The sequence below is a fragment of the Hakea prostrata genome, chromosome 7, assembly GCF_041222555.1.
Source record: "Hakea prostrata isolate BN-2017 chromosome 7, UWA_Hpros_2, whole genome shotgun sequence".
NCBI classification, from domain to species: Eukaryota; Viridiplantae; Streptophyta; class Magnoliopsida; order Proteales; family Proteaceae; genus Hakea; species Hakea prostrata.
Genome location: NC_142606.1, coordinates 64946472 through 65018560, shown reverse-complemented (window position 1 = coordinate 65018560; position 72089 = coordinate 64946472). Strand labels below are relative to the sequence as shown.

Genomic DNA, 72089 nt, shown 5'->3' with positions numbered 1-72089 from the left:
GCTTAACTAGGAAAATATTTTAATGTAAACCCTAATTTACCCTAATAGTTAAACTTTAAACCCTCGATAAATTAATTGTTAAAACCCCCCAAAATACCCATTGTTTCTTTATCGATCTAGATGTTTATTAAAAAAGAAAAAGTAAATACATAAAATGACTCTTCATCTTTTCCAACCTCTATCTTTCATTCACACACCACCCTTGAGTTTTCTTGTGATGCTCATGCATCTCATTATACTATTATTTTAATATTGTACTTGTCCGACAACCCATAGGTGTGATCCACAATTACAAGATCCATGGTTTAGCCATTAGTAATAATAAATGCACATAATAATAAATCAAGAAAAAAGAACAATTTAATAACTAAATAAAAGAATATACAAGTGTCCAGAAATTCAATAAAGAAATAATATAATCCAAGGAATGAAAGAAGGGAACGTGTCCAAAAAGGGTATGTCAGCGGAATCAAAAGAAAAATCAAAGTTCAATTGTTATTTAGTTCTTTCTCAAGGTTGGCACTCTTCTCTTCTAGTTTCTTAATGAAAGGAGTTGTGAAACCCTCCTTCATTAACTTTATCAAAATAGCGAACCACCTGGATCATTTTCCCATCAATAGGTGCTATAAGTACATTCCATGCACCCACAAGTGGTTTCGTGTTGTGCAACGCTACATCCCATTGATGTCTCCAGAGTCTCTTCAAGTGGGTTCACCTAGTTATATGGAACTTCTCCCGTTTCTGAATAATATAACAATAATCCACAAAAGAATGAGTTCTAACGAACTCAGTAAAGCAACAAAACTCATATATGTATCCACATCATAACATGATAATATAACATAAAGGAAAGATGATATGCATAAGTATGGATGCATCTAGTAGCTAACCATGCAAGTCTCTAGTATGGTAGACATGTTTTAAGATATAACACCGACCCTCCTCTGGGTAGGTCTGGTCACTCTGATCTCTCATGAATTGGCTACCTCTGTTGGGATCCCGGGCAAGGGTTACAGTCTTCGTCAATCAACCATGGCTGGGGTTTAGGTCCACACTCTCTCACCATAACCATTGGCATGAGTACTAGCACATGTGAGGGATTCTAACCCAATGCAAGGTCCTACAATACCCTACAACATATGGTCCAGATACTCTCCTATGGCACCAACCAACTCAGTTCAGTATCCTTCATCACGTAGGAATGAGAATCCTCACGGATTAATTACCTTTGTTGGACTCCATTCCCTAACCTAACGATCATCCACATATTGTTGGGGTGGATGCTCTCATGTCCCCTCATGACTCCCAAGCCGCTTATTGGACGCCCATGAGCCCAACCCTAACGTATACAACCCTACCAATGTATGATCAGCAATGGACCATTGAGTCTCCACACGGACTGGCTATTACTATAGGATGAAATAGAATCACGTCAATGTTATCACAAGTCATTCGACTTTAATACCTCTGCCAAAAGGGTAGTAACATATATGGGTACCTAACCATGCAATCTAGACTTCCTAGGTATGAAATCCAGTAGCAATGATAGTGCTAAGGGCATTAGAGAACAGTGTCTCATACCACATGCTCTGATATCCCAAGCTAAGGATGCCCTCAATCACAGTTGCAACAACTCATCATTCAATATCACATAGTAAATTGAGTACTTCTAATCATCATTCACATCGTATCATAATCAAGAAATCATTTAAAACTATTGTAACAGCATGTTGTAAGGCTACTTAAGCATTCAATGTTATAAATAGTTTATCACAGTACATGTCATCTCATATATAAGGAATTGTAACCTTACCTATTGAAGTGAAAAAGTACTGAAAGTATAATTAAACTTCGCAAGTAACAAGTCTAGTAAACCTCACAGGTCACCTAGATTAGGGTTAAGAAGACTCATTAAAATCAGAAGTCAAAACATAGCAAAGATGAAGTTGACATGGCTATTGTGACCTAGCCGGTTGCTCATCGCATTTGGTTGGGTCAATCAACTGCCTTGACCTACTGCCCCCTTCTCGGGTAGAATCTCAAGTCCAAAATTCCAACTTTTGATCACCCCTCCTCAATCTGATTTTGGGATGATCCAAATTTGAATTTCATCCTTAATATTCCAGAGAATTCATCTCATTCTAGAAATACAAAAGAGGAAGATTTAGAATCCACTTCATCTCATCCAACTAAACCAACCCTTGATTTGGATATAGAAATCCATCTTTGGGTGTGATCTAGTCGCGATCATCGATGGAAAGGTTTTAACTACCTCAACTCACTATCTACAGAATCATAAAGGGAAGAGGAACACTTAAATATAAAAGAGAACATGTAGGATCAATGTGTGTAAATAACTAACCTTTAGAATATCCGAAAGATTGAACGAGACTTAAACCTTCTCCATGATTCAGGTGTTCTTTACCACCAAACACATGTACTCGCCTCCTAAGCCATCCACAATAGCCTCCACGAATAAAATAATACGAAATTAGATCGTGGATGGCTATTTATAAAGAGTCGGGCATAACAGGGTTTAAAACCCACAAATAGACCTAACTGGTAGCTTGGGGTGATTGGTTGGGTCAATCAACCACCTAAGCAACCGCCCCCTAGTACTTTTCAGTACTTGGGTGCTTTGCTCAACGGGTTGATCCCCGACATCAATCTAACTTAAACCAACACGTGGGGGTGTCCTTACCTTGATCTCGAACATCTTCAAATTCAACTTGTCTCAAGCTAGAGATCCACCTTCCCAGTCCATTAGAATTTTTACTGGATCTCCTATGGGCTCCCAATATGGCAAGTTCTTCATTGGTAGAATCCATGTGCATGGGCTCAAGGTATGGATCATAGCCTTCAATTTGGATAGACCACAACTTCTTCCGGATAGAACTTCGGGTACTCAACTTGCAATATGGATCCCCGGTTAGAATTACAAGGGTTGTTACAGTATTGATATGCTCCCAATCCTTTAAACTTTTTAAATAAATAGTAACGTTTGAATCCATGACTTATAATTGGGTTGACACGCATTTTCGGCCGTTAGTCTCTTAGATGGTAGAGTTAGACTTAACCGTCTAAGAGATAAGGAAATAATCAACGCAATTTTCTTAATTTGGAGGTATTAATAATTGGATCCCTCATTGGGCCCGGCATAAGGAATCAGAATGGGTCCACAAGCCCATAAAGGGGCTCACTAATAAATAATTAATCAAGGGTATTAAATAGGTCATCAAATTAATATACTATATGATGTTAATATTAAAATAAGAAAAGTGGAAATGATGTGTCATCGTGTGGATAAATTACCTCAATGAAAAAAATGGCTTACTATTTTATATTTTCAACTATAAAAGGGGTGGGGGTTGCTTGGCTAAAGAGCCCGTTTTCAAAGAGATGAGAGAAACAATAAAAGAGGAGAGAGAAGAGAGAGGAAAGAGGAAACGAGAGTTGGTACTTCTGCAGCTGGTCTTTTGCGACTACTCAGCAGAATGCCCAGTCAGCTCTTAATCCTAATGGAGCTGGTACTTCTGCAGCTGGTCCTTTTGTGGATGGTTTTGCCCCTGGTCCGCATGCTAGGTTGATGGAGCATTTCTTGAAGCTTCAAATCCTTGCTTTTACTGGTATTTTGTCGGATACATTGTTCCCTAACAAGTGGATCCAAGAGATGGAAAAAGCTTTTCGCAACCTCCGTTGCAATGAAGCTCAGAAGATTCTATGTGCAGAACAGAGACTGTAGCATGAAGCTGATGCGTGGTGGAATGCTACCAGACCTATTTTGGAAGCTTCGCACCCGGTTCTTACTTGGGAAATTTTCAAGGAAGCATTTTGCAAGAATTACTTTCCTGGGTCTATGAGAGATGCTAAAGAAGCTGAGTTCATGGCACTCACGCAAGGACCTAGTACTGTTCTGGAGTACCAAAAGAAGTTTGAAGAATTGTTCTACTTTGCATTCAAAGGTGATCGTGAGAAGGCAAAGAAGTTCTTCAAAGGTTTGAGGCCGTCACTGAAGACTTACTTGGCAATTCATCCGATTGTGGATTATGCTGAGATGGTACAGAATGCGAAGAAGGTAGAAGATAATGAGAGAGAATTATCTGCTCCAGCCGTTACTTGCGAATGAATCATTTGGGTGACCAGTAACCGGAGATTCTCTAGGCCTGCTCCTTATACTGCCCCTTTGTTTCAGCCTAGAGGAGCTAGTTCCAGTTTTAGCTTTGCATTGAGCTATGGTTCTAGTGGTGCACCGATGCGTCCTGTTGCAGGTAGTCAGGGCACTGGACCGATCTATGCTAACCCTCGTCCAGTGGTTAATAACCAGAGACCTGCATATCCTTCTTCAACAGCTCCTGTGAGTGGTAGGGATTTGATCTGCTTTAACTGTGGAAAGCCGGGTCATTATTCTCGTAACTGGCACCCAGAAGCCGAGTTCTCAAGTGTCAGCTTTGAAGCCTGCTTTGAATGTTCCACTGGAAAAGTGTTCAATGTTGTTGGTTCAGAATCTGAGACAGATCACAATGTTGTGACAAGTATTATTCCAGTATCATCTACCTCTGCTTTCGTATTATTTGATACTGGTGCATCGCATTCATTCATAGCATCTTCTTTTGTGAGTCGTATTCCTGTTACACTTGTGAAGTTGGAAAGAGGACTAGTTATTAGTACTCCTACCAAATCTGTTGTTAGATTAGATGAAGTGGTTGAATCTTGTTCCGTCGTTATTGCTGCTAGAACCCTTGAAGCTCGTTTGATCAAGTTGGACATGTTTGATTTTGATGTGATACTTGGAATGGATTGGTTATCTAAGTATGGCGCAATTATCCTTTGCTCGGAAAGGAAGGTACTGTTTCATCCTAAGGATGATAGCCCGTTTGAGTATCAAAGTAGTCAAGGGAAGTTGAGCAAGAAGATAGTGGCTGCGACTGTGAAAGTCAGGCAGTGGACTAAAAATGTCGGACTTCTTTCCTCTTCTGTGGATGTCTCGGAAGGTGTGAAACGGTTGTCTGATATTGAAGTTGTCAGGGACTTTCTTGATGTTTTCCCTGATGATTTGTCTGGTTTGCCTCCAGAGAGGGAGTTAGAGTTTTCAATTGATCTAATTCCTGGAGCAGCTCCTGTGTCGAAAACTCCGTATCGGATGGCTCCGATTGAGTTGAAGGAACTCCAAACTCAGTTAAATGATTTGTCAAGCAAAGGGTTTATCCAACCCAGTGTTTCGCCTTGGGGAGCCCTGATGTTGTTTGTGAAGAAGAAGGACGGCAGTATGCGAATGTGCATAGACTATCGGGAATTGAACAAGTTGACGATTAAAAATAAATATCCTCTCCCTAGGATCAACGACTTGTTTGATCAGTTGAAAGGTGCCTCTGTGTTCTCGAAGATCGATTTGAGATCTGGGTATCATCAGTTACGAGTGAAGTCCAGTGATGTCTGCAGGACAGCATTTAGGACTAGATATGGGCATTATGAATTCCGAGTTATGCCTTTTGGTCTTACTAATGCTCCGACAGCGTTCATGGATCTGATGAACCAAGTATTTCAGGATGTCTTAGATAAGTTTATCATTGTATTTATTGATGACATTATGATTTATTCAAAGAGCGAAGAAGAACATGTTGTGCATTTGAGTTTTGCTTTGCAGCGTTTAAGAGAGAAGAAGTTGTTTGCCAAGTTCAGCAAATGTGACTTTTGGTTACCTAAAGTTATGTTCTTAGGTCACATTGTTTCTGCTGACGGTATTAAGGTTGACCCTACAAAGGTTCAAGCTATTGCTGATTGGGACCAACCTAAGTCACTCACTGAGATTCGAAGTTTTCTTGGTATGGTGGGATATTATAGGCACTTCATTGAGAATTTCTCTAGACTCTCAGCACCTATGACAAAGCTTACCAGAAAAGAAGTCAAGTTTGAGTGGAAGGAAGCCTGTGAAAAGAGTTTTCAAGAACTCAAGAAAAGGTTAACTAACGCTCCTATGTTGACGATACCAGATGACTCTAGAGGTTTGACAGTGTATACCGATGCCTCTAAAGTTGGTTTGGGTTGCGTTTTGATGCAGCATGGGGAGGTTGTAGCTTATGCTTCTAGGCAGTTGAAGAACTACGAGCATAACTATCCTACTCATGACTTGGAATTGGCAGCTGTGGTTTTTGCTCTGAAGATTTGGCGTCACTATCTTTATGGTGAAAAGATATCGATTTTCACTGACCACAAGAGTCTCAAGTATTTCTTTACTCAGAAGGAGTTGAATATGAGACAAAGAAGATGGCTAGAATTGGTGAAGGACTATGATTGTGATATTCAGTATCATCCAGGAAAAGCTAATGTGGTTGCTGATGCCTTGAGTAGAAAGAGTAATCGAGGAAGTTTGGTTTTGACATCTCTCAGTAAGCCCTTATTGTTCTCCATTGTAAGATTTGGACTTGAGATTTTGTCAAAAAGTTCTGGTGCTATTTTGGTAGCTGTGTCAGTCCGATCGAGTTTGTGGGACCGAATTGTTGCTCTACAGTCAACTGATCCGGAATTGAAGAAGAAGATTGACTTGATCACTTCAAAGACTAAGGACGTGGAAGATTTCTCCCTAGCCTTTGATGGTGCTCTTGTTTTTAGAGAAAGAGTTTGTGTTCCTGTTGTTGAAGACCTCAGAAGCAAAATCTTGACTGATGCTCATCAGTCCATCTTTACTATTCATCCCGAAAGTGTGAAGATGTACCATGATATGAAAGGGTATTTTTGGTGGTCTGGCATGAAGAATGATGTGGAAGATTTCATTGCTAAGTGTGGAACTTGTCAACATGTGAAAGCTGTCCAGCAGCCTTCGTCTGGCCTTCTGCAACCTCTTCCAGTACCTAGTTGGAAGTGGGAAGACATTGCTATGGACTTTGTCACTGGTCTACCCCGATCTGGAAAAGGGAATGACTTGGTGTGGGTGGTAGTGGACCGATTAACCAAATCGGCTCACTTCATTTCAATGAAGATCACCTATTCTATGGATAAGTTGGCCCGACCCCATGGTGATAATGTGGTGAGACTGCATGGTGTTCCTGTTAGCATAGTGTCAGATAGAGACCCGAGGTTTACTTCGCGTTTCTGGAATAGTCTGCAAAAAGCTCTGGGTACTCAGCTGAATTTGAGTACTGCTCATCATCCTCAGACCGATGGCCAATCGGAAAGGACCATATAGATTTTGGAAGGATATGCTTAGAGCGTGTGTCATAGATATGAGTGGTAATTGGGATGACCACCTAGCCTTGGTGGAGTTTGCTTATAATAACAGTTATCAGTCTACTTTTGAAATGGCCCCGTTTAAAGCTCTGTATGGAAAGACTTGTAGAACTCCTTTGTATTGGGATGAAGTTGGGGAAAGGCGTGTTCTTGGCCTTGATCTAATCGAAACCACCGGCACCATGGTGGATATGATTAGAGAAATCATCAAAACTGCTCAGTCTTGACTGAAGTCTTATGCGGATAAAAGAAGGTCTGACCTTGAGTTTCAAGTTGGTGAGCGTGCGTTTTTGAAAGTTTCGCCGATGAAAGGAGTCATGCGTTTTAATGTTAAAGGAAAGCTCAGCCCTAGGTATATTGGTCCCTTTGCCATATTGAAAAAGTTGGACCAGTAGCTTATCGGTTGGCTCTGCCACCGTCTCTTGCTAGTGTGCATGATGTTTTCCATGTATCTATGCTAAGGCAATACTTGACAAGTGCAGAGCAGTTGCTCCAGCATGAACCGGAAGGTTTGAGTGCGGATTTGACGTATGATGAAGAATCGGCTGAGATTTTGGATCGGAAGGACAAACAGTTGAGAAATCGGACTATACCTTTGGTGAAGATCAGATGGAAGAATCACTCTTTTGAGGAAGCATCTTGGGAGAAAGAAGATGAGATGCGGTCCAAGTATCCTCACCTTTTTGGACCTTCAGGTACGTTGTAATTTTGGGGACAAAATTTCTTTTAAGGAGGGAGGAATGTAACAACCCCCATATTTCTAACCCGAGATCCGTATTTCAGGTCCGAGAACCCGAAGGTCTAGTCGGGTGAATTTGTGGAGTGTCCAGATTGAAGTCCATGATCCATACCCTGAAACCATGGATCTAGATCCTTTGTCTGAAGAGCCTGCCTTGGTTGGATTTTGGAATTATGGAAGTCAAGTGTTGTTGGGAGATGTCCGGAATGAAGGTAAGATCTCCCCCATCTCTTCTTTAGGGCCAGGTTGGCCTTGGGTATCAACACCCTAGCAAAAGCACCCTTGTATGGCAAATTACATGGGGGCGGTTGCTAGTGGCGGTCGATTAAACCAAGCGACCGCCTGGAGCGACCGCCCGGTCTGTTTTCGGGGATTTTGCCCTATTTTGCCCCCTGACTTCTATAAAAGGCAACCCTCGTCTAAGTAACGAATATTTTATTCGTGGTTGCTAAATTTGGAGGTTAGACGGCTGCGGGGAAGTTCCGAAAGAGACTCTGGAGTGCTGGCAGTGACTTGGAGATCAGTCCTTTCCTTTTCTGACTTTCTGGTGTGAGGTAATGACTTAATCCTTTGTTCTTTACTCTCTTTTCCGTTAAATTAGTGTTAACCCACCCCCTCGTCTTTGTGGTTACCCCCTTGGATCATTTTGACTCTCTTTTCTATCTACTTGAGATGAATTAACCGTAAACAAAACCCTGATTTCGTGAGAAGGTTAATCCAGTCAAGGGGAGAGTTTTGGGTAATCTATTGATGCTAATGGTTAGTTTTCCCTCACCCTTTTGGCTTAGGGAGTTTTAAATTTGAGACTTAGGTCAAGATTACTTGAAATCCGGATTGAAAACGAGTAATCAGAGGCCTGAGTTTCGGATTGAAACTCACTATTTTTGGGGCGGTCACTAGTGGCGGTTGCTCAACCTAAGCGACCGGCCCAAGCGACCGGCTGGTAAACAGAGACCAAATGGTTTTTGGTTCTGATTCAAATTGATTCATTTAACTTATATGTTACTGTAACCCGTGTATAGGTAATCACTTTGATTTGAACGAAAAGTCATATAATAGTTATCGGATTTCATTATACTTTACGGACAATCTTACTTATATGCTATTGCGTAAGGACAATTCATCCTATCTCTTGGATAGACTTATAATATGTTAATCTAGTGTATATTTGAAATCATATTTCTTTATATATGCTGATGTTTTTATGTCTTATATAGAAATCATATTACTTTACTGCTGTTTGTCTTACTTATATACATATTGTGTTGATTATGAATGTTATGTATTGATGGTAGTTGGTTTATGGTTCTGATGGATGAGGTATCTATTTTGGGATATCTTAGCTAGGGATATCAGAAGGCTGTGGAATGGGACACATGCCTGCTGATGTCTCTAGCACTGTCTTTACTATTTAGTAGAGTCTAGAATTGCATGGTTAGGTACCCCACATGCTACTACCCTTTCGGTAGGGGGATTGAAACCGAGTGACCCGTGATGATAGTGATGTGACATTGTGGTCCACCGTTAGTCATATAAATGGTAGGGTTCCATATGTTAGGGTTGGGCTCATGGATGTCCAAGGATTGGACCGGGTGTCGTGAGGAATCATGAGAGCATCCGCCCCAATAATATGTGGATGACCATAGGGTTAAGGAGTGGAGTCCAACAGCGGTAGCCAGTCCGTGAGGATTCTCTCTCCTAGGTTGCGAAGGATACTGAACCGAGTTGGTTGGTGCCATAGGGGATGTATCTGGACCTCATGTAGACATGTAACCAGTATGACCTTGAATTGGATTAGAAACTCCGACATGCGCCAGTACTCATTACCAATGGTCGTGGTAAGAGAGTGTTGACTTAACCCCCACCCATGGAATTGAGAGCCAGTGTGGACTTTCCCTTTTCCCAGGATCCTACAGAGGTAGCCAGTCCTTGCCGAATCAGAGTGATGAGACTTACCCAGAGGAGGGCTGGTGTATAACTTAAAGCATGTCAACTATTAGAGACCTGCATAGTTAGAAATCATAGTATCATTCATACTTTGCATTCATTCATATTATTTATGTATCTTGGCATTGTTGGATAATTGATGGGATTTGTGATTGTTTCTTACTGAGTTCTCTAGAACTCACGTCTTTATTTTGTATTGTTTATTAGCCTCACAGAAGAAGGAATTATACAGGAGGATGGACTGGTTTCCTATGAAGGAACCATCCCCTATGAAGAAGATGTGGCACCGTCAGTGGGAGATGGAAATAGCATGTGCGGGAGCTCCTGCAGCTGCATGGAGTGCGCTTATCGCACCTATTGATGATCAAAGACGGAAGGTAGTCAAAAAGTTCGCTCGGCAAATAGAGTTGAATTGGAGAACACCTTACCTTGAGATCCATGAAAAACACTTTTTAGATTTAGAAAAGGAAACTAGGAAGAAATTGATATAACTCTTTTGTTTACTTCCGCTGAACCCTTATCCATTTTATTCATTATTTCTTTCCTTTATTATTGTTATTTGAGTATTTTGGACTCCTGTAATTCATTTAATTCAGTTATTGAATAGTCTTTGCTCTTGATTATCTTTATTTGTCTTAAATATTGTTGATAGACTAAAACCTTGGATCTTGTGACGGATCGCACCCACGGGTTGTCGGGCGGGTAACCGAGACCGGCGGGTGGGGTGTGACATAGGCTTTGGCCAAAAACCCTAAATTCGACCCTAATTTAATCTCATCTTGAAACGGAACTTTGGGGTCTTCAATTTGACGGTATTAGGGTCCCAAAACAACCTTTTGAACACCCCAATTGGTTCTCAAACAAACACACCCCCCCCCAAAAAAATTTGGCTCTTGCGAAAACCCGCAGGTGTCTCTAAGAGGTTCGAATTGGTTTCCAATGCAAAAGATTGCATGAACCAATTCGCAAAAAGATTGGAAAGCATTAATGTGACCATAGGAAGCGTTCAACATAACCCAACAATGAAAACCAACACAACAATGCAAAAGATCCTATCTCCATTGCATTCAGAAGAGAGATTGCGAAGGGTTATTGAATATCCTTACCTTATCGCGCGATTTCCTTTCTTTCTTGCACTTTGGCATCACCCAAGGAGTGAAGAAGCTTAAAAATCACGAGCTCTCCTTATCTCCCACATTCTCAGCCTCTTTTTTGCATAAACAATGCTTTTATGGGGTTAGAGAATCATAAAATAGGGTTTAAAACCTGAAATCCTGAAGCTGCCCCAAAACTGGGATGGGTGGTTGTCACGCCCTCCCAGCCGGTACCCTATCTGGCATACCCGAGAGTGTGATCCACAGCCCGAAGATCGGGTATCGGTGATCAACCTCCCACTAACAATAACATAATCTGAACAACCATAACAGAGTGCGGAGTAATCTGATCCATTGAAAGATGATCTAAACGAACGATATAGATATATCGTGTCGCGGATAGTAGTGGCAATCCCACTTTACATCCGGGAGTGCTCTGATACTAGATGCTAATCCCAGGCAAGTACATTGGGTAACTAAATTATTCTCCACTTTGTGCGACATCCTTGTAGGTGTAGATCTCATTAGCACGGCGCTTCCACTCTGGTCGGACTGCATCGTCGGCTACCACCCGTGGGATCTTCGAGTTTGTGGTAACCGCAATCCCTTCCTGGAGTATGTCTCTTCGCCTTGCGCTTCCTCTGGCCGTCATAGTATTCCTCTGCAGGATAGTCTCAACATTGTACAATGGATGGTTTCGAACTCGTAGCGCTTATCCATTCATAAATGGCGGATTCCGAACAATCATAAATGCAATATGATATGAGACAACAATGTGAATGAATCTACTCTAAGTATCTGGTCTCTATTGGCAGACATGCTTTAAGTCATGCACCGTACTTCTTTAGGAAAGTCCACTCACATCCTCAACCATTTAAGATATCTTGGATTCTCTCACGGATCATTTCACCGGTCTTGAGCAGCCGATTGGTATGGGTCCTTCATCCCTCGGACAAACCTTGGCGGGGGGTTAGTCAACACACTCTCTCACAACCATTTGGTATGTCTGGCGCGCATGTCGGTATCCTAGCCTGCAGTCTTCTACTTGGTTACATCAGTCAGATCCAGATACTTCCATTCCTCGTCCCCGCGATCCTTTCCGGTATCCTTCACACTAGAGTCGGCGTATCCTATGGCACCGACCAACTCGGACTACGGACTCATCAACCCTATTGCTTATCCACATATGGTACGGAGCTCTCACGTCCTCTCACGGGTTGGTTACCGGTCTTAGCGCCCGTGAGCCCAAGTCTAACCATATGCAACCCTACCAACAATGGCCCCCACAATGTGATTCCTGTCCTCTCACGGGTTGGTTACCGGTCTTGAGCGCCCATGAATCCCCATTGCTACCACGGGTCGTTCGGTCTCAATACCCCTCCGATTAGGGTCCGACATACAGACATCCTAGCCAAACACTACTAGACAATCCTATATTGTCATCCAACGGTTTAGGAAGGTGTCCAGAGGGCATCTCCGGAAACATCCCATAATATTCCCGTAGTAGTCCAGGACAAGTGTCAGGACACCTCTCCTTTCCAAACCATACGTAGCATACACATGCATCAATTCATATCATCACATATATGGTAACTCCATATATGGAAAGAATCGGTATAACAATCACTTGTATAACATTGGTAAGTAAATCATACATGAATCAATTCAATATGAATAGTAATGCTCTGTAATCAAGTTATGCAACAGTAGAATATCATTGTAAGAATCTAATTTAGGAAACATATTAATGATATTCAAATATAGAAACTAGATTCATGCTATCTATGTAATTAAGGAAATAACCATCCTTACCTTTTATAACTCCAAAGAATCCAAGAATCAGTGATCTTGGCAAACTTGAGAGAGGTCCTAAACAGTATATACAACATATTAGGAAAGATCCCTACAGAAAGATACCAAAACATCCGAACCACCATTCTGAGTTGCTTGTACTCATTGGTCGAGTGGATTGGTCGAGTGGTCCAGCCCAATCGGTCACCAATGCAGACGATGCTTAGAATCGGTTTTGAGATATGAAATCCGAATTTGGTGGTTCAAGGGTACTAATCAGGGGTAGACTACATCGTAGTATTCTAACATATAGGGGACCTCAAAACACTAATCAAATCAAGGTATCAAGATCCAAATTAGGAAACAAGTTACCATAAATAAATCAAACATGGATCTTGATGAATTTTGAAATAGAACAAAGATAAGAACTATAGGAGGATGGATCATTGCTTTTGGTAATGAAAACATGAAAACATGCATAGGTCTTCATGGAATAAGGCTTAGAAGCATAAATCTAAATAAGGAAATAAACCTACCATATATGTACTATCATGCATCATGAAGAACACATAGTAAGGTAGAAGAGAACAACTAGAATTCTATGGATTATGGATCATAGAAAGAAAACACAACCATTAACCACTAACATGATCAATGAAAGAAGATCCAAAGAGATCGGAATTCAGATTAGGAAATTACGAGATTAAATCATGGTTTGATCATGAATCCTTCAAAGCTTGCAATGATCATGGTTAAGATCATTGTTCTAGCCTTAAATCCTTAGGATGATCATGAGAACATGTTCGAGATGTTTGCACAGAGGATGCAGCATCTCTTCTCGGTCTCAACTCAAAAGGAAAGAAAAACAAAGATGTAGGAGAAGAAGAGAGAGTAGACATACCTTTTGATGCAAAAGAAGAGTTCCGACGAAGATCCGCCAAGAAAACTCCAAGGATGCAAGAGAGATGACTTGCGGAGGTCTTTGGTTCGTTCCGGAGGGTTTGGAGGCAGCAAATACGAAGTGGACTCGAGGTTAGACTTAAATAGAGCAAGAATCAACCTAATTGCCAAAGACAGCCCCATTGGTCGAGTGGATTGGTCGACTGGCCCATCGACCAATCGGTCGACCAATGCACTACAACAAGGCCAAAGCAGGGAATTGAGGCCCGGATCAAATCCAAACCTAAGGGGTTTTGTACACAGTCAAGTGACTTACCTAGTAGGTAGAAATGCCTTCAAACCAAATAGAGAGCACTCCAAGTCCATCAACTAATTAGATCTTCATCAGGATTCTGCTTCCATAAATAGAACCTCATCATCAACCTTCATGGATTCAAAGCCAGACACCAAGTCCTCTACTGGGATGGCCCAAAGCTGACTTCTTACTTTACTTCGGGTCATCGGACCTACAAATAACAAGGTTTCCGGGTCAAGGTTAGGGCTGGGTTTCACGGTGGTTGGTCCAACCGAGCAACCACCTCTGACCAACCGGCCCTATATCTCCTTAACGAGAAGGCTGATTGCAACGGGCTTCAGAGGATAAAAAGGTCATTTCAAGGGTTGATCATTGGTATAGTTTACCTCAAATTTCAAATCCTCTAGCATTGGTTTACACATGCCAAAACCTCCTTTTTATGCCTTCACGACTGATCTTCTCTCTTCTTTTGAAATCCATTAGAGTGATAGGTCTTCATCATGGTCATCCACCTCCATAGGTTTGATTTTCGAACACTCGGGCTCAACTCGTATGGTCTAGATTTGTCACTTACTTGTACTCTGGGTCACAGGACAAGGGGATGATGACAGACAAATGGCAAACACTTTTCAAAATATTGAACAGTAGGCTATGAGACAATATTGTCAAGATGTGTTGGCTTAGCCAGAGAAGCAACATATAGAGGCAATTGTTAAGCAATCGTCTCCAGGCCCTATCTACTCCACTCTCTCAACTAATTAGGTACCCACCCCAACCGTACAAGACATATCACCCTCCCTTCATTCTACCATCTCTCTCCCCTCCCCTACACAGAACTTTCTATTTTAGTGCCCACAACACTCTTAAGGAAATATTATCATTGCTCCACCATTTGTCCTTTGGTCAACAATGATAACTAGCTACTCACTTCTTCCTACAGCTGCCTCCATGCCACAACCTACAATGGCAAATATTCCTACACCTACCCCACTCACCTACAATCCCCAAGCAGCCCTGACTGAATCACATGAACCCAAGTTAGGTGCACAAAAAATTGCCATGGGCCCTCACACCCACAACTCAGGCCCATTTCTTGATAGACCTCAACTGACCATAGTAATCTGCAACCTATTACCTAACTAGCAGAAGCCCAGATCGAGTTAGCCTATACAATTCAAATATTCCATAGCCACCTACCCAAGGCCCACCTGCACCAGTCACATAGTATCTACTGCAACCCTCAAAAAGTCCTCCCTTATGATCTCTGAGAATTCAAAAGCTTGTACCAAGGCCAAGAGGGTAGGCCAAAGAAAAAGGATACTCTTGAGTTAATGGTGGAAGTCTGTCAAGAAGAATTACACAACTCTGAATGTTCTCCTAATGAGCATTTTTTAACGTCAAGTTACTAACTCTATGAAATAGAGTTAATTCTAGTAATTTTATACTTGAGATAGCTTGATTCAAGAGTATCTTCTCTTTGTTTTAGTATTAATTCTCATTAAGTTTTGTTTTAGTGAATCTTAGTGTTTTAAATCTTGTAAAGGTCTTTTATGTCATTTATGCATGGATTTCCCTTGAATTAATGGATGGAATTGATCAGTCCTCTTTTTCTTGGCATTGTAGGAAAAGAACTATAAAGGATGAAGAAATGCCATGAGGCATAGAAGAGGAACAAAGAACAAGTCTTCTCAGTTTGCTGTAGAGATGCTGCAGCATTGCAATATCATGATTTTCCCAGATTGAACACACGTGACATCATCTAGTGAAAATTACTGAAAAGGGCTAACTAATGAGATATTCTTCTTGTCATTCCATGAAGGATCTTAGCCGTTGATATAAAAAGAAAATGTTCTAATACAATCCACTCTTACCCTATCACTTTGGGGGGGGAAATAAAAAAGCGGAAGAGCAGAAGAGAAAGAGAAGAACCAGAGATGGAGAGGGAGCTCGTGCATGAGGAAGAGCTGCTGGAGATAGGGAGCTAGAGCATGTGGAGGCATTCTCCTAGTTTTCTATTTGGTTTTATAGTTCATACTTCTTCATATTCTCGCTGAACTGTGTTAATGGCTGCTTTTATTTCTCTGTATTTGAATTTTCATATGAGCTAATTTTTTATTTTGTTGGGATGATAAGAGTACCCAAATCTGTGATTTGAGCTGTGATTATCCAGCTTGATGTAGCTCTGTTGTAGCACAGTTTAATATCAATGTATTCAATATGCATGTTTTTGAGTAATTTCATTTATTGATTGACCATCAGTGAGTGAATGTTGTGGTTTTAGTTAATTGGAAAGTTAATTAGAGCTAGATCAGTGTTGAATAGCGTGAGTTAGCTTGATCCTTATGTGGGTTTAGCTAATTAGTAGGTAGGATAAGAATACTCACCTGTCTCACGTAACCATTATTGGAACTCGGTCGTAATTCGCATTTTCTGTTCAATTCTCCATAGGAATATGAGGGCTTTGAAATAGGATGTTAGTGAATATGTGGATTGGAAGATACCCGTGTGAAATTGTGTTCCGGGTTCTTTGATACGCCTTGTGCGGCAGCATTGCTATAGCATTCACAACCCAAATTCAGGGGAAGGAAAGTTGATTCCCAACATTCATACCACTTATCATAGTTCCTTCTATTGCGTGCTCTCCATTTAGGATCTCTAGTTTTAATTCACTCATCCTCCCGTTTATTTAGTTCATTAATCACAAAGTAATTTTGTCAATCTTGTTAAAATTAGTCTTCCCTTTACATTGATAGTTAACGATAAATTTCTCCGTGGGATCGATACTCTAGTTATTATTTACTACTTGATTGCAACACGTGCACTTGCATAGCATTTTTAGACACAAGCAAACACAAGTCCCGTGGTGACGGGGGGTTATCAGTCACCCAAGATGTAACAAAATTATTATCATAGAGCTGTCGTGGCCTAGGGAATCCCACGTACAGTTCACACACTAAAAAGTCTTATAAAGGTTGATTCCTCGAAAATGGTGTTTGTTGTGGAGACTAAATGTACAAGTGAAGTAATCAACAAGGTGCAACATAGAATTCAGTTTGATAAATTCTTTTCTGTTGATGCTATAGGGGTGGCTGGAGGATTAGTTCTATTTTGGAAGCAAGGAGTTGAAGTGCGAGTGAATAAAGCAGATGATAACTTGATTGACTGTGAGATATATTTATCTAATGTCTCTAAATTTCTACTTACCGTTGTTTACGAGGATCCTCAAAAAGAACATTGGCAAGCTGTGTGGAATTGGCTGAAGCAACTGGGTACAAATCGTGATGAAGCATGGTGTTGCGTGGAGGACTTTAATTCCCCTTTGAGTCGGGTAGAAAAGGAGGGGGCAATCAAAAAAATAGGAAATAAATGCAAGCTTTTCAGGACTCTACTTGACCATTGTTGCTTGTTGGATTTGGGGTTCAATGGGCCATAGTATACATGGCACAATATAAGAGCAGAGTTGGCAAATATTAAAGTCCGTCTAGACCTGTGCTTAGCTAATCCAGCATGGAGGTTTAAGTTTGATGATGTAGCTGGGTTTGTTAAGTTTGGGTTTGCTTCAGACCATACCCACTTGTTCTAGATCTGGAAGGTTGTGGTGCTAAAGGATTACGACCTTTTTGCTTTGAGGAGCATGGTTCATGCATCCACAATGTAGAGATGTTCTACAAAAGGCTTGGGAGCAGTAAAATGATGGTGATGCAGCACAGCTTTTGGAAAGCAAGTTGAATAGGTGCAAACATTTTGGTGTGGAATAAGGAATTTTTTTGGGTAGCATTGCACAACTTAAGGCAGAACTTCTTACCATCCAATCAAGAAAGGGTAATCATGACTATTTGAGGTCAGAAGAGGAACAACTCAATAGGGAGGATATGCCATTGTGCCAAAGTCTTGAATTGATTGGATTCGTGACAGGGATTGGAATTCATCCTTCTTCCATGTAAATACTATCCGCCAGTGTAGGCAAAGGAATCACATCTTCAAACTCAAACTCCAAAATGGTGAGTGGACCCAGTCTTGTGATAAAGTGTATACTGAACTATTAAATAACTTCTCAGAAATTGTGACTCCGAAAGGAGTGGATGAGAATGACATTGAGTTAGCCCTTCAAAGTGTTGGTTCAGTGGTTACAAATGAGGTAAATGAATTGTTAGTCAAAGTACCTTCTGAAGCTTGAATTTATTATGCACTCAAAGAGATGGATCCTCTTAAATTGTCGAGACCGGATGGATTTCCACCCACATTTTTGGCAGGTTATTAATGATGAAATTGTGGATTCCATTTCTAACTTTTTTCAAACAGGTTTTCTGTGTGGGTCTCTTAACCGAACCATGGTTTGCCTTATTCCAAAGAATCAGAGCCCAGAAATGGCTGAGCAATTCAGATCCATCAGCTTATGAGGCGCGGTCGTGAAGTTGATTACCAAGATCATGGTGACAAGGTTGAAGATCTAGTTAAAAGATATCATATCTCCTTCACAGTCAACCTTTGTTCCAGAGAGACTGGTCTTGGATAATATCTTCATAGATCATGAGCTTTTTCACTACATAAAGCATAGGAAGAAGGGCAAAAAGAAATTCATGGCAGCAAACTTGATATGAAGAAAGCCTACGACCAACTAGAATGGCCCTTCATTCGTGCTACATTGATTAAGCTTGGATTCTCTCCTACATCAGTCAAGCTGGTGATGGCTTGTATTACAACAGTATCTTACTCACTTTTGGCCAGTGCAGTAGAGAGAGGTACTTTTATTCCCTCCCGAGGTATTTGACAAGGTGATTCTTGTGTGGTTGTCTCTCAGATCCCCCCCACCACCACCTACTCATTTACTTTTGCAGTGACTTTTTTTTTTTTTCGAGTGGCCTGATAAAATATGCCTCTCAAGCATTGTTTAGGTTTGTGGGGAGTCGGGAAAAAATGTGAGAGTTGTCTCTGCCTCAATGCTGTTTTGGGTGTTCGGCGGCCTGGGTTTTGGGACATCCAATTGAATTTGGGATCTCTAAGGTAGAGGTGTTCAAGGAGTTAACTAATGCTTGTGGCAGGAATAAAGGGGTGCAAAAACTTCCTCCTCTTGGCTGAAGGCAGAGTGACATTGGTGAAATCAGTGGCAGGCTCACTTTCTACTTATGCAGCATCTCATTTTAGCCTACCACAATCACACCATGATAAGGTTAGGAAAGCTATGACACAATGCTTATGGGGCCAAAAGGATGATGAACATAGGATCCATTGGATTTCATGATCAAGACTTTTTCAATCCAAGGAAAAGGGTGGCATGGAGCTGAGGGACCCAACACTTCATAACAAAGCACTCTTAGCTAAGGTAGCATGGAAATTATGGCATGAACCTAATACTTTGTGGGCCAAGTTTATGAAGGCTATCTACTTCCCAACGTGAATTTTATGGAAGCAAAACCAGGTACTACGTTATCATGGGCATGGAAAAGTTTATTAATTGGTAGAGAGGTGTTGAAAGAGGGTCTTTCCTAGAAAGTGGGATTGGGCAACCAAATCAGTATTTGGGATGACAACTGGGTGCATGGTTTGCAGGGCTTTAATATTAGGTCAACACAACCGCAGGATGTCCAATTGCAAGGGTGGAGGATTTGACAAATCAGAGAACTAGAAAATGGAAAGATGATGCTCTCAAAGGTGTTAAGAAAATTAATCTTTCTATTACATGTAAGGACGATCAAATGATTCAGGGTGCTTCACAGAATGGTGTGTTCTCTATGAAGTCTACATATTTTGTGTTAATTAATAGAAGAGATGCAAACCAACAAAAACAGCCCTCATCTTCCCGTAGGCATACCTTGGAACACATTGAGTCAAAGGAGTGGAAGAAACTATGGCAGATCAAGACTCTTCCTAAGATTCATAATTTTCTCTATCGTGTTTGTGCAGAGGGAGTGTCATCAACAGAGAATCTGAGAAGGAGACAAATAATAGTGGATCCTGAATGTAAGTGGTGCAATGATCCTCTAGAAATGATGAACCATCTCCTATTTGAATTTCCCTTCTCCAGAGCAGTGTGTAGTGCTAATAATATGGAGTTCTCACATTGGGATGGATCTATTACATCCCTATCGGAGTTTGTTAACCTATTCGTGATCGATTGACTGAGATTTTACCAAAAGTAAAGCAAGAAGGCAACAAGATTTGATAATGGAGTTCGGTCGAGGACCTATGTCTCCGGGACTCAGGTATGAGTCCAATCTACTATAGGATTTGTGAAATACTTAAAGAAGACAGAGAGAAAAATCAGTATACAAGGGTAATCAAAATAGGCACCGAATGCTCCTCACTCAGCCGTCGAGTGCTCCTCATCGTCGCCGGACAATCATCAAGTTGCAGCGGCAAACCAACTCTTAGAGAACAGAACGGAGCCGGAAGAACAGAGAAGAATCGCCATCGCCAGAGACTCACATGCGGAACCAGAAAACCCCAAATTCGATTTGCATACAAAATGAATGAACCAAACCAGCTTTTGATATATACAACACATCTGAACCAAGCCGGTTCAAAGGAAGTGGCTCAACCCAAAAATAAACCAAAAAGACCAAATTACCCTTACAAATCTCCCCCTTAATCAGTAAGCATAAAAATACCCATAAAAGACTGGACTTCAACCGTCATTGTCCAAGTGTACCTGTAAGACAAAAAGAAAAGAGACCAACAATACAAACAAATACAAATATGCAAAATACCTAGACAAGTGCAACTAATCATGCAACAATGAAGGACTCCCTGCAGGTACACCATGCAACAAATGCAACAGGTAGAGAAGCCCCTAAACAACAACTCACAATTCAGAACTCAACCAAATACCATGGAGAGTAAACATGCACAAACCAGACATACATCTCATAAAAGAGATAAAACAAACAAGAGCTGTAAAAAATTGGGCATTGGGCAACATCTCCCCTAAAAATGCAACATATGCAAATCTGATAAAACATAAAAAACCACAAGACACACACCACAACCTAAAAGAACAAGTAATATACAACTCAAGACTACATAATATATATATATATATATATATATAACACTAAGAAACAACATCACCAACTCCCAATAAATCAAGACAATGTAAAAACTTGAAAAGAGGCAATGCCTTAGTACCACAATTTGCAGGATTATGCTCAGAACTTACTTTTTCAATTAAAAGCACACCATCAGTTATTTTCTCTCTAAGGGAGAAGCACTTAATATCAATGTGTTTGGTCCTATCATGATAAAATGGGTTTTTACACAAGAAAATAGCACTTTGATTATCAACAAATATAATAGATTTATTCTTTAAAACACCCAACTCACATAACAAACCATTTAACCATATGCACTCCTTCACACAAGGCAACTACAGGATGTTGTTGCACCTTCCAACTGATGCAATTACCAGATATCATGAAGAAATAAGAAGATAATGATTTCCTGTTATCTTTATTACTAGCATAATCAGAGTCAGTATATCCTTCAAGAATTAGGTCACTAGATGAGCACTTTAACACAAGACTTTTATGAACAGTACCTCTCAAGTATCTCAAGAACCACTTGAGAGCAAGCCAGTGCTCCTTACCAAGATTGGACATAAATCTACTCAATACACTAACAGCATGAGCAATATCAGGTCTAATACATATCATGAGATACATAAGAGAACCTAAAAGACTAGAATAAGGGACTTTAGACATTTCATTCTTTTCAAAACTATTTCTAGGACAATGATCATTTGAAAGTTTAAAATGTGTAACTAAAGGAACATTAACTGGTTTACAATTCAGCATATTAAATTTCTCAAGAACCTTTAGCAAATATAAACTTTGACAGACAAACATTGTCCCCCTTAATCCTATAAATTTCAATCCCCAACACCTTCTTGGCTGTCCCAAGCTCCTTCATTTCAAATTCAGACTTTAACTTGCTTTTTACATCTTGAATAAGATTAAAATCAACACAAGCAATCAATCTATCATCAACATAAAGTATTAGATACAAAACAACAGAATCTGAAATGAGAAAATAGAGACAACTGTCATAAACACTTTTCTTAAAACCAACACTCAAAACAAATGAATCAAATTGTTTGTTCCATTGCCTAGGGGCTTGTTTGAGTCCATAGAGGGATTTCTTTAACAAGCAAGCTTGAGTTTCATCTCCTGCTTCCGAGATGCCTAAAGGAAGTTGCATATAAATCCTGTCTTCTAAGTTGCCATGAAGAAAGGCAGTTTTGACTTCCATTTGCTCTATTGTCATTTTTTCCTAAGCAACTAGGGACAACAACAACCTTATAGTCTTATACTTGGCAACAAGGGAAAAATTTTCATCGTAATCAGCCCCTTCTCTCTGGACAAAACCTTTCGCAACTACTCTAGCCTTATACCTCTTGGAGTTATTCACCCCCATCATCTTTAATTTTAAATATCCACTTACAAGGTAACAGCCTATGGTCTTTGGGCTTATCAACTAGCTCCCAAACCTTATTTTTATTCAATGATCCCAACTCCCCATTTATGGCTTGAATCCACAAATCCTTATCCTTGGAATCTAAAGCTTCCTCGTAGGAACTAAGTTCATCAGACCCAAACTCAGAAACTGAATCATCGGTCTCAAGGGCAAAATTGGCTAAATACCTCTTAAGTGGCTTAACCTCTCTCCTCACTCTATCTCTTGCCAGTTGGTAACTACTCAAATCAGGAGCCCCACCCACCTCTTTAGTGGAAGTCACAGGAGAGGGCATTGTTCCAATATCAATGTCAAAAACCACAACCATAGGCTCATTATTACTAGAGCTGGGTTGGGGGGAAATCAAGAGTTCTTTAGGTTCATTAAAATCACTAGTCTGAACAGGATTAAAAGAAATATCAACCTGATCTAAGTCAAATTGAGTGAAGTCAGTCAATCTTTGATCAAGTGGATTAAGATTAGTATTATTAATAGACAAGCAAGGGAATACACTCTCTCTATAGAGAACATCCATACTCACAAAAGTCTTTACACTAGGTATAGATTTGTCCCACAACTTATAGCCTTTAACACCCTCAGGATAACCCAAAAAATATACACTTCTTACTCCTAGGTTCCAACTTGCCAATGATTTGATGAACAAAGGCCTCACAGCCAAACACCCTAAGGTAGTCTAGCTTGGGGGGCTTCCCCCACAACATCTCCTCAGGAGTTTTAAAACCTAAGGTCACAGAAGGGCATCTATTAATCAAGTGAATAGCTATAGTCACAACCTCACCCCAAAACCCCTTGGGAACTCTAGAACTAATAAGCATGCATCTAATTTTATTTAGGATAGTCCTATTCATTTTTTCAACAATGCCATTTTGTTGAGGGGTAGCTTTAATAGTTCTATGCCTTTGAATCCTTTGTCTTTACAAAACCCATTGACACTTCATTTCAAATCCTAATCAATTATCGGTCTAAGTCTTGCTTTCTTCCATTCGTTCTCAACCAAAGCAACCCATTCCTTAAACCGGACAAATGTTTCATCCTTGGACTTCAACAAGAAAATCCAAGTCATCCTAGCGTAGTCATCAACAAGGGATAGAAAATGGTTTCCTCCTAGACAGCGTCTGCTCCCCACAAATCAACATGAATATATTCCAATATGCACTAGATGTGGTCCACCCCGCTCCCTTTGTTGCTTCCTGGTGCGGCTCACAACTCTAGTTTTCAATTTTATCCTTGCCAAATAGGCATTGTTTCTTTAGGTTTGTACCTTTATTACTTCGTCTCCCTGTGCCCCCTTGTCTGTTGCTCCGACAATACATACTAGGCCCATCGTTGTCTCCATCAAACCATCACCCTTCCTATCAACTGCTGTGAATCTTTAGATAGTTCCCCGGTCTTGTATCAAATTCGCCTATCAGGCTCTTTGAATCAGTTTCTCTTTAAATCGGGATATTCTAACATCATGCAGTGCTTTTTGGGGTGAGCTTTACGTGCTAATGCCAATCACATCACATCATCATTGTTTCCCATCATTACTTTGGCATTTCTATCTCGTCGTGGTACCATGCTGAGGACACATTGGTGTACCCAAAATCAATATCCATCCATCTGCCTATCACTTCGTGTCCCTCACAAATATTTTCATACATATTAGCTTGACCATTACTAGAATTAGGCATATCAGAATTAGATGTCTCATTTTTTTTTCAATTTTCTTTTGTATGCAAAACAATTTTTCTTAAAATGACCCACTTTCTTACAGTAAAAACATCTCTTGGTGCTAGAGTCAGATTTATTATTCTCCAGTGTTATTCTTGTTGTTATTAGCATGATTGTCATTTACCTTACCCTTCTCCTTGGGTTTCCCTTGTTTTTAAAAACCCTTGCCCTTAACAAACAAATTTCCCCCACTTCCCTTAGCCTTACAAGAAGCCAAGAACTTTGACTCCCTATTCTTTAAAGCATCAATACATTGGTCAAGGGTAATATTTTGACAAGCATATTTAATAGAATTCTTAACAACAAGATAATCATTATGAAGAGAATTTAACAAGATGATAGACAGGTCTTAGTCATCTAATTTACTCTTCTCCCCAGTACTGGCCAAATCTTGAACTAATTTCTTAAACACATCTAGATTTTGTTCTAGACTGATAGTAAGATCCATTTTAAAACCATACAATATTTCTTTTAAATAAATCCTATTATCCAAGTTCTTTTTCTGGTAAATTTGTTCAAGTTTTGCCCACACTTTGATAGGGGTGTTATCCTCTTCATCTAAGCACTTAATAACACCATCAGTGATGTTCTAGAGCATGCAACCAATTGCATTCTCCATCACTTCAGTCCTCAACATAGGGTCTATGCTTTCAAAGAAAGCATCAGAATCATCTATAGCTCTAAGGAGTCTTTGTTGTGCCATGATAGCCCTAATCTTCCTCTTCCATATTCCAAAATCCCCAGTCCCATCAAACTTTTCTATGTCTACCTTGGAACTTGATAACTCTATGAAATAGAGTTAAGTTTGGTAATTTTATACTTGAGATAGCTTGATTTAAGAGTATTTTATCTTTGTTTTAGTGTTAGTTGTCATTAGATATTGTTTTAGTGAATCTTGTAAAGGTCCTTTATGTCATTCTTGCATGAATTTCTCTTCAATTAATGGATCAATTTGATTAACCCTCTTTCTCTTGGCATTATAGGTGAAGATCCATAATAGAAGAAGAACATGTCCTCTCACTTTACTGTAAAGATTGTTGCAGCATCACGGAGCAGAATATTCCCAGATTGAGTTCACATGGAAATGACTAAAAAGGGCTAGCTAAAGGGGACTTTATTCTTGTAAATACATGATTGTTCTTAGCCCTGGATATCAGAAGGGAATCTTCTAATCCTACAGCCCAGGTTCTACCCTATGATTGAAGGAATTTATAGAGGAAAGAGAGAGAGGGCTGCGATAGAATGGAAGGAGGCAGATTACAATAGAGGAAAGAGGAGAAGAGCTGAGCTCATGTGGAAGAAAGAGACCTGGGAGAAGAAAGCTGGAGCTCATGTGGAAGCATTGCATCTCCTAGTTTTCTATTCAATTTTATAATTCTAGAATCTTATACTCTAGCTGAACGATGTTGATGATTATATATATTTATGTGCTTTTGAATTCTGATATGAGTTAAGTTCTTACTGTGTTGGAATGATAAGAATACCTAAACCTATATTTTGAGTTGTAATTATCCAGTATTCTTTAGTTTTACTATAGTATAGTCTATTATCAATGAATTCAGCATGTTAGTTATTAATTAATTTCATTTATTGACTGATCATCCATGAATTAATGTTGTGATTTTAGTTAACTGGAAAGTTAATTGAATCTAGATGATTGTTGAATGGCGTGGGTTAGTTTAACATTCATTTGGATTTAACTAATTAGTAGGTTGGGTAGAAATACTCACTTGCCTCACGTTGCCATGATTGGAATTGGGTATAAGTTGCATTCTCATTTCATTTCTCCATAGGAATATAAGGATTTTGAATTAGGATGTTCATGCATATGTGGATTGGAAAATGCCATTATGTCATTTTGTTCCAGGTTCTTGATATACTTTGCACTGTAGTATTGCTATAGTATCTGCATTATAAATTCAGGGGAGGGGAAATTGATTCCTAACACTCATATCATTCATTAAAGTTCCTTCTATTTCATATTCTTCATTTAGATTCTCTAGTTTAATTCCCTGTCCTTTGTTTATTTAGTTCATCAATCACAAAGCAATCTTGTTAATCTTGTTTATATTAGTTTTCCTTTTACATTGAAAGTTAAAGATAAAATTCTTCATGGGATCGATATTCTACTTATTATTTACTACTTGATTGCAACACATGCACTTGCATAGCATTTTTAGACACAAGTAACAGAACTCCCCATTGGAGCTTCCAAACTTAGGTACCTAGGGTTTTCACCCAGACCTACAGCTCTACTAGAGCTTGTGGTAACCATACTTGGAGGATAATCCTCCCCAAGCAGACTCAACCCCTTCCTAAACTCCACTTTTAAACCGATAAATCTCACAAATCAGTATATACAAGAAATAATTCAAAAATAATGATATAAACAATTCTGAAAAATATAATTACATGAATTAATCAACCACAATTTGTTAGCTAAACTTATACAATTTACAGCAACATTAAACTATGCATAATTGTTAACACACACGGCCAATATAAACCAAATATAGTGCCAGGCTAACAAAAAATGAATATAATAATGCAGACTTGTATCAATTTCTAGCAAAACTATATTCAGTGATTAATTAAGTAGATTAATCTAATCAAAATACAACCTCGTATATAGACTAACAGCAGAACCGAGCCAATTGATCATTTGAAACAATTATCAGAAGATGCAAACATCAGACTAGCAATAGTAGAAGCAATTTTCAGATCAAGAAACAAAGTAGAGCAATTTATATTACCTATGAGATCAAATAGAAACAAATTAGGAATTAAATGTATACAAACCCTAACTTGTTCAACATCAAACAACCAAAGCTCTTATACCAATCTATAACCTATTTGTGATCGTTCGACTGAGATTTTACCAAAAGTAAAGCAAGAAGGCAACAAGATTTGATAACGGAGTTCGATCCGAGGACCTATGTCTCCGGGACTCAAGTATGAGTCCAATCTACTATGGGATTTGTGAAATACTTACAGAAGACAGAGAGAAAAATCAATAAACAAGAGTAATCAAAATAGGCACTGAATACTCCTCACTCAGCTGTCGAGTGCTCCTCATCGTTGCCGAACAATCATCAAGTTGCAGCGGCAAACCAACTCTTAGAGAATAGGAACGAAGCTGAAGAACAGAGAAGAATCGCCATCGTCAGAGACTCTCATGCGGAACCAGAAAACCCCAAATTTGATTTGCATACAAAATGAATGAACCAAACCAACTTTTGATATATACAACACATCTGAACCAAGCCGGTTCAAAGGAATTGGCTCAACCCAAAAATAAACTGAAAAGACCAGATTACCCTTATAGAGTTGCTAAAACTTTGGAATCACATCTCCTTTCCCTCCAAACAAAAGAGTCGGAAACTCCTTTCTCAAGTATCCTTTGTTTCCTAGAGCCTATGGTTGAATAGGAACGAAATAACTCTAGGAAAATCTCCAGGACTCCCCTTTCAAGTTGCTCAAAGGGTGATGGTAGCATTTCAGGAGTTCTAGACAGTAGATGAGAGGGCAACAATGTTTGATTATCAACACACACACACACACACACACACACACACACACACACACACACACACACACACACACACACACACACACACACACACACACACACACACACACACACACACACACACCTGAAAAGGGGCTAGCTATTAATGACCTAGTGATCTTGGTGTTTTATTGTGATGCTACTTTTGATGAAGCAACAAGGAGAGGAGGCATTGGATTTGCAAGATGGAAAAGCGGATCTTTGGAGATAGCTTGTTCGAAACCACTGCAGATGTCATCAGCTTTAGAGGGGGAGGCTATTGTAGTCAAGGCAGTAGTATTATGGGCTGCAGAAAATAATATGTGATCGTTCGGATGTGGGATTGACTGTTTGGGCCTCTCTAATGCTCTTAGTAGCCTTGATAGGGTCAACTGCTTCAAAATTAATGGCCTTTTGCAGGATATTTGGATTCTATCTAGGGGTTTCAAAAATTATTATTTTAAGTATATGTCTAGAGAGGGTAACTTGTTGGCTCACTCTCTAGCTCAGGAGGCCAGGTCTATTCTAAAGAAGATCTTTGGCCATCATCCACTACCAGGATCCAAGTTCTTTGTAATCAGAACCCAATGTTTTCTGGTTTCGTTCATTAATGAAGTCGTGTTTTCTACCAAAAAAAAAAAAGGGGGGGGGGGGGGGGTTAAACTATGCTCTACCCACTTAAGTGGGGCATATTACCGGGGGCCTGCTTTTTACAATTTGAAAAATTACCTATTATCTACAGTTACATTTTATGTCTTTTTATACCTCGTAGGAAACCCCACCACAATTGGCAACCACCACCCCTCCCCCTACTGGTGACCATTGCCCGCACCTTCCCCACCTCCCCCTACCGGAAATCACCCCCCGTTGTTGCTGACAACTTACGCCTCAGCACCTCCTTTTTCCCCCAAGCAATTTCTCTAATAAAGAGAATTCAATCAAAAGATTTCTCTATAGTTGTGCCTCTCTCAAAGCCATGAGAGAGAGGGGGGGGTAGGGAAAATGTTACACTGTTTGGAGATGATTAAGGGTTTAAGAGGGAAACCAAAGATTCAGGCAAGATCCATTTAGATCTTCAATTGCAGTGACTCTTGAATCTGTAACTAGAACAGAACGCCTCGACGGAGGTTTTTTCAACTCAAATTGAAGGGGAGCTTGAGTAGAAACTCCCAAGGAGGGGTTGATTCCTCAACTCGAACTAAAGCTTAAAGGGTCGGATATTTCAGCAAGTCAAGTTTGGCAACTCAATTGGTTCTTTGTAACTAATTGGGGCTTTTTTAGATTTTGCTACCAAAGGGTAAATACTGAGATCTACCATAGGCAATCAACATCAGGTGAATGCATATATGTTCCCTCACACTCTTCCCAAGACTTGAGAGGAAAAGAGAAAATGGGGAGCTCTACTTTCTTTCTCTCTCCCACAACTCTTAATTCTTGATATCATTAAACTTACAAACCTTAAAAATTTGAATTTGAATTCAGAGACTTATCCTTTACACTCCCCCGCAAGGTCATTGGTTGAGAATAGACAATGAGCTTGGACTTTAAAATTTTGAATCTTGGGGTAGATAAGCCTTTGGTGAGAATGTTTGCGATTTGGTCTCCTGTGGGAACGAATCGGATTTAAAGATTTTTTGTGGCGACTTGTTCACGAACAAAATGATAGTCAATCTCGATATGTTTGGTTCGTGCATGAAAGACTAGATTAATAGCAAGGTAAGTAGCTCCAATATTATCGCAGTATAGAGTTGGTGCAAAAGTGACAACCCCAAGTTCAAGCATTAGCTGATGTAACCATATCAACGGTAGCATTAGCAACCCCTTTGTACTCAAATTTGTAGAGGAGTGGGCCACAGTGGGTTGTTTCTTGGAACTCCAAGAGATCATGTTAGGGCCCAAGTAGACACAATAACCACTTGTAGATCGTCGATCAATAGTTGAACCGGCCCAGCCCGCATCACTAAAGGCAATGAGAGAAAGATTAGTTGTTGGCCGAAATAGAATTCCACGGGATGGGGTCTCTTTTAGATAACGAAGAATTCGCTTAACTGCAGCCTAATCATCAATTGTAGGGCGATGCATATACTAACAAACCCTATTGACAACAAATGCTATATCAAGGTGTGTGAGAGTCAAATACTGAAGGGCACCCACTGTACTTCTATATTGGGATGAATCATCATAGAAGGGAGGTTCCTTAGTGGTTGCTTTGGTGATGGAGGTCGGGGTTGCTACTGATTTGCTTCATGCATATTGGTCCTTCACAAAAGATCTGAAGAATATTTTGACTGGCAAAGATGTAAACGTGAGATGAGCGAGTGACCTCAACCCCTAAAAAGTAGTTTAAGTCACCAAGATCTTTGATGGTGAATTCCTTGCCAATGGCCATAATGACAGAATTAACCTCAGAAGAACAAGATCTAGTGAGGACAATGTCGTCTACATATACAAGAAGATAGATTGTTTGATGTGCTGAAGTACGAAAATAGTGCCGTATCAGATGAGGACTGTGAGAATCCTAGAGTGAGTAAATAAATGCCAAGCCGATGAGACCATGCCCTAGGGGTCTATTTTAAACCATATAAAGCTTTCTGAAGGTGACATACATAAGTAGGTCTCTCTGGATCAATGAAACCCTGTGGTTGAACCATATAAACCTCTCCAGATAATTCACAATTTAAAAATGCATTTTGAACATCCAACTGCTAGTGATAGAATCAAGCGTATGGTAGTAGGTTTGACAACGGCACTAAAAGTGTCAAAATATTCAATTCCTTCACGTTGATGAAATCCCTTGGCGACCAAACGAGCCTTTATAACGTGAAATAGAGTCATCATTGTTTTGTTTGATTATGTAAACCCATTTATTTCCAATCAAATTCACATGGGGCTGATGAGGAACTAGACTCCAAGTACCATTACGTAAGAGAGCATCAAATTTGTCACTCATAGCAAGCCTCCACTTGGGGTCTTTACCGGCAATGGTATATGAGGTGGATTCTGTTTCAGGATTATCAACAAAAGAGGTGACTTGGATGTTCAATTTAGAGATGGGTTTAGGATGACCCATTTTGGATCGGGTTTACACATGGTAAGGTTGAGGTTGAGTTGGTTGGGATGGTGCAAGTGAGTTATGGGCTAGGGTTTTGGGTGGGTTATGGGCTAAGGTTTCGGGTGCAGGGAGAGGTTGTGATAGATATTCCGAAATTTCAAAATTTGAATTTGAATTTGAATTTTGACTGGGAAAGGAGAGTTCAAAATTTGAATTTGAATTCGAAGTTCGGGTTGGATGGGAAAATTCAAATTTTGAATTTGAATTGAATTTCGGGTGGGATGGGAGATTTTCAAATTTTGAATTTGAATTTGAATTTGAAAAGAGATTATCAGCTGTAACTATGGTGGGAGTGGAGTGAGAGCGGGAAGGGTGGTTAAGAGGTTGAGTTGCAAAGGGAAACTTGGTTTCCTCAAAAACTACATGTCTAGAGATGTAGGATTGGCCAAGAGTTGGATCATAACATACATACCCCTTGTGTGAGTTGCTGTATCCAAGAAAGATGCATTGCCTGGAGCGATATTGCAGCTTGTTTTCGTTATAAGGTTGTAACCAATGAAAACATGCACATCCGAAGATTTTAAGAAATAAAAGATCTGGATCTTTGTGATATAACACCTGAAATGGAGATTTATTCCCAAGTACCAATGTATGCATTTTGTTAATTAAGAAGACGGCCGTTTCAAAGGCGGCTGGCCAGAAAATAAGGGGGACTGAAGCACGAGCCATAAGAGCGAGGCATGTTTCTATTATATGTCTATGCTTCCGTTCTACTCTCCCATTTTGTTCATAAGTGTATGAGCATGAATACTAATGAGATATATCATTTTCTTTTTAAAAAAAAAATGATCAAAATATTCATATTCCTTGGCACCATCAGATTGAAAAACTTGAATCTTGGAATTAAAGAGATTGACTGTATAATAATAGAATTGCTTGAATACTAAAATTGCATCAGAACAACATACAAGTGGAAAAATCCATGTAAATCTCCTGTAATCATCCAATAAAGAAATATAATAACTATAACCTTGCATAGATGGTGACAGAGAGGGGCCCCAAATATCAGAGTGCAATAATTGGAATGGAGATATTGCCCTTGATTTATTCAACTTGAAAGGCAATTTATGTGATTTTCCCATCTGGCATGGGACACACAAAACTAGTGAAGTAGATGAAGGTTGGTGCAGCCCGAACTTGCAAAAGAGAGAGTCCAAAGTTCTCTTCGATGGATGCCCTAATTGGTCATGCCACACTTCTTGAGACACATGTTCGTTGAGATGAACAGAGGGAGATGCGGATGGTGAATGGAAGCGATAGAGGCCAACTTCAATTGATCCTTGAAGTAGAATAGTCCCCATTTTGAGATCCTTCACATAGCACGAACTTTGATGAAATTCCATATAAACATCATTATCACATGTAAATTTACTCACAAAGAGCAAATTTTTAGTAATAGAAGGAACATGTAGTACTTTAGATAAAGTAAGAATTTTGGAAGGCGTTGATAGAGAAGCACTTCCAATATTTTTTATATGCAAACCTGAGCCATTACCAATGTGAGGTTGATCAATACCATGGTAAGGCATTGTTGTATCCATGTGGGTTACATTGGATGTAACATGATGAGTGGCACCTAAGTCAGGGTACCAAGAAGGATCAAATGAAGCCGTGGGTCCTGCCAAGAAAGCTTCTGAAGAAGAATTCAGCTTGGAGGCATTGTCACCTAGTGCATAGCAACATTGCACTGTTGTATGATTAGTTTTGTTGTAAATCGTAAATCTGACAAGCAACCATAGGGGTAGAGAGGAGAGGTGGAAGATGTTTTGCATGTTGACCACGATTGGAGTAACCTCGAGCTCGTCCTCTGCCATAGCTGTGAAAGGGGCCACGATTTTGGTTAGTGGGTGGGGGGTTGATCTGGTCGATAGATTAACTTCTAATGAAGGCAAGTCAAGTTGTTGTCTTGTTTGATCTTTGAAGATTTCTTGATTCAGTAAAAGGCCTATGAATCATCAAGGGGAAGAGGGTCAAGATGGGAGGTAATTGAGGTGGCAAAGGATTCATACTCATGGCTTAGGCCATGAAGCATTGTGAGGATAATATCCGCATCAGCAAACTAAGTGAGCAGCGGCGGCAAGATGATCAACAATAGATTTAATATTCTAAACATATTCGGCCATAGAAGAGTGGCCTTTGCGAATTTGCAAAAGTTGGTATTTCAATTGCATTATGCGGGCTTGAGATTGGGAGGCATAAGTCCGTTCAAGGGAATTCCAAGCAACGTGGGAAGTGGTGAGACCAACGATTTGAGAAAGAGCACTTTCAGAAAGGGAAGAGATGATCCAAGATAAGATCATCTAGTCTTGCTTGCGCCATTGAGAATATGCAGGGTTAGGAATGGAGGTTGATGTGGGTGATGTGGTGGAGGGATTGGGTATGGTTTGAGGAGGAGCTGGATTGGTTCCATCGACATAGCCATAAAGGTCATGTGCATGAAGTAGAGGAAGAAATTGCGATTTCCAAAGGAGATATATAGTTGCTTCGATCAAACTTTACAAGTAGGAGAGAAACGATGACGTTGGTAGGTGAAATCAAAGAAGAAGCCATTGTAGTGGTGGAGCTGATCCGGAGGATCGTGTAGACAATGGTAAGAGGCTGAAAAACTGATACCAAGTTAGATTTTCATTTGAGAGAGAATTCTTCCACACTCAAATTAGTGAGTGGGAGATGTATATTAATATTATATGAATTACAATTCAAATATTTGAATTTGAACTACAACTTGTTGATACTTTAACTATAACTCAAACTCTTCTTGATCGGTTGGAGATAAGATCAATCGAGGATAGAGCTAGATACGGTGGATTTGAATTTGAATTTGAATTCAGAGAATTATCCTTTACAATCATTAAACTTACAAACCGGAGTTAGTATCTTAAATTTAATCCAATTTCATCCTATTTATCAAAGAAATTGCTTGGGGCAAAGGCAGAGCCATAAGTATGTCCTAACAACAGTGGGTGATTTCGGCAAGGGGGGTCAGGAAGGTGAGGGCAGTGGGATTTCCAGCAAAGTATAGGAAGAAGATTGGTAAAGGGATAATCCATTCTCCCACCTAAAGATTGGGTAGTGTGAGTGAGAGTCAAGGGCATTAAAATTATTGTACCACACATAAAAGGCAAATTCGTCATTTTAAATTTAAACTAAACAAAAAATTTAACTATAGATAACTGATAAATTTTCAAATTATAAAAAATAAGCATCCACTAATATTTTCCACTTAAAGGAACAGGTCATAGTTTCTCAAAGGGACTCCCAATAAAAAAACACTATAATTTAAATGCTTTCATATATTGGCAATTGTCAAACACATAATGCCTCTCCCACATACACTTCCACCATTCAAGGGAACAAATGACGTTCTCAAACTTGTCAAAGCATGCCTGGAGGTTTTACTTCTCCCTTCCAAGAAACATACACAAGCAACCAACGCCACAAACTGAAACTGATTGGACGAACGGGACAAGACATGATTTTCTCCTTGAATATTTCAAATTCAGTCTTTGGTATTCCGTACCCATTTTCCAATTTTCCTTCTTGAAGACCTCTGACCAAATTCAATTCGTTTCTATAAATGAAGTGTCGTCTAATTCAAATTCAATTCAAAGTTTCAAACCCATACAGTGAACTTTTTGGAAGTTTCTGACTCTTGTCTTCGTTCCTATTATTTCTGTGATTTGAAAGGAAGACTGTGAGAGCCACCCCCTTCCATTCAATGGAACCCAGTTTCTGATTTCAAAGACTTAAAACATGTTCTGCTGTGACTCTTACATACATGCATGCATTTTAGTACTATTGTTCTTCTATGATTCAATTATTCTAGCTACCATTAGGACCAGCAGAAAAAGAAGATGTTTCCAGCTAACGAGATTCTGAATGGTCTAGTTTTTCTAGATGTTCTATAGTCGTGTTGGAATTTGATTCTTCTTTCCCAATTTGTAGTACGGCAACTCTAATTTTGCAGCTCTTACCCAAAAAGGAAAACTTTAATTTTGGAGTCTTGTTAAAAAGATAGATTAAGTCCATCAGATGAAGAAGAGTGTTTTTTTTTTTTTTTTTTTTTCAAATAACGAATTTTTTTTAACTGAGGTTCATCCCAGCAACGCCTCGATCAGAGTCAAACCTACAACCTCTTCACTAGGAGGTGTAGATGTTTTCGTTAGAGCAACTCTGTATTCACATCAGATGAAGTTGATTCCTAGAGAATTTGACAGCAGCATTGATGTTTTTTACCTTTTATTGGTGTATAGTGATGGAGTTACTTTAAAATGTAATTTCAATTTTTTGCATGTTTTGCAAGAGCTGGGACCCACCAATGAAAGTAGAGAATTGTGCTCTCCTTACACCTCTTAATCATATATATACGAGGGAGACTTACCTCTGATCTATTTTATCGATGCAAATAAGTGGATCCCCTCCTCAATGTGTGATGAAAGATGTGAGAATAGCAAAGTATTATCCTTATAGGTAAAGTATCCAAACTCTTTCCGTAGGCCAAAATAAAAATGCATCAACACCTATATGTGATACTGACATCACATAAAAAAGTGGAGAAGTTAGATTTTTTTTTTATTCAAAAAGATTTTTTTTTTTTTTTTGTGTACTGGTGCTTTTTTTATACTAGAAATGAAACGATGGGTGTGAATCCAAGACCTCCCCATGAGAATCTGGGCTTTTTAACCGGTCTACTAACCCACCTTGATTTTATTTAAAAAGATTGTTTGTTAGTTAAACCCCCAAGGAAGAAAAAAACAAAGGGAATAGTCCCAAAGTCTAAAGGTGGGTTTTGGTCAGCATTTCCCACGTGAAGTCTCATTGAACCAAGTTGATCCAATGGACTGCGAGGCCCATAGCTGATAGTGGGCCCATTACTTTAGTTCCCATTGTGTTGACTTCGTGAGCGCTACTTGGGCCTACCTTTGGCAGTTCAAATTAGCTTACCTACTCTAGGCTTTTATTCCTTCTTTGATGTGATCAGCGAAGATTTTATTACCAATAAATAAATAAAAATCAGGAAAGATTTTTTTCTTCTCCCCTTCCCTATGGGGGATTTTGATATAAGGGAATGTGCGAACAACTTGTAGTTTTATGAACTTAGTGATAATGCAGTCACCAAATGGGAAATGATCATTCTGTCACACACATATGCAAGTGACAGGCCCTTTCAAGCAAGGGAATTCACAACTAAATTTGTTGTCTTAAGAATATAATCAAATTTATAACAGATAGTTTGGGAATCAAAATAATACTGAAAAGTGATAATCAAGCTCTAATCTCCATCTTGCACAAACATCCTATGGAGGCCTCGTGGAAGATTTTTCCACAGACTAGCAGGATATTTTGACTATCTGTCTATTGCCCATGTACCTAGGGAAGCAAATTTTGTGGCAGATGCTTTGACAAAAGAAGGAGCATTAATGCAAGAAGCTTTTTTATATGTACATACACCCACTCCTTATGTTAGGCACTTACTATTATTTGGTGCTGTATTACTAGGATGTAATCATGTTTTCTACCTTTAATAAAGATTCCCTCTTACCAAAAAAGTCTACCATGGATACAGGAATTGGTATTGGTATCAAATCAATCGTGCGTGGCTGAAGTAGACCGGTTTACAAACTTATGGAGACGAAAAATATATTAAAACTAAGTCTCTTGAGGCAAAATAATCTAATCAAATGTCATATGACTGATTCACATCAAAATTGGTATCGATCTTGACTAATAGTATGATTAAGGCACTGTAACTGTGATATACGTAAGTATTTCACTAAAAGATTTTCTTGATTTGTTTGAGTTTCTAAGTTCCATGGCAATTGAGTCTGAATAATAATAAAACATGGTAGAATTATTAAAATATTTATCAATTTTTACATAAAGTGGACTATCTTTTATTGTTTCATATTCTTATTAAGTCTTCTAACTGACCTGGTATAGGAGATTTACCGCTACTAGAATTCCAATATGGGCTGGATAGTGTGGGCTAACAGGAATTATTAAATTTTAATGGAAAGTCCAATTAGTTGCCTATATAAGAGATGCTAGGTCCTCATTTAATTAATCATAATGAATCAAAGCACATAAGAAGAGAGTCCAAAGAAAATGGTCGTTCCATTTGGCCAATGCTAATGGGAAGCTAAGAAGAGAGGGTCGTAATGTTAATAAAGAGATCGTTATTCTTAGGAGGCTAAAGAGAATAGAGTCTGCAGCAAATTTTTTTTTTTGGTGAAATAAACTTAAATTAAAAAGATATTAGTGCTAAAAGCACTTACAAATACTAAATATTGTACTATTACAGTCATCCGCCTGATTGGCTGCTATGTTTGCATAGTTTTTAAAATACAATCGAAGCACTAGGTTGGGGAATTCAACATAGTTTACCCGTTTTATTGTCTTAGCCAAATCCATTAATTTTAAGTAATTCCCCAAAATATCATTTTTCTCTTGAGGGACATGGTAACAGCTTTGCAATAAGATGATTGTTAGTCTATATTTCATTTATCTTTATCCCCCTTTCTATTGCTTTATCCATTCCCAACTGTAGGCCAAAAAGCATTGCCTCTAGAATTCCTTTGGTCTTCTTTTTTTCCAAAATTGACAGACTGTAAATGTCTATCTCTGCATATCTTAATGCTCCAACCTACTACTCCTAGCTGCTGGTGAGATATCCCTGCACATATCAAAATATTTTTATTAGATTGTGAAATATTCTTACACCAATTTTCTTCTAGTTCATCTAAAACAAAATTATTGATATTGTTTGCATGAGTAGTCAAAGATGCATTTTCTTCCTCCCTCTGCAATTTCAAAGCCTTGATCCAATGATTTGTGCTTTGTAACCATTAGTCTGCAGCATTTCTGACCGTCTCAAATGAACTCCAAAGAAGGTACGTTGTAACACTCCTCATACTTGTTTTGCAAATATTAAAGGATTATTTTTAAATTTTTAATCTATTTATGCCATCATGGTTAATTTTTGTACGACAGTTTCTGTCAAAATCAACTTACATGAACCCTTATCAAAGGTGTCGACTCTTAACTCCTTCAAAAGAAAAAAAAAATGAATGCTTCATACTCTTCTCCTGTGGTATTTAAATTGACTAAATTGCCAACGCAGAGCTGTTCTAGTGGTTGAAACCAACACTCATAGTGAAGAGGTCGTGGATTCAACTCTGCTGAGGCATATTAATATCCCCATCCCCTGGCTTAATAAAGCCCCTTTATACCAACAAAAAAAAAAGACTAAATTATTCTTTGTATTACCCTACTAATAGACTCTCAACACCAATTAAGTTTTGTTTCAGTAAGCATTCTTCTTCTTCCTATAACTCCATGGAATGACCCTAAAAATACCACCCCCCGTCTTGCTTCCTCCCTCGCAGGGGCAGAACTACAGTTGGGGCCGCGGGGGCCATGGCCATCCCCCATATTTTTAAATTTTTCTATAATTTCTTTAATTTCTTTAATTTTTTTTTCATTTTTTTAGTTTTCCTCTTCACACATATAATTTGGCCCCCTCAATATTGAGAACAATCTTTAAAGGTAAAATAATAGATATAAATGTCATCCCTAGTTAAAAACTAACCCCTCAATCCCTATTTATTCTCCCTCTCTTTTCTCACATCTTTTCTTCTTATTTATTCTCTTCTCTTTCTATAAACATGGGTTAAATGAAATTTTTGAAAAAAAATCTTATTAGATATTTAAAATGTCATTTTTAATTAGAAACTAACTCCTCAATCCCTATTTATTCTTTCATATCTCGTCTCTCCCCTCTCTCCTTTTTTCTTCCTATTTATTCTCTTCCGTTTCTTTCTTCTTATTTATTCTTCACTTTCTATAAGCATGGATTAAGGAAAATTTGGAAAAAAATCTTCTCCACAATTAGGTACTCTTTCTCTTGTTGGGCAAAAAAAAAAGGTATTATTTCTTTTTCTCTATTTATTTATTGTTTTTCTTTTTCTCTATTTTGGTTATTCTCTATTTGATTTTATATTCTTTGTTTATTTATTTCTTCTAAAATTTTTGTTATTTGGTTTTATATTATGAATAAAATGTCTATAGTTAATAAGGTAACTAACTACCATTGGTTTGCATTTCTTACCTATAAAAAATAAATTTTTGCATCTCCTACTCTCCTACCAAAGAAAATTTTGGTTTACATCTGACCTTTTACGGTTGAAGTCATGTGTTTTTTTTTTTTTTTAATTTATTATTATTATTTTTTTTTTACTGATGCTTTAATTTACCTATATATTGTCGGGGGGAAAAATCATTATTAATAATTTACCTTTTTTTTTTCAATTATGTGTGAGGCTCACAAAATATATGTGGACCTATTCCTTAATATAATAAAATAATTCATAGGTGGGACCCCCAAGGGTTTTATAAAGGCTCACACAATATGTGTGGCGAAAAAGCATTGGTGCTTCCCCAATCTGGACTTCCATTCTTTGGCCCCCGCAATATTGAATCCTGGTGCTACCCCTACTCCTTCTAATTATGAAGAAAGTCATTGAGGATGGATTTTTACCTACACTATTAAGGTTACATGTGGTTCACCGAAGAAAAAAAAAAGTTACACGTGCAAATGTATGTAATGGTGTTTATTTAAATATGATGTTCTAAATTGATTTATATAACTCAATTTTACATTGCATACTATCTTGATCCAAACTTGAACAAATTTCATCTTTTTACATGAGACGATTTAGATAAGCTATTAAGTGTAGCTTATTGAACCTAAAAGTATAATACATAATTCCTTCATTAGTGTAGTAGTGCAATTATTAATAATGTTTAAAGTTTTTTAAGTGTCACCCACTATAATGGGGGTGAAATTCTGAGTTTTCTACTATAGTGACTTAAATAAAATGGCACCCATTTGCTAAATTACAAGTCACCTACAGTTAGTGTTTGAATAAAGATTTGTTACGTGACTGGGAAATAACCATATTGTCCTTAGAAAAGTAAAATGACATAATTAACCCATTTAAACCCTCCAATACCCAACCCTTAGGTGGGTGAAAGGATTCTCCCTTCCTATCTTCTACTTACACCATACCAAAAACTGTCCACCTTTGTCGGAAACCACCATAACCTTACCATATTTTTAAGCAATCAGATCTAGTAGAATCTAAAAACCAATCTTCTGTTGATATTGCATTCATTTGCAAACCTAGAACAAGAATGCGGTTATCATAAAATACAAAAATAAGATGTTAGTGTGAGAATGCTTCACCTTACAAAAATAAGAGTTGCAATAGTAGAGTGGAGGAATTAATTGTGCTTATGCTCTCAAGCCAAGTTCTAGCTATATAGCCCTATAATGATGCTGGAATAGATTCTAGAGGCAATACCACGTTTTTAACATATGAGAAAGCAAGCGAGCTTAAGAGAAAGATAGCCAAAGCTAGAAAGTAACGAAAACAACGTTATATTGTTAGAGGAGATTCCAGAGATGATACTACATTCTTAACGTAAAAGCAAATCAACGATCAAGCCGGAGCTAGAAACTAATGATTACTGATTCTTTGATTCGAAGTTTATGTTGAGGTATTTAAGTCATGCCCAACTTAAGGTTAAGGTATTTGAGTCATGCCCAACATATGTTCTAACATAGGCCATCAAATTAATTACGATCCAACAATATAATCGGCCTTTGTGGGAGAGTTCAATTAACTGTAGAACCTAGTGTTGTTCTAAAAATACTAGCTGGAAGAAACGGTCTAGGTATTCCAAACTAAATACTCAATGTGCAATGCTTTAGGGCCTGTTAGGTTATGTGAATCCAGAGATTTCAAATCTCTGGATTCTCAAATGGGAGATTTTTACTTGTTTGGTTGTGTGAATCCCTAGATTTATGAAATCTAGAGATTCACATTTTTACACTAAAAACGTGAATTTGTAGATTTATGGGTATGAGGTGAAATTCAGAGATTTCATCTCTAATATCAAAGCGTTAAACATTTGAACCATAATTCAATAAATATTTTTTTAGGATAAATCTACAAATTCCATTCCAAAAATTCAAGCTAACCAAACAGTTTATTTTATGAACCATGACTCCAGAGATTTGAAGTCTATAGATTTGAAATCTCTAGATTTTTGAAATCTACAGACTCAAGTAACCAAACAGGCCCTTAAGAAACTTTCTACTTAGAACCCTAGTTGCTTAAAACCCTGAACTCTAACAATCTTAAAGCATTACAATTTTTTTTGGAAATTTCGTTCAGGGGAACTACGGAATGGGTTTGGACATTGCTTGAAGTCTTGTGATTCAATTCCTAAATACTATTTCTTGTGAGAAATGTTATCATACATGTACGTTTCTCATTAACTTTCTTCTTAAAATCAAAATACCAATTAATTTTTTGTTCATCTAGATTTGAGGAACGATGCTTCCTTCTTGGTACTCGAAAGGAAAATTAAAAGGTAGATAAAATTGATGACCACTGTCTTTCCTCTTTTGTCAAGTATCAAGAGTACAAAGAATTCGGTCAATTTATGGAATCTAATTGTTATGAGAATTTTATTCGTTTATGCAACCAACCATGTCTTTCAATGACGTTACTTTTTCTTGATCATATATCTTGTCAAAAGAGAGGAAAGGAGTAGCGTTGACAATGCTATTTTGGTTTACTTTTTCATGATTAATTTGTCTTATCAATATCATGATTATAATGAATAATTACTTGACGATGTTTTTGCTTTTGACAATGCATGATTACAGTGAAGTGAATTGATTATTTACTAAATATGATTTGACAATGCAATGAACTAATTACAAAATTATATTTTTAATATTTAATCTATATGTTTTGTTCTTGTTATTTTAGTGTCTAGTCTATACCATATGTGGGAGATATCGGAAACATAAAACATCGGTTTTTTGTGGTTCAAGCTTTTCTTGTTCTTTCAAATTACTTGATTAATTTTAATGAAAGAAAAGAAAATAGCAGTTAGTTAAACTTGCTTAATTTATCTAATAAAAGATTGAATTAAATTATTATATGCATCCTCCCTGATTAATTGTGTTTGTTATCTCTAGGATTGTCATGGATGCCATTCCAATTGATATGGTCAAACTACAAACTTTCAATGGGTTTGAGTTTAATGCAAGGAAAAGAAATTAAGACACAATTTGGTTTAAAGTTTTTAAATGTATTTTGTATGGTACAAACATCCTTTGAAGATACTATTGCAAATGTTGATAAAATACAATGAACAAGAGACGAGGATTTCTATAGAGATTATTTGTTGAATGTCCTGTCAAATAAACTTGTAAAAACCTATAGCAACTGTGAAAGTGCTAAAAAAAAAATATGGGACAACCTAAATGGTCAATATAGAAAGGAGAAAGAACTATCAAAAACTCATCTAATAGACAAATTCATGGACTTCAAATTTGTTGAATATAGATAAATACACCCTAAAGTTATAGACCTAGAAAACCTTAGATCTAAACTACTTACAGAAAAAAATACATGTTTGTGATCAGTTTCTTGTTGAGGCGATTATTTATAAGCTACCTTCGACTTGGCACTCATTTATGACTGAGATGTATAGGAAAAAAGTACATGTGGGGTTGGATAATCTCAAACGATTCATATGAATCAAAGATGATAAAAGACTTAGAAAAAACTTGGAGATGGTGAATAGGCAAAAATCTATTGCGAATATGGTCACTCATCCTAAGTATAACTCTAAGAAAACCAAGTCACACAAAAGTGAAACCAATAAGTTGGAGGTCAAAAAAATATCTTAAAGAAAAAGAATGGCATGTGCCATAATTGTGGAAAATGAGGACACTTTGTAGTTGATTGTAGACTAAGAAAAATGAGTGATGGACATAATAATAAGGAAGAAGTTAATATAATGATTGATAAAATTGAGCCTAAACATTTTGTAGCCATGGTAAATACAAAGAAGATTAAGACCAGTACTTTTTTATTTTGGTTGTTGGACTTAGGAACTACATGTCATGTTTGTCATAAAAAGAACTTATTGACTGATAGAGTTGAGGTTTTAAATACTGTAACAGTTGCAAATGGAACATCAGCCTTGGTGGCCTAGAGGGGAATTGTAAATCTAATTTTATCTTCAGGTAAAATTCAAACTTTAAAATATATTAAAGTAGTTCTTAATTTAGAAAAGAATTTAATTTCACTTAGCCTTTTATGCAGTGATGGCATGTGTATTTCTTTTCATAATGGTAGTATGACTTTATTTGTTAATTGTCACTATTTTGTTGTGTTTATCTAATTTACGATATGTATAAACTGAGTTTAGAAAATGAGATAATAAATTACACTAGTTTAAGTTTAATTGATCCTAAGACATTGCATTGTAGATTAGGACATGTGAACTATAAAAAGAATATCAAGTTTTTTAAACTTATAATATATCGTTAGACACTTTTAAACACTTTAACATATGTGAAGTGTGTGTTTAAACTTGTATTACTAGAATTAATTCTAAATTTTGTGATTTTAAAAAATTTCACAACCCTAGGTGGACAGAAGTATTTAATTACATTTATCGACGATTTTTCTAGATATTGTCATATCTATATCTATCTGTTAAAATCAAAAGATGAAGTTTTTAAAATTTTAAAATTTTTAAGAGAAAGTTGAAAATTAGTTAAACTTTAAAAGACTTAAAAGTGACAAAGGAGGTGAATATTTTTTGACAGAGTTCAAAGCCTTTTATGCCTCTGAGAGTATAATTTTTTAAACTACTGCACCTTATTCACCCCAATCAAATGGCATAGCTGAACTTAAGAACATGAAGCTAACAGAAATGTTAAACTTCTTGTTGTTGACTATTGGCATACCTACCTATTATTGGAGAGAAATAACATTAACTGCTAATCACATTCTATGTTACCCCACTTAAAATTGATTGAAACTCTATGAATTGTGGTAAACATCATCGTAGATTTGAACTCTTAAAGACTTGAGCATGTATTGCTTATGTAAAGATACAAGACCTTAGAAAACCCAATGTAGGATTTAGAACTAATATTTGTATATATCTAGGATGTGCAGAAGAGAGTATTGTTGATTTGTTCTTTGATCTATCAGCCAATGTGGTGATAGAATCTAAAAATACACTATTCTTTGAAGATAAGTTTCTTTGAGATCAATGCATGATCCTACCATATCCTACAATAATGGTTATAGAATCGGTTATAAAATTTGAACTAATTGTTTTTGACACTAATCCTAATATGACATTGAATTAAGATTTAGGCTTACTATCAAAAGGGCCGGATAGAGTACCCAAAAATTTTGGTGAGGACTATATAACCTACCATTTAGAAAATAATCCATCTATAAGGAAGTGATGAGATCCAAGAACTCTTTGCTCTAGGCAGAGGCAACTGATGATAAAATGTACTCTTTACCACAAAAAAACACATAGACTTTAGTTGATTACCTAAAGGTGCTAAGTGTGTGAGTTATAAATAGATCTTGAAGAAGAAACTAAATCTTGATGGATCTGTAGCTCGATATAAAGCATGCTTAGTAGCTAAGGGTTATACTCAAGTCAGTGGAGTGGATTGTTTTTATATCTACCCACTAGTCTGTCATTTAACCATGATTATAATTATTTTTACTTTGGCATCTATTGAACACTATGCTGATATCAAATGGATGAAAAAACAATTTTCCTTAATGGAGACCTAACTGATGAAATCTACATGGACCAACTTAAAAGTTATGTCATGAAAGGTTTCGAAGTAAGTTTTGTAAACTAAATGAATATTTATATGGTCATAAACAAGTACATAAATTATGGTATAAAAAATTTGACAAAACAGTAAAGATCTTTGGGTTTCAAACTAGCAATTCTGATGAATGCATTTACTATAAAACATAATTATTTGTTTATATGTAAATGATATGTTGATTCTTGCTTCTGGTCATTATGTAGTGAATGATATTAAAGAAACCTTAGCTAAAGAATTTGACATTATAAATCTTGATGCTGTAGACTATTCTTGGCATGAAAATAGGGTTTTTTGGGCAAAGAATTACCTTTACCCAATCTAGCTATATTGGAAACAAAAAGCTCATACAGCAAAGATGCCATATGCTTATAACAAAAAGCTTGTACCGAATAATGGTAAAACTGTGAATCAATCAGAATATTTTAACTTGATTAGTAGTCTCATGTATGTAATGGGTTACAATATGCTAGACATATCATATACAATAGACATGATGAGTTACTTCACTAGTAATCCTAGTAAAGAATATTGTGTTGCTCTCAAAAGGCTAATGAGATACCTTAAGGGTACTACAAACTACACTCTTTGTTATACTGGACATCCTCCAATTTTAAAAGGATATTCTGATGCATCTTGGTGCTTAGATTTAGGAAATAGAAAATTCATTGATGATTATATTTTTACACTAGGTGGAGCAGTTGTTGTGTGAAAATTTAAGAGACAGACTTGCATTGCTCTAAGTTCTATGGAATCATAATTATATACTCTAGTCTCAGTAGGAGACGAGGTAGAGTGGATAGGAGATTTGATCTTAGATATTCCATTGGTTAACTTGAAGATAACTTGTTTGAGTTTTGTGATAATCAAACAATGACAATGATAGAAACAACTATAATAGTAAGAAGAAACAAATTAGGCTGAGACAAGTTGTGTTGAATTATCTTATTGAACAAGGAGTAATCACTTTAATTGAGATGAATTAAAAATAGACATGATATATGTCCTTACAAAGAAATTGAACAAAGATTGAACATTCAAAACTATAGGGGAGATGGGGTTAAAGATCATATAGGTAGGTCTTAATCCAACTTTATGTTATTTTAAATTGTTCGAATTTTGTCTAGCCGTAGTTTGCATGGAAAATTACATATTTCAAATAATTTGTTAGGATTATGGAGTTTAAAGGTGTGCAAAATTATTTCACATTGATGATGTAGCAACCTTTCTATGAAGCTTGATTACTTTATTATTTCAAACGAAGAAAATGAAAATTGTTAATATGTTTTAATGATGTTATTATTATATTTATATCTTTCTACATCTGATGATATGTCTTCCGTAGAAGAGTATGTCATTCCAAAATTGATTATACAACCGATAACTGTGATGGACGTGATAACAATAACATTCCAAATGGTAATATAGAATGGTTCTTCATAAAAGAAACCATTTGGATCTTGTTTTTGTATTGAAACTTGATAAGAATATACGTATTTTTTTAGTCATTACATAAATTATAATAAGTTCTTTTGGTAGAACTAGATACTTAAACACAACAACAATAAGTTTTGTCCCAACTAAATGGTGTCGATTAAATGGATTCTTGCCTTCCAATCAATTATGTTTGAGGCCAAGCTAGATACAAGGCATAAGATATGCATATCATTTCTCACTATTTCTCTTAAGGTTATCTTATGTATACCTTTAGCTCTTCTAATTCCTTCAAATTGAATTATATTACTTCTCCGTACATGGGCATTTATCGGTCTCCATTGAATATGACTGTGCCACCTCAAAAGACTTTCCCGAAGCTTATCACTTATGAGAACAACTCCCAAAACAACTCTAATATGATCATTCATTATCTTATATTTCCTAGTTTTTCTACTCATCCATCTTAGCATCCTCATTTCTGCTAGTTTGAGTTTATCTATGATTCTTTTTAACCAATCCGCACAAGTACGATAAGGTAGCTCAAGAGCAAAGTGAGTTCATGACTGCCTAACCTTATTTTATACCTAACATACCAAACGTATGCTCTATGTCATTGAGTGTGCTGATATTGTGACCCTTTCCTCTTTCAATCCTTGGTCCTACACCTTTTGAGAGTGTAATGCCTGGCCTTACACAGCCTAGCCGCCCCGGGGCATTGGGTTTGCTTTCTATTGCCCTCCTCCTTCGACCGCTTCATTGCGCTTCTAGGCTGCATCGACTCGTTGAATACCCGAGTTGAATTGCCTTGGATCAGTCCTATACTAGGTCACAATCAACCCATAACAACTCAAAGACAAAGAGTCCAACACTCTGCACCATACATTATAGCTGGTCGAATGATTGTCCTATAGAATTTTCTTTTAAGCTTTAATGGTATACGTCGATCACGCAAGATCCCAGATGCACCTCTCCACTTTATCCACCCTCTTTTAATTCTTTAGGAAACATCATCGACTATACTTGTATATATTGTTTAAATTGATTGGATTCATAATCTTATGAAATTAATTAACAATTTACAAGGGATGGCGAAATGGAAGAGAACATCTTAATTTGGAGCTTGATGATGAAGATTTACTTGATGAGTACAATCGTTTAAGGCTATGAGGAACTATTAATTTTTTTTCGCACAAATTAAATAGTTTATTTATGTAGAGCCTTTAATTTACTTCAGTTAGATTTATTCTAAAACTCATGATTCTTGTTTAAAAGATTCATTGAATTTAATTGGATATTATTCTTTTTGAAAAGTTATGAATGATTCTATATTGAGTTTAAACATTATATTTCTGGGAGTAATGCTTGAGCCATATGTAGAACATAGGAGGAGATTTTTTAGGTATTTGAGTCATACCCAACTTATAGTTGAGGTATTTCAGTTATACCCAACGTATGTTCTAATCTAGGCCATCGGATTAGTTACAATCCAACAGTGCAATGGACCTTTGTAGGAGAGTTCAATTAAGCATAGAACCTAGTTTTGTTCTACAAATACTAGTTGGAAGCAATGGTCTGAGTATTCCAAACTAGATACTCAGGGTGTAATGCTTTAAACAACCTTCTGCTTAAACCTTGAACTCTAACAGTTTAAACCAATGAAATAATGTTTTGTAATGTCTGTTACTCCACCGTTGATTCATCATTAAAGGAAGAGGATTCGTGTGGGAAGAAGAAGAGACAACCAGGGAATTCTGCTATTTCCTTTTCATGTTTCTCACAAATAAAATGTAATTTTATTTTTTCATTTTTAAGTGAGTATTTGAGATTTGATGTTTCCTATTATGGTATCGTCAACCATGGGAATCCTTTGACCACTCAACACTCTAACTAATTAGAGCCTTTTTTCTTATGGGTGCCATTTTTTCTGTGGAGCATTTTGTCGAACAAATTTACAATTGGGTTTTCCTTCCCTTCCTTTTAGTGTTCAAATTGACAATACTTGGTTTTTGGTTGGAGATTGGAAACAAGTCTACTCTCAATGTTGATTGGGGATTTTGAGGGAATTGGTTGTGTCATACGTGTAATGAAGCTTGTTCATTCAGAATGAAAACCATGAAAACTATGAGATTTATAGTGACCTTCATTTGATAATTTTGTTAATTCCAAAACTAATGATTTTTGTTACATCCCCCCAACCAGTACCCTAATTGTAATACCCAAAGGTGTGATCCACAGTCCTAAAGACAATAATATACCCACATTTCACAATAATATACCCATAGGGCGATCATATACCCACATTTCACAAAAATATATAGAGCAAAGAATAATCATTGTATATATATGTTAAGAAACAATCAAAGAAAGTTCTCAGAACAAATCTCAAAGAATATCAGAGTGCAGAAATAAAATGATACCAATCAAAGAAATAATGGTAGTATAGTAAAAAATAACTTTGTAGATCAATGCGGAAGATAGATCAAACTCTAAAGTATTACAACAGAATAAAAGTATGAAACTAAGTCTATTCCAATTCTTCCATAGGTTCTTCATCTTTTTCTTCTTCGACCTTTGTCTTCTTCACCTTGGGCTTATGCACTTGCATCTTTGAATCAGCATTAACTCACGTTCCCAACAACGAATAAGATGGTGTCTACTACTATCAATATGAGCTATCATAGTGGTCCAGACCGATGTACAGGTTGTACCATTGGTCACCAATTTCTCCCACTGAGTCCGCAGTTGTATCACGTATAGAAGGGTCCTCCGCACTGGTGCTCGGGATCTCTTTCAAACCTGCAAAATCATCTATAAACATATCCCTGAAGGTTGAGCTCAACAGAACTCAACAAGTAGTTCAGTCACAATAAACAATTACAAACAGTTTAGAACATGCATGATGCAAATGATATGAGAAATGATTCAAATATGCTTCTAACTCTATATATGCTCGTCTCTAGTGGTAAACATGCATTAAGATGTCACACCATACTCCTTTGGGTAGTCTCAGTCACTCTTCCCTCAACCATCTTAGTATCTTGGGTTATTCACAGTAATTGGGTCAGGGCATCCATCTCAAATATTCTATGGCTGGGGTTTAAGTCACCACTCTCTCACTCCACCATTGGTATATATGAGTATTGACACATGTCAGGGTTATACCTAATCCTCTACTGAGTCACATCAACTTGGAGTCGGATACCTCCCTTCCGTGCACTAGACAGCTTATTTTGGCATGATAGCCTCCCTTCCGTGCCTAGGTAGTCTGTTCCGGTACTTCCCTCCCTAGAGTCATCATATCCTATGGCTCCAATCAACTCTAACTTTGGACTTTTAACCCTATTGGTCATCCACATATAATAAACGAAAGCTCTTATGTCTTGTAACGCGTTGGTTATCGGTCTTAAGCGCTCATGAGCCCATGCTTATTATGTGTGGCCCTACCAATGAATGACCCCCACAATGTGATTGAGTCCTCTCAGGGGTTGGTTACCGGTCTTAAGTGCCCACAATCCCCATTACTGCCACAAGTCACTCGGCCTCAATACCCTTGCCGATGGGGTTACATATGATGGGGTTTCTTAGCCAAACTCATCTAGACAAGTCCTAGGTATGACATCTAGTAGTTGTGGAAAGTACCAAGGGGCATCATAGGAATGCGTCCCATACCACCTCCACTGGTGTCCAATGACATAAACGCCCCAATGACATTCCCCATTCCACAACCAAAACTTAGGCAATCACATCACATCATGATTCCATAAATATCATAACAAAGTCCGAATCACAATTGAATCAATCACATTCATGCAAGTATGCAATTTACAGAATGAAACATATTCTGGAATTTCAGAAGTATAACATTATAGGAAAAGTACCATTACTATAGCTAACACATGCATATGAGTCTAACATATTAAAGCAAATAACCATGTTAATTGTGAGTAAACGTACTCACATTATATCTGATTCGCTAACTCCAAAGAAAAGAGATCAAAGGGGGTAGGTCCAAAGTCTCCAAAATAACCCTAATAAAACAAGTATGGAACATAAGGAACAAACCCTAATGATTGGAGACAAAATGGTGTCAAAACAGGGAAAGTTGCTATCCAAGACACCCTTGGTCGCTTAGGGCTACCAAGGCAGTTGACCAAGCAGACTGTATATGGACATAAAACCTAAGTTTTTATCAGAAACTCATCGATTGAGTTCCAATCACTCCAAAATTAATAGGAAAATTCTAAAATAGTATAAGAAGACTATCTAGCATGATCTAAGCATCCAACATGCTCATTGGAATAGAAATCTATTGAATCACATAATAGGCTTAATACAAAATTAGTCCGTAGTTTTCATGGATAGACTAGAATGAATGGGGATTCATTCTAGAGATAAGAAAACAGTAGATCATGGTAAAAAATTCACTTAAGAATAGATCTAGCATAGATTATAAGTCAAACAACACAAGTAGAATTAAATCATAAAGATTATACTAGATTTAATACCGAAATCACGCCATGTTGTCCACAAAAAGAATAGAGTGAATGGGGATTCACTCTAAGAATATGAGGATCAAATATTAGATCATTATAGTAGTATAAGACCTTCCTCATAATCATAACAATGGGTTGAATAGAAGACATCGAATAGATCTAAAGAGAATAGAAGCGAATACTAACCTTGTAGAAGAATATTCAATGGAAGAATCTCTCATGGATGCTTGGGACCTTCCTTGGCCTTGAAGAGGAAACTCTAGGGTTCTTCTCACGTTCTCTAATAGCTTAAAGGCAAAGTGGTTCGAATTAAATTGAAGTTTGAATATACAAGGATCCAAAAACCTAGTTTTCTAAAAAGTGACAATTCTGCCTTGGACCATCTTTGGTTGCTTGAGGTGACCAAGGCAATCAATCAAGGCAGTGCTTGTTGGTCAAAAGGTGAGTTTTGGTCTCCGAAAGCCACAAGCTCCACTTGGGTCCTCTTCCAACTTAAGAGAGAGAGTCTAACCTGATTGTGTAGGACCTTCCCAGGATGTCATCACAGTACTCAAAATCCATCTTCCAAGTCATCATCATTCAAGCTACATCTTCTATCAAAGTCAGTCAGGGTTTCCATAGTAGGACCTTCATTGTCAACCTCCATTGGTTCTAGGTCAAATCCAGTGGGTTTGAATGAGAGGGTCCACAGTTGTCTTCTACCTTGACTTCAGTAGAACCTACAATATAGAGTTTTGGATTAGGGTTGTGAGGGATTTCACAATCTTTCTCATCTACAGAATCCATGGAAGAAGAAGACAAACTGGGAAGCGCAACAACTTCGTGAGCATTGAGCAAACTCATGTGATTTTAGTGAAGAGAGTATGTTGGTTTCTGGCAAAGGTGAACCGTTTTTGAGGTGTAGGTAGGTGAAGGGAGAATCTCTTCACCCACCTAAGTGTTGGGTATGAGAGGGTTTAAATTTTATAATTACGCCATTTTACTTTTCTAAGGGCAATATGGTCATTTCCCAAGTCCCTTAACATAATCTTGATTCAAACCTTCACTGTGGGTAATTTATAATTTAGCGAGTGGGTGCATTCTATCTTGAACCAAAAAGAAAAAAAGCCTTGCATTCTATATGCTACTATGTCATACTAGAGGGAACCTTGGATCGAAACGGTATTGGTTAACACATTTTCCTTATGTTTATTTAAAAAAAAAACACATTTATACCATTGCAGAGTTGTTCTGTTGGTAATTAGACCTATAAACGGATCGGATTCGGCTCGAATACACCAGTATCCGAATCCGATTATCAAATCCGCTATCCGAATCCGAATCCTGCAAAAATTTAGAGAAGGCATCCAAATTCGAATCCGAAACTTTATCGGATATCCGATAATAATCCAATCCGATAAACTATCCGATTATTGATTGATACTTGTCACTTTTTTATATTTTTTATTATAAATTTCTAATTTCTGATTACCGAAGAGTATTTCCGAATCCGATTACCAGTATCCGAATTCGATTATCATCCATTTTTAAGGGAAAAAAATGTAAATACTTTACTCTATCCGGATAAATTTTTATCCGATAGCAATTATCCGAATCCGAATCCGGTTGCTTAGCGGATGGATACATATATTTTTCGGTAAGAAAAATTCTAGATATGTATATCCTTAAACGAATACGAATGTGAATTCAAAGGCGGATTTCGGCTATCCATTCACAGGTCTATTGGTAATACGAACAACTGTTGGTAAAAAGACCGCTACTTCGATTATGGTTCCTATCCTCACTATATAAAAATCGTCAACTAACATAAACATTTCTCAATTGAAGTTCCAGAACAACTCAAGATCTTTAAGTAAGTGTATATAGTAAACTTGCCTTACATTCAATAGGAAGTAGGCATCCTAGACACTGGGATAACCTGCCATAAGTTTCTCAGTTTTAATTTGGTTCTCTTTGTATCAACCCAAAAAAAAAAACCATAAACATTTCCCTATCGGATCGATGGAAATTAAGCCAGATGTCAATCAGGAGAACCATGTTCGAATTCGGGCATCCGATTCATAAATGGGACAAAATGCCGTTCATTCAATGCGTGAATCAGTTGTAAAGTGCTTTACAGTTTAGGATCAAATCATCAAATGGAGACAAATGGCAACCCTTGTTGGTAATCTTCCGTCGTTGTTCGCAACTTCAGCTTTCACTCAGTCCCGAGCTTCAACTTCTTCGATTTCGAGGGTTCTTCTTCACCAACGAGCTATCCTTGCTCGGCACGCCCAGGTCGTTCGAAGCCGCAGGAATATGGCTCATGAGGGCAAAACAACCCAAGGTAATATAGAAAGAGAAACCAATTCAGATGAACTTCGACTTTGCCATTTTGATTATACATAGCATTTAGAATTCAGGAGATCAGGCAACGCCTTTTAACATGGCTTCTTTGAAATTTGAATTCTCTTTCGTGTCGACATATAGACAGAACTTGAGTTGTTTAGTTTGTTGAGCTTATCCCTCGATTATGTAAAAAACGGCATTATTTGGTGGCACTTTTCTGTTTTGATTTGCCATCGTTATGTTGTATCAATCCTTGATTATCTTTCTCAGGGCGAATAGGGCATTTTCAATTCGTTCCATGTGCTGGTACATTCCAAGTCTTCAAGAATTTCATTTGAATGTGCCCACCAAAAATCGGTCGTTTATTGGATGTACGAAGTAAATAATACAGAGAAAGACACCTCTTTGTTGCCATATTAAGATCTTCATTCATGTTATGTGAGCACTGAGCAGCTATTTATTTTGCTAACTTCATCTTTTATTTGCTTTCCAGTGATTCCACAACAGAGAGTTATAATACCGAATAGCCATGGTGAAAAACTTGTTGGAATATTGCACGATACTGGTTCTACCGAGCTTGTAATCTTGTGCCATGGATTTCGATCCTCCAAGGTTTGTATTACTCTGGCAATAAAGTAAGCAACTAAAATTATTGATCCTACTAAGAGCAGTAGTGTCCTGACGGGACTTTGTGGTTGTATGACCCAAAGTCCCGTCGCATCCCCGAAGTTCTTTATTCATACTAATATTGGTAAGTTAACATCAACACCAAATGAAAAAAATATATTCATTAGAAAAACCAAAGAACCTGCAGGCTTTAGCTGATGATTGCACTTTGATTGTATAGCTGGATATGGTTCTAGCTTGGCCAACTCTGGCATTGCATGTATGTGTTCTTGATTCATTCCTAAGTCTCTGTTTATTATTGAGATGATAGGCTGAAGAACGTCATGATAGACTTGTACTACTAGAGACAACGGTAGAGGTGATGAAGATGGATGATTTGAGTGAAGCTTAACTTGCCACACATTTATACTACTGTGCAGATGATGGATACATAGTGCCAAATTCCCTCAATCCAGCCCAATTTTTTTTTTTTTTGGATGAATAAAGAATATCATTGCTAAAATCCTAAAGGGGAAGAAAGGAGAGGAATGTACAAGAAGAGAGGTGCGGGGAGGGAGCTTCAACTGACTACTTGACTAGTCGGTAATAAGACTATAAGTGAGAGCCTAGTCCCCAGGGAATGACGATTAGCCTGTTCCTTGTGGCATCCAAAACTGGGGGGGGGGGGGGGGGGAGTGCCTGAAGTCTAGTGTAGACATTAAAGCAGATGGCTTTCTAAAGGAAGCCTAGAGATCTTGAGTTGGAGGTCCATCCCCGTAGGTCACATTCCCACCATAAGTGAGGTATCATAACATTGAACACCAACTTTCCAACCAAATCACAAGTAGATGTGCAAGAGAAGGATCTCAAAAGCCATAACCAGTTGCTCTGAAACATGGATATTAGTCAAACCTTCTTCTCCTCAAATCTCTTACAGGAAATGTAGTATCTGGCAAATTAGGTAATACCTGTAGTTTTTTTAATGTATCCAATGCTTCATCCTCCCTCTTCATCCTCAAACATGAAGCATTAAAATATTACCCTTTATAGCTCACATATAAATCTTGCTCTGGTTTGTAGTATGCCAAAAATTTATTATTCTTTGCGTTTCATTTGTCAGTCTTTGTTTCTCATTTTCCATAGCTATCCATTTTGAGCTCAGGTGATTGCACATTGCATCAATCCTTCTATGGATGAAACTTGAGTATGTTTATCAGCAGTCAAAAAGGGACTTGTCTAAACCATATGATATCCATCTTGCTAGTGGTGGCATATAAACCATATGATATCCATCTTGCTGGTGGTGACATATAAACCATATGATATCCATCTTGCTGTTGATGGCATATATTGCATATTCTTAATGGGCACATTTACCTTATTATGTTGTATCCTGCTGTTGCTTCATTATGGGAGGTTCTGTACTTTATTATTCCTATTTTTCTGCTCATACAAGGTTGTGTTTGTCTTAGGTTGGCTGATGACTTTGGTTTATGCTTATAGGAATACGAAACTCTGATGAATCTTGCTGCTGCGTTAGAGAGAGAAGGAATCAGTGTCTTTCGATTTGATTTTGCAGGGAATGGGTAAGTTTGAAAAGTAACTATGACTGAGTTGACTGAGAATTTACCCTGTTGTGTTTCTCTCAACATTGCATATAGATCTTGAGGTTTAATTAACACTAAACATACATATTGACCAGCTATAGTTTAGGATAAGTTTGTTTCTTGTTTCTTTTCCTCCCATTTCGGATGTGGACTGCTCTTGGTTTCTCTTCAAATAATTGGTCATTGGCATATGGAGAAATTCCTAATGTTACAATGATGTAACCAAGGAGGGTGGAACAGCTTTTGGTTCAATTCTTTTACCCACAGCAATAATTCTAGGGTTCTTGGATGGGTTTGAGAAGGGTTTAGGGTTTTAACGAGATCCTAGATGGGATGTTTTCTGGGTGGTTTAGGGTGTTAGGAATGATATGGGATACTCAATTAACAAAACCTAGATGGGTTAGCAGAAAGTCGGATGAAATTAAAATTTAGGGTTTTAACCAAAATGGGGATTGAAACTGGAAAAAGGTAAAATTGGGGAACTTTAGGGTTGTGGGAAGCTTGTGGCTAGGGGAGAATGGGTTTCTTGCCAATCTTGCAATCTTACTATTCTTCTTTTCTTTTCTTTCTTTTCTTTCTGTTCTCCTTTTTCTTTCTTAATTGCGCAAGAGGGAAGGAGCTGTTTCTTGGTCTCAAGTGGAGGGATGAGCTGGAACTTAAGACCAAAGGTTCTTGACGTCCTAAAAAAGGGGGAGGTGTGATTTTGGACTGAAGGTTTGGGAATTGGGACAGCAGGTTTTCTTGAATTTCTTGCTCAGAATTCTTGAGATAAGACTGCCGCTTGGGCTAGGGTTTGGGGAGGGTGGGGGGGGGGGGGGGGGAGAAGGGATGAGGGCTTGGGCTAGGGTTTGGGGAGGGATAATGGCTTGCTCAATGGCTGTTCTTGCTGTGATTGAATGCTGCGATCTGTAACAGAATGGAGAGCTTCAAGATGGAAGAAAGAGAGCTTCTTGACAACTGCAGGGTCCCACTCAAAGGGACCCTACTAAATACCTCCTTGGCTGTAGATTCTCTGAGATTTTCATTCATCATAACTCACTGATTACACCAGTGGCTTTTGAATTTATAGCCATTGCTTAAGGACTCCCAAAAGATTCGATCTAGGACACCCAACTCTAGAGTGTTTTTGGACTCCTACTTAGACTTCACAACTAATTACTGAAATAAAAACTTAATTAGGATTCTTTTATTAGGTAAGAATCCAACTAAAGAAATAAAAAAAAAAAAATTAAAAGACAAGGATGAAATACCCCTTGGGGCTTGCGCTAGCCCTCTTGTGGCTAGTGCTAGGGGCCTGCTTGCTGCTTATATCATACAACATCATTGGATTCAATTCCAGCAATCACAGAAAAGAGGATGAGACTGCTGAGAGAAATTGCAGGCTCTGTACAGCGAGTCTCCCTCCCTCCCCCCTGCCGATTATAGTTATATTGATAGAAGAGTCACAGAGGACTCCATACTGAGTACATGTAGAAATCCTAAAATCGTAGAAAAGAATTAGATTCTTAATCAAGTTAAAGAGAAGAAATGAAACTCCAAATCTAACTAGGAAGGTTTAGAATAACCAAATAGAAACAAAGTAGTAAGCCTCAGGGAGACCCCACTATTGTACTGCTGGAGTCAATCTCTTTTTAACTGTACCCCTCAATGGAGCATACTGTTTACTCATGCTGAGCTTCGTATGAACATGTTGTGAAGCAGGGACTAAACAGAGGCTTGCTTACTAAAGACTAACAGAGTAATAGGCTTTTAGGGCAACTAAAACCTTGAGATTAGGTTCAATGTATCTTATTACCTGTGAATCATCAACAGTCTGCAGTTCATATATCTCCACAGCTCATCCTTTTATTTTTGTGCAATTTTGCTTTTTTATAGTTCAGAGTGCCAGATGAGATTTCTAAAGTAAGCCAGTCACTTAATGTTTAGTTTGACAAAAATGTGGGACCTGATTATTCTTCTCTTTCAGGGAAAGTGAAGGTTCATTTCAGTATGGTAACTATCGCAGAGAAGCTGAAGACTTGCGTGCTGTAGTTCTACATTTTGCTGGGGTTAACCGTCAAATCAGTGCAATCCTTGGTCATAGTAAAGGTTTTCTTCTTTATGCTCACTATTCTGTTGATTTATGTACTCCCATCCAGTACCCACAAAGAGTGAAAAAGTGACAAATCATTTAAGTTTCAAGAGCCACCGATGGTGTAAAACTTTCAAGTGAAATTTCCTGCATTCTGAGCTGCATTTAGGAGGACATGAGTTGACTATTTTTCTTGAAGTGAAATCATAACAGTAGGCAAAATGTTAATTTTATTTAGAGTTTTTTACTTGTCGCCCACTTCAGTGGGGTTGAAACTTCTGACTGCCCACTTCTTACCATTTCAAAAATTACTTGTTACCTATAGTTAGATTTGAACCACTTTTCTGTTAAGTTTGCACCTGAAAAGATGGTTTCGCCCTAATGCCCCTGCTCCCTCACTGTCACTCACTCTCTGTCTTCTCCCTTAAGATCAAGTTTATAATTCTAATCTAATGGTCCATAATTTTTAATCCCTTAACCATAATTTCTCTCTCATCTAACTTATCTTCTTCTTTGAAAACCTAAGTTGTTTTGCCGTCTTCCTCCTTAGCTTTCCTACAACTCGGAAATCTACAACAAGGAACTCCATGGATGACATTGAGATTTTTGGGTCTCTCTTGTCAGACGCTGAGGATGCTCAATCAACGAGAATGCAAAATGAAGATGAGAAATCAATCTATGAAATAATCGACGAATCAGATCGTTGAGGAAAGCAAATGATTATTGCCCAAGATATTTTCCATCTAACATAATCAAAGTTGATATGGGATGTTCTTTACTTGATTTCCTTAAAATCATTAGATAAATACTTATTGGAACACCCCCCCCATCCCCAACACACATGAACACAAAGGACAAAAGATGAAGGTTCTGAGGCTTATCATTCCGACTTAGATGGACACTGTAGCGCCGAGAAATCTGTTTACATGAGCTGTAAGTCGGAAGTTGGGACAATGAATGGATTTTGAATAAATCCTGAACAATAGTAATTTTAGTTGTTCCAACTAGCTCTTTCTGCCGAGCTCGAATTGCAGGTGTTTAGATGCTTAGAATTTTAGTTTTTGCGGTGATTAATAGAGTATCAACTTCTCTTGGTTGGATCTCAAGTCTGGTTTAGCCAATGCTCCTTGATTTTGAGTTTCTTTTTGAGAGAAGTCTCGAATTAGCCGTTGTAATGTTGAATCAACGGTGGAATCGATGATGGAGAAGTGAGTTGCAGAGCATAAAAGTAATTCTACAGTCATGAGAGCAAAACCGTCTTTTTAGGTGCAAACTTAATAGAAAAATGGTTCAAATCTGTGGGTAACAGGTAATTTTTGAAATGGTAAAAAGTGGTCAGTCAGTAATTTTTCCCACTTAAGTGGGCAGTCAAGAGTTTCACCCCCACTTAAGTGGGCGACAAGTAAAAAACTTGTATATATTTAAGGTACAAAATGATCCCCTTTTTATGTTCTTTCATTTATTTCTCTAACTTTAAGGCCTAAGCTCTTGTGCAAGTGATTTCCATTGAAGTGCGTATGCCTTCATATGAATCAATTCTGACACATCTTTTTTTCTTTTTAATATTTATATCAGACTGTTACACCTCCCTTTGAAGAGTGCTCTACTATACTGAAACAAATGCAGTAATTTTTTAAACATTGACTTGAAACACTTGACAATAGTACCTTAGATCTGGGAATAGAGACCAAAAAATTAACAAAAGACCTCCATTATTGTTCAAGAGGTTGTCAGATGTCAGATTTATGCTTCAAGAAAGAAAACTTCTGTCATTATTGAATATATTTAGGGTTCATTAACTGCTCCTTTGTGAATCAAGACATATATTAGTCATATTATGTGAACCAAGTACAGCCAGCAAATTGGAGGAGTTAAATTCCTTTGTTCTTCTGTTAGGACCTAGGATGAGGCCATGTGGAGGAGAGAGAGAGAGAGCATTAGGGTTAGTTGAGGGTTATAAATAGAGGGACAAGTGAGTGGAGAGGGTATCAAATATTTTATGAGAGCTTTCTTAGGCAGTCGTAGGCTGATGGACACTGCTGTGAGGTGTTGGGGTGACTGGCACCATAAAAACCAGAATTTATCTTGTTAATTCTTGCAATTTTGTATTAATTTTCTAATATATTATAAGGATCTTATCAATTGGCATCAAAGCTGTAACGATCCAGGGAGGAGAAATGGCTTTGTCTCTGTTTTCTGGTGATGAAATGGCGCAAGAATGGTTGAATGAAGTCGAATGTTTCTGCAAGCAACATCAAATGGCGCAAGAGTATTGGCTTGGAATAGCTCTTCAGCATTTGGAAGGAAACACGTTGGATTTCGTTTATGCAAGGTCTTGGCCAAAGTGGGATTGGGTAAGTTTCGAGAAGCCCCTGCAGACTGAGTTCGGCGATGGCAACTAGGAAGAACTGAGGGATGACCAAGCAAAAATGATGGAAAGAATATGCCAAGGGAAATCGCCGGCAGAGATCGGTTGATGACTACGATGGTTCCATGCCATGCTTGGAGAAGAGAGAAGAAGAGAATGAGAGTTTTCGTTGTTGAAACCTACCGGATTAATTCAGCAGCGAGAAATAACGACGCTCGATCACTGGTCTGCAAGAAGACGAAGGATTGAAGGACGCTAGAGACAATCGTTGGGAATTTGCAGGCGGCAGCCAAGAGTGTTGTTCGCAGGAAAGGAAGAAGACCATGGAGATTTAAGGTTTTTGGTGTTGGTTCGGTTCAACCCAAATTGGTTTATGGGTTTGGTTCACACATTAAGAGCCAAAATTCTTATCCATTCGGCCCAACCCAGGTATGCAAAAGGATCAAACTTAGGCCCAAAGAAAACGTTGTTTAAAGATTGGGCCGTCAGTTTCCCCAAGAAACCCCCTTGGGCCCAACCCATTCCATTAGTCCCCAGCCCATTTTATTTTATTAACCCAATACCCAACCATATCCCTTCATCCACACTTTTAATTGCTTAGGTCTAACCCATTTAAATGACCCACCTTGGGCCCCACCTATCTTCTTAACCCCAAGCCCATCTCATTTCATTAACCCATATTTCTTAATCCATTCCATTTTTATGACCCAAAGCCCAAGCCAGCCCATCAAGCCAACGTCCAACCCATTTATCTTGACCCATGGTTGTGAGTATTTGGACCCCACCCATTTCAAACATCTATTATGGGCCTTACGCAATTCATTACACCAAAACCCATTGCCTTTCATTACCATTAAAATCAACAAACCAAACCCAAACCAACCAGAACCAAGCACTTACTGAACCAAACCAGGAATTCATCGTCTTCAACCTTAGGAAATCAAAACAAAAAGGGAGGCGTCTTCAACCTCTGGGACTTCGAATGGAAAGGGAGGTGGCAACATTGGGGCTGCAGCGACTGAGGGGGAGATGCAATGCTCCATTACGGCGAGTGAAACCCTCATCCTTCGATTAACATCCAGTGCAATTCGAGCTTCCAATCATTCAGCTCTTCCAACAGCGGCACTATTTACTGACGTGCGACCTGCACCAGCGGCGCTTGGACTAAAAAATCTGCTGGAGCACACCACTATTTGGCATATTGTGCATTGTTTCCTTGGTTTTTCACTGAGAATGTTTCTTGAGTTGCATCATCGTCTTCAACCTCGTAGAATCGAGATGGCACGCAGACTCCATGAGAATTGCAGCGGTGCGATGGGGATTAATTTCATTGCCAGTAAATTTTTTTTTTCTAGACCAAGTGCTTCGCTCCAAGTCTGATTTCGGGCAGTGGGTGTGTTATTCAGCCTGGGAGGATGATGTTGAATTACTACGGTTATGCGGCACCATCACACGACTAAACTTCAACAATTCCATCACCTTGGGGACAAGGTGGTTTTCGAGGGGCCAGTAGTGTTAGGACCCTAGGATGAGGCCATGTGGAGGAGAGAGAGAGCATTAGGGTTAGTTGAGGGTTATAAATAGAGGGACAAGTGAGTGGAGAGGGTATCGAATATTTTATGACAGCTTTCTTAGGCAGCCGTAGGCTGAGGGGACACCGCTGTGAGGTGTGGGGGTGACTGGCACCATAGAAACCAGAATTTATCTTGTTAATTCTTACAATTTTATATTAATTTTCTAAGATATTATAAGGATCTTATCATCTTCATTTTTTCATTTTGGTTAATTATGAGTTGCTGCCTTGTCAGGATCCTGTCTATGTTACTATGTCAAACCATCACTACAGTATCTCAATATATGGAATTCTTTTTAATAAATTGTTGTTTTTCTTAGCTATTTCTCTGTGGCTGAAAATTCTGTAGGAGGAAATGCAGTGCTCCTATATGCTTCTAGGTACCCTGATGTCCATACAGTTGTCAATGTTTCGGGCCGGTTTAATCTGGAAAGAGGTATTGCTGGCCGCCTGGGTCGGGGTTTCATGGAGAGAATCAAGAAAGATGGGCTCATTGATGTTAAGGATAACACAGGTAAGTTATTACTTAGCTTAAAAAATAAATGATTATGCTTTACGTCATCCTGGATAGGCTGACGACCTTGCTGATTTTTGGTATGATTTATTTTCTTTTTCCAAATGTTCGGTATATTGTATGTGTCTGTAACTTGGTTGACGACGTGTGTAAAATCTTAATGTGTTCCAATTAAAGCATCAATGTTTTCATCATCTTATGCATGGTATTGTGTGGTCTAGCAGCAGATGCTTTTGTTGTGTATACATTTGCAAATCAGTCTTTCATGCGTGTTTCTTTATTCTCCTTGCATCAATTTGAGAACCTATGAGCAAGTCTATTCCTATTATGAATCCTTAATTCTCATATCATACCGGTATTATTTCTCTTTCTTATGCACTATTTCCTTTTCATAGTTGACAGTCTTACTCTTGAGAGACATTTAAAATTTACTTGTACTGTAGGCAAAGTTGAGTACCGTGTGACAGAAGAAAGTTTGATGGACCGTCTGACCACTGATATGCGTGCAGCATGCCTTTCAATTCAAGGAGATTGCAGGTTGAAATACACTTTATCAAGCTGTGTTGATGTCTTTTCACTGCGCCAGCATGTATTAACAACTGGTATAAACATGTGTTTATTTTCGTAGGAAGCTTCAAATTACAGAGCCAGGTTCATAACAAACTAAGCTGCAGTCAAGGCCTTCCATTTTTGTTTAACTTCACCCTTTTTCTCCTTACAACCTAAATTTTCTAGGGAGTTAGATTTTACTTTCTGAACAACTCCCATCAAGATATTACTGAGCTTCACTGTGAGATTACCATGTAGAAACAATGTCATCGTTCAACATTAGTGGAGGGACAAAACCTTTAGACTTTACTGGACATGCTTAACTTAGAATGTTTCAGACACTGGTTCTCATAGTAGATTGACGGCAGGTCTCAGCGGGACATGAGGAGTTGGGGTTGGAATTAGGGGTTAAGGCAGTGTACATTATCACTCTCCCCCAACCCTACAATGGTGGGTACCTTTTGCATTGGGTATGCCCTTTTTTTATTAGTTCTCATACGAGAAACTGAGTCTTGTTGCATTTACATTTTGATGGTCTTCTAGCCCCATCGGAGAATTAACCAAACAGCTTATGTAATATTGGCCACTTTGATTATTTCTGTGTTTGCATTTCAATATTTCCATTACAATTTGATTCCAAGTACTCATCTTGTTCATCTTTGCTTGTTAGTGTTATTTCCCCCCTTTTTCCTTTTCTTTTCTTGTTGGGATGTATGCTAACATCACTGAAGAAAATACAGGGTCTTGACTATTCATGGTTCTAAGGACGAAATTGTTCCAGCAGAAGATGCTATGGAGTTTGCAAAGGTCATACCCAACCACAAACTGCACATTATAGAAGGAGCTGATCATGGATACACCACACATCAAGCCGAGTTGACTTCGGTTGTGCTGGAGTTCATTAGGGCAGGCATTCAACCAGAGAAGGATATGCCTAACCAGGTATCCTCATGCCTGAGAGAAAATAATAATATCCATCCACGATTCTGATGTGGCTTCAGTGTTAATAGAATTAAGAACCCAAGGGCAAATCAACGTGAAAATGGGTACAGTATTTTCCTTGGGTGGAGTCCTGATTTGTGCTATTTAAAGTAGAGTTTATTTTCTTCGTTCTTGATGTGTTTCATTTACTACAGGTGGAAGATGCTAATGCTCCAAGAGGCTCTTGAGATTTCCCCTGGTCTCAGTGAGGCCATGTATGATGGAGTCGCATCATTTGGCTCTCACATTACCCACCTTGATTGCCATGAAGTTTATAGATTTGGGTGATGTAGCAGTATTGAGCATTACTTTTACAGATTAAGATTCATGACGTGTGGTTCTTGTGAAATGTAGCTCCAAATCAGCATGACCAAGCAGATCAAAATGAATTGACTATTTTCTGAATCCTAACAGTTAAATCATCTAAATAACAGTTAAGAGTTTTAATTACCTACGAGGTGTTTCTGGTGCCATAAACAAGGATATAACGTAATTTTGTAGACAAAGAAGAAGGATATCACGTAATTACGCTTGATTGCAGAAATTGGTTGTGTAACAATAAGAAACACAAACCATTTTTTTTTCACTAAATGGTCATTTGCATTAAAAGCAAAAATGAGATGCAATAGAAACATGATAGAAACATAATTACACAGGTTCGAACTGTAAAAGACTTGCTTCTGTTGTTGAAGTAATTTGCTTGATTGCTTTCACGTTACAGGTTTTGTTTATATACAACAGAGAAAGAGTTGTAACTCTATTGGAGACTATAGTGGTTACAAGGTAGATGAGATGAAGTAGAACTGATCAAGAGAGGTTTGAGTCAGGTGAAACTTAATAGTTGAGATAAGGTGAAACTCAAGAAGACTGGGTAAGGTTGGATTTAGAGACCCAGTCTTCATGTTTCATTGAGTTGGTTAATACCCTCTCTCAAACTGATGGGATTATCTGTCACATTGAGTTTGGCCCGTAACTTCTTGAACCGTGGTGCAGTTAAGCCTTTGGTGAATAAGTCTGCAATTTGATCATAAGTGGAGACGTACTACACCTGCAAATCCTTGCGAGTCACACAGTCCCGAATAAAATGATAATCCACTTCAATGTGCTTTGTCCGTGCATGAAAAACAAGATTGGCCGCAAGATTGGTTGCACCTATATTATCACACCAAATGAGTGGTACATCGCAGATGAAGATGCATAAATCCTTAAGAAGTTGGTGAATCCAGGATAATTCGGCAACAGTGACAACAAGGGCACGATACTCAGACTCTGTACTTGAGCGTGAAACGATAGGTTGTTTCTTTGCTGCCCAAGATATTAGGTTTGGCCCTAAGTAAATACAGTATCCAACGACAGATCGTATGTCATCAACATTGCCCACCCAATCGACATCAGAATAAGCAGTAATGAGGAAGGACAAGCCCTTGGTGATTAGAAGTCCTTGATTGATAGTCCTTTTAAGATAGCGTAGTATCCGTTTAATAGCCTTCCAATGAGGAATGCGTGGAGAGTGCATATGTTGGCATACTTGATTAACTGAGTAAGTAATATCTAGCCGTGTGAGAGTCAAATACTGTAGAGCACCAACTGTGCTTCTATAAAGAGTAACATCATCATAGGGATCACCATCATGGGCAGATAACTTGGAACCAGCAGTCGTAGGAGAAGCTGTTGGTTTTGCTTTAGTAATTTTTGTTCTTGTTAATATATCTGAAATATACTTTGACTGAGAGAGATGAAGACTGGTAGAGGTACGTGTTGCATGAACTCCCAAAAAATAATGGATGTTGCCAAGATTCTTCATGGCAAATTCAGTCCCTAAGTTGTGGAGGAGAGATGCTATAGATGCAGATGAGTTACCTGTGAGTATTATATCATCAACATAGAGGAGAAGGTACATCCGAATATTGGCTTGATTGTAGACAAACAATGATGAGTCTGCTGTAGATGCATAAAATTCTAGCCCCAAGAGAAATGTGGTGAACTGTTGGAACCAAGCACGTGGTGCTTGTTTGAGACCATAAATCGCCTTGTGTAAGCGGCATACATGATTGGGGTATTGTGAATCAATGAATCCTTGTGGTTGGGTCATAAATACCTCTTCATCTAAGACACCGTGAAGAAAAGCATTTGTAACGTCCAGTTGATTAATTTGCCAATTGTTGCTCACTACAATTGATAAGACGGTGCGAACTGTGGTTGGTTTGACAACAGGGCTAAAGGTATCATCATAATCAACACCAGTTTATTGATGAAAACCCTTTGCCACTAGGCGTGCCTTGAATTGATCAATGGTGCTATCAGATTTTTGTTTGACACGATATACCCATTTGCACCCTACCACATTATATGTTGGCTTTCGTAAGACAAGAGACCACGTCCCATTACGAAGAAGAGCAGCAAATTCTGTGGACATTGCAAGACACCAATCTGGGGATTTATTTGCCTCTTAAAAACAACTTGGTGCTGCCGGTACAGATGCATTCAAGGCCATTATAAGAGGATACTTTGAAGCACATAGCACCTTGGCTTTCCTTGTTCCATCCTTTGACCGAGTAATCATGGAGTGGGTGTTTGGTGGTGGTTGTGGTTGGTTCAGAAACAATGGTGGATGAGGAAATGGTGTTAGAAAATGGAATGTGGGTAGAACTAGGTGCATTTGTAGAGTTGGGAGGTACTGCATGATTGGTTGTATTTGTGGGTGGGGTAGGAGGTAGGGAGGTTGGTATAGTTGGTGGTAAAGAATTAATAGTAGAGGGACCTACAAAGGGTGAGTGGGGTTGGGGCAAAGGAATGGGAATTGAAGTGGTGCCAAGTTGAACTCGATTAAGCCCAAGTTCTCTAGTAGCCAATGTTAGGGGTTGTTGCTTGGAGCGAAATGAGAATGTCTGCTCATCAAATACAATATGCCGTGAAGTATAAATTTTTCCATTAGTGGGGTTATAGCACCGATAACCATGATGATTTAAGTTGTACCCAATAAAAATGCATTGTGCACTTCGATAGTCCAATTTATCACTGTGATATGGCCACAAATATGGATATGAAGCACATCTAAACACCCACTGAAATTGTTAGTCAGAACACCTTGCAAAAAGAATTTCATATGGAGTACACATTTTTGTAGTGCGAGATGGGAGCTGATTGAATTGGTAAATAGCAGTTTGAAAAGCATCGACCCATAATTCTTTAGGAGCGCCTACATAAGAGAGTAAAGCCAATTCAGTTTCGATTACATGCCGATGTTTGCGCTCAACCTGACCCACCTGTTGAGGAGTATGAGGACAAGAAAGTCGATGTAAAATTCCATGAGACTGAAGGTAATGACGCAGGGTGATATTTACAAACTTAGTTCCGCAATCAGTTTGAATATTCTTTATGCATGCATTAAATTGCGTTTCAACCATTTTCGCAAAAGTCAAGAAAATTGAAGAAACTTCATTCTTAGAAAATAAAAGAAAGAGCCATGTATATTTAGAAAAATGATCAACAATGAGTAAATAATAATGATAACCATAGGCAGAAATAACCAGAGCAAGACCCCAAACGTCCATAAATATTAAATCAAAAGGTTTCTAACTAACAAAATTTGAACTAGAAAATGGTAACTGCTTGCTCTTGCCACATTGACAAGAAAAACAAAATTTAGTAAGTGAAGCCGAAGTGCAAGGAAGTCAGTGATGACAGAGAACATGATGAAGTATTGGTTATGCAGGATGGCCTAGACGATGATGCCAAATGTTGGAGGAAACTCGTTCACCAAAGCAGACAACGGGCTTGGAGATAGACGGTAGTTGCTTTGAGTGAGAACTAGGTAAGCGAACATTATAAAGACCATTATGCGTTGGCCCTTAAAGTAGAACATTCCCTGTGCTCAAATCATTTACAAGAAAACAAGAAGGATAGAATTAAAAAAAAATAGTTGCTATCCTTACTAAATTGAGTCACAGATAAAAGATTTTTGGAAATGGTTGGAACATGCAAAATATTATGCAACTTTAAAGAATTAGGTAACTGATGGGAACCAGTGTGTAAAATTTTCAAACCTGTGCCATCACCAACCATTAATGTATCGGAATCAGAGTAGTCAGAATGGAGACTTAAATTCGATAAGTTATTGGTGATATGATGAGTAGCGCCAGTATCTGGGTACCATGTCGAAACTTCAACATTGTAGGTAGCAAGTTGCTTAGAGGGTTGACGACCTTGATATGCAAGGTTCAACCAATTATAACAATCAATAGCAATATGTCCTGGAGTGTTGCATATTTGGCATACAATTTGACCACTAGGTTGATTAGGTGGTCTACTGCCTTGGGAGTGTGTGCGCCCCTTGCCATGGTTACGACCACGATTGAATGAAGGTGCAGCCCGCATCTCATTGGGGCCACTATTTGAATGATAAGAGTGCTGACCTTGAGGATGCTGCAAGACAAATTTTTTGGTAAGAAGAGCCATAGTTGAGGGCTTAGAGATTGGATGGAATTGGGCCTGATGTAACTCATGGCTGATGAGAAGATTGAGAAGTTCATTTGAGGATACAGGATCTGGTCGAGTCATAACGGTAGTAACAAAGGATTCAAAACCAGCACCAAGTCCACCAAGAACATATAAAACAAGGTTGCAGTCAGGCACAGCGTGGGAGGCAGCAGAAAGAGAGTGTGATGCTCTTCATACGGCTGAAATAATCTTCTACAGAAAGAGATCCTTTCTTGAGTGTTTGTAACTGACAGCGCAATTGCATGATTCGAGCGCATGACTGAGATGAAACTAATCGCTCAAGGGCATTCCAAACAGTAGTAGATGTTTGAAGGCCAACAACTTGTGCCAGCACAAGTTCCGTCAATGTTGCATTGATCCAACTGAGAAGAAGCTAATCACCAAGAGCCCATTCATCATAAGCTGGGTTTCTTGTTTGGACAGCAAGATCAGAAGAAAGAGGAATCGTCTCTGTTGGGCGGGCAATCGATCCGTCGAGATATCCATACATCTTTGTGGCACAAAGTATAGGTAAAAATTGGGAACGCCATAACAGATAGTTTTGGCGATCAAGTTTGATGGAAACCAAATTGGTGATGTTGGATAGATGATTTAAGGGAGATTGAAGAGCTACACTAGATTGGCAGCCATGGAGAATAGCGGAAGTGGAAGAAGTCGACATGGAGAAGAAATAGAGAAAAAATTAGCCCAGGTGGCTCTGATACCATAAAAGACTTGCTTCTGTTGTTGAAGTAATTTGCTTGATTCTTTCACGTTACAGGTTCTGTTTAGATACGACAGAGAAAGAGTTTTAACTCTATTGGAGACTACAGTGGTTATAAGGTAGATGAGATGAAGTAGAACTAATCAAGAGAGGTTTGAGTTAGGTGAAACTCAATAGTTGAGATAAGGTGAAACTCAAGAAGACTGGTTAAGGTTGGATTTAGAGATCCAGTGCTTCACGTTTCATTGAGTTGGTTAATAAACTGTCACTCATCCCTGCAACAAAAGTTGCCCCAACTATACCCTATCTCACAAGCCATTAATGGTATTAATTTTTTTAGAAAAGAAAAAGGAGAGACCTTCAAATGGGAAAATGGGTAAAACAGCTTTAATTTGGCTCTTTTAAGTTACCTCAACCAACGTATTGTTCCCCTCCAAATTGACAATATTCAACATGTAGATTTTGCCTCTAAAGCCCATATTGTCATTGTTCAACCTATGATCAGTCCTTTTGAGTTTGGATTCTTTACTTGAGAGCTAGAGGTTTGTGCTTATATTCCTTCACCATATATTTTAGAGGGAGATTTATTTGTGAGAATTGACAAGGCAGACCAGAATACATGATGAAGGGGTTTGAGGAGAACAAAATCTTCTACCTCATTGGCTAGTCGTCAAATTGTTTATAAAATTGGGATCAACTTTTGCTGAGGCATTTGTGACAGCCTTATTCCCTGTATTAATATATAAGCACGTTAGTACTGGAAAAAAAAAAAGGGATTAAGTTTAACTTTTGCCTTAAAATCAACCAAGGCTAATCCCAATTTCAACCTATTTAGTTTATTTGATTCTTATACGAAAAAACCCTAGAAGACGTTGAAAAACCAACTCCGAGTTGAAACTTGGTGTTAAACCTTTTAGGAAAATTCACTTTTAGGGAAAGTGTCAGCTTGAGTTACCCTTAATATTGATCCCACCTCAACACAAAAGAAAATATCACACTGATATCTACTAAACGATACTTTTTTTAAAAGGATTTTTACGTGCATACTCCCGAGTTGGGCATGAAATTATTGATCTCTCTATCATTCCATTAATTGTTCTAAGAATGTTAACATTTGAGGAAAAATGACCATAATACCTTCAAGTAAAAATAGAGAAATGAAATACAAGTTTACCGGTATCCAAACCAATGAAATTTCTTCCGATATTAATCAAGTTAGTAGTGAATGGGTCCACCCCCCCCCCCCTCCATATATTCTTACAATACTCCAAGATATAAGGTATATGGCTTCAAAATTTCTGCATTTTAGTGCAAGGCACATTTCTAGGAAATCCAATGTAATTGTGGATATCCTATCAAGGAAGGCCTTCAACCTTCAAAGCCGGGTTGAATGGCCTATTTCTAGCCAGTGGTTGTTAGAGCTATGCTCGGCCACTCTTCAGGTTTCTGAATAAAGTACTATTTACCAAAAAAAAAAAAAACCAATGAAATTTATGAATAAACTCTCCATACCATAGTCTCAATGAGTACAAGTGGGTGAAGGGAGAACTAAAAATCATCCACCACCACTGATGAGCACATTTATGTGTGAAATCTTAGGGCATAAAGCATGCATTTTATACACTTAGAGTGGAGTTACCTTGGGTTTTATGTTGTTTTTGCAGATTTTAGGACTTTTCAAGATTTAAGCAAATATTTGGAGTTTTGGGCTTGAATCATGCTATTTTACATGTCAAGAACTTCATTCAAATTCTCAAATGCGAAAATGGGTCTGATCTGGAGCATGATGGGCTAGAGATGTGTGATTATGGGCCAACTCCGAAATATTGAAGAGATAAAGAAGGCAAATCTGATCTACGGCTGAGATTTTAAATCAAATCTACAGAGATATTATTGAGAGAGTCCAAATGGAAAAGAGTCCTTGCATACCTCAATATCTTATTTCCTATCTTGGATTTAATTAAAGAAAGAAAAAGAGGAAAAATCCCGTTTTTGAATGCCTCTGTCCAGTTTCGATCAAACCCTTCATCGAACGGTCATCTGATGTCCGATCGTGCTGATATTGGAGGAGAGCTTCACGACTACTTAAACCTCAAATCCAACGGTGGAATTATGCATCTGATCTCTCTAAGTCGGCGCGATTACTACGTCAAAACCCTAATTGGCTGAGTCAGATAGAAACCCTGAGTTTTATTCAAATTCAGCCGTGCTTCATATCTCATGTAAACTCTATAAAAGGAGATCATATTCCATCAAAGGAGAACATGTTCTAGAGCTTAGTAGAAGCATTCTTTCTTCTCTCTTTAGTTTATTAAGGTTTTCTCTAGTTTTCTTTGCTTGCATTAGTGAGATTTAAATTTCTAGATTCAATGTTTAAGTTTAATCTTTTTATGTAATGCAATTCAAGTTCAAGTTTTAATTTTTTTAGATTCGTTTTTCTCTGGGTCTAGCAATTGTAGATTTAGATCATTCTAGATCTAGCTCTGGTTGTTAGGGTTGGTTGAGATTCGAATCGTTTGTTCAACTCACAAGTAAGTAACTTTCTTTATTAATCTTCTCTCCCCCCTCCATTCCCACTTCTATCTACCCCTCCATATTCTTAATTTAGGATTTACTTTCAGCATTATTTATTGTTCTCCCTTCCCCTGGATCCTTGATCAGAGATGCCTACAGTCGTGCCTCTCTTTGGTTAAGGCTTCATTTTCCTTTAATTGCTTTGTTTATTGCTTTGTTATTTACTTTCTGCCTATTCATTCATCATCTCAGACCACATAACCAGAGCAAGCCTACAGCCGTGCCTCTGCTTCTGGTGACGGGTGGTGTTGCATCTGCATTTTAGCTATTTCCTTTTCTTTTTATTGCTTTGTTATTTACTTTCTGCCTATTCATTCATTTTCTCGGACCACATAACCGGAGCAATCCTACAGTCGTGCCTCTGCTTCTGGTGACGGGTGGTGTTGCATCTGCATTTTAGCTATTTCCTTTTCCTTTTATTGCTTTGTTTATTTCTTTGTTTATTGCTTTGTTATTGTTCGCATTTTTTTTTCCTGTCTTTTATTTATGCATTGATTGTGTTTAATTTATTTTTCATTTCAATTCGATTGCATTAGACATATAGATTAGGATCGTTTAGTTTAGTTAATTAGTTAACAAAAAAATTGAATCATTCCACTCTCGCATTACTATTAAGAAGTTCAATTCTAAGTGGCATATCTCCCTGAGATCGACCTGTTAGCTACACGATACCATGCGCTTGCGGTTACTTTTAAAATCTACAAACAACCACCTCACTGCCGGAAACCACTCACCACAAAAATAAATTAAGTAGATAATCCGCTGTCCCCCTTACACCGCCACCCTCTGCAACCCTTTTCATCATCGTCAAAAAACCACCTTCCACTTCTCAAGTGGAAAGGCAGCTCCTGTTCTCTCTCTCTCTCTCTCTCTCTCTCTCAGAAATAAAAACACCTACAATTGATTGGAACGCCAAACAGTGGAAACATCACTTACTTAGATCCCTCTTCTCTGGTCAAGAAATCCATGCTATCACTTCCCTCCCCATTCTTTCTGTTGCAACACCAGATGCATGGTTATGGCATCCAACAAAACATGGAAACTTTAGTGGCAATTCTGCATATAAACTGTTGTCCTCTTCTTTGCAGGTATTCAACCAAGCATCAAGCTCCTCCTAGCCTCATTGGACAAGGATTTGGAGACTACACACTCTCCCAAAGATAAAGAATTTCATTTCAAGGGCAGCCCGTGAAGCTCTGCCTGTTGGCAAACAACTTTT

General features: G+C 38.1%; 1 protein-coding gene across 2 annotated transcripts; it reads left to right on the top strand.

Moving 5' to 3' along the window:
• Positions 1 to 52558: 52558 nt before the first annotated feature.
• LOC149011706 (uncharacterized) lies at positions 52559 to 63525 on the top strand. Of its 2 annotated transcripts, none has more exons than XR_016174602.1 (8): positions 52559 to 52822; positions 53318 to 53436; positions 54934 to 55016; positions 57004 to 57125; positions 61399 to 61563; positions 62007 to 62100; positions 62853 to 63158; positions 63249 to 63525. XR_016174602.1 is itself a non-coding variant. In XM_089163200.1 (8 exons), exons 1-8 carry the CDS (start codon positions 52645 to 52647, stop codon positions 63279 to 63281), a joined length of 996 nt encoding a protein of 331 aa, XP_089019326.1. In that variant the 5' UTR covers positions 52563 to 52644; the 3' UTR covers positions 63282 to 63523. The 2 variants fall into 2 exon arrangements, 1 of the variants encoding a protein (XP_089019326.1); XM_089163200.1 differs by having other exon boundaries at positions 52563 to 52822; positions 62853 to 63054; positions 63249 to 63523.
• The last annotated feature ends 8564 nt before the right edge of the window (positions 63526 to 72089 follow it).

Bases quoted from the DNA above. Each gene is read 5' to 3' on its own strand.
- LOC149011706 (XM_089163200.1), top strand. From the start codon at position 52,645: ATGGCAACCCTTGTTGGTAATCTTCCGTCGTTGTTCGCAACTTCAGCT. The intron at 55,017-57,003 runs GTAAGTTTGAAA...CTTCTCTTTCAG, and splicing joins TTTGATTTTGCAGGGAATGG to GGAAAGTGAAGGTTCATTTC. The intron at 61,564-62,006 runs GTAAGTTATTAC...CTTGTACTGTAG, and splicing joins TGATGTTAAGGATAACACAG to GCAAAGTTGAGTACCGTGTG.